The sequence below is a fragment of the Sciurus carolinensis genome, chromosome 11 (genome assembly GCF_902686445.1).
Source record: "Sciurus carolinensis chromosome 11, mSciCar1.2, whole genome shotgun sequence".
In the NCBI taxonomy this organism is placed as follows: Eukaryota; Metazoa; Chordata; class Mammalia; order Rodentia; family Sciuridae; genus Sciurus; species Sciurus carolinensis.
In genome coordinates, this window is record NC_062223.1 from 58384592 (window position 1) to 58456680 (window position 72089).

Here is a 72089-nt window from a genome sequence, read left to right on the forward strand (position 1 = left end):
CATAGCCACATCAATGTAGCGGCTCAATTCACAATAGGTAAGCTATGGGAAGCAACCTTGGTGCCCTCCAACAGATGAATGGATTAAGAAAATGTGGTATATATACACAATAGAATATTACTCAACTCTAAAGAGAAATGAAACTAGGACATTTGCCAGTAAATGGATGGAACTCAAGAATATCATGCTAAGTGAAATAAGTCAATCCCAAAAAACCAAATGCTGAATGTACTCTCTGATATGTGGATGCGAGTTTACAAAAGGGGGGATGGGGTAGGGAAGAATAAAAGTACTTTGGATTAGACAAAGAGTAATAATGGGATGGAAAAGGGAATGGGAATAGGAAAGATAGTAGAATGAATTGGATATTGCTTTCCTATGTGCATTTATGAATGCATGACCAATGTTAGTTCCACATCATGTACAACCAAAAAAATGGGAAGTTATATTCCATAAATGTATGTCAAAATACATTCTATTGTCATGTGTGACTAATAATAACAAATTAAAGAAGTGAAATACCTCTTTTCAGTGGTACTCAGTCCTACTTACTACTTTCTGTTCTATACTGTTGAGTAATTGAGTTAAAACACAAATAATACTCCTGACTGTTCACCAAAATGCTTCTAGATTCTTCACAAAACCATTTGAATCCACACTTCCATCAACATCAGTTATTTGGGTGAATGTAATTTTAAATAGGCCCAATGCTATTCACAATAAGAATTATGGTGATTAGTATTTACTTCATCTTATGACATATTCTACTGTCTTTTATTGTATTTTCGTTTTCATTTTCCATTTTACTTGAATCATCTGTAAAGCACTTCATTTATGTATTCATTCAATGAATATAAATTGAGAGCACGCAGAACACCCACTGAGCTCAACACTCAGGAAATAAAAATTAGTCCTGTCTTCAATGCCTGACACACTGAGCTATTTACAAGCCCAGCCTTTCTTACTCCACTCCTAGCAAGATTTAATGTCAGGTCTTCTTTTTTCTCCTTCGATAGAACTCTCATATTCATGAGTATGTCATGATCACTTCTGTGTCTGTCTCAATTCCTGCACCTGAAAGAAAATTTCTGGTCCAGGATACAGTGGTGCTGGTCCATAGCTCTACTCCACGTAGTTGGGGATGCTTGGTTCATAGAATATTTCCATGTCATTTAGATGAGTTAGGTTTAGGTCAGAGAACTCAGGCTGTTCAGATGATGAACACTGAATTTTAATTCATATTTCAGGAATCTCCCACTCTTGGCAGGTTACTTCATTTCTACAATCCTCTCTTTTTCCTCCTCTTTAAAATGGAGAGAGTGATTTCCATATAGCAGGGTGATCCTAAGAATCAGAGATCATGCAACCAACAAATGCTCAAAGTCTTGTTTGTGTTCCCAGGAGCACCAGTGAAAGGTTCAGGACCCTGGATCAAACCCCAACAGTCTGGGAGACAGAGATCATACCTGCAAATGGAATATACTTTCCCCTTCCTCCAGCTTGTGACATAAAGAACATGATCCCAAAAGTGTTGGTAATTATCATTGCCCTAGTTGTGTTGACAGGAAATGTAAATGTGACTGTGCTGTGGATCCCAGGCCTTGACCTGTGCAGCAATGCTTTCTCCATCTACATCTTAAACCTGGCTTCAGCTCACTCCATCCTCCTCTGCTGCTGTATCTCTGGTTCATATAGAAAGCTACCTGTAGCAAGCTTGGTTCTGAATGAGTGAGTACTGGTACATTAAATTTCATTGTGTTCTCTGAGTTTCAGCAAATAATATCCTTTGAAGCTGACCTGCATTAGAAGAGTAGCATTTGGCATGGGTTCAGGTGACAAGTTAGCCTTGGGTTCAGGCAGTTAAAACCATAACTTCTGCTCCTGAGTACTGATAAGGCTTGTTTAGTTGTTTTCTATACCAGTATACAATCTAGAAATATGTTCCATGACTTGAAATCCTGAGATTGGTTAGGGATGCAGATCTTTGGACTACTAGATTGTAAAGAGCATTGTACATAGGATCAGGACACCTGTTTATCAAACTGACCCAACTATTAAACTGCGTCACATGTTCAGACCATGAAACCAAGTAGGTAGTAAGGTTATTGGATTGCTAAATCTAAATTTCACTGCATTTGTGATCTAGCACTGTTTTCAGAGTAAGGCAACCCAGAAAACCATGTCTCTGTTCCATGGCTATAATCACAGTGAGCATATACTTTCCATCTATGTGGCAGATAGTGGGACTCAAGAAATGATTTAAGGTGTATTGGGCACCAATATTGTCAGTACATCAAGGCTGACTGTAAAATTTTATGTGACTTTTTTCACCATTTTCCAAGAGATTAATGTAGAGTTTGGAGGAAGAGAATTCTCTTAGATAGGTTTGTATACTAGTGTAATTGTTCTAAATTCACCCCACATGCAAACACAGTCACATGATCAGAATGCAAGAAGATTTCAATAGTATGTGTGTATGTGGAGGCAAGGAGATAGGGCATGCAGACTCGGGCCTCTGTGCTGACTAACAAGCACTAGCCAGCAAGAAAATCCTCGCCACCTAGGTAGGTAGCTCCTGTCATCAAGCAACTCCAGGAGGATTCACAGTTGCAAGTCCCAGAGTTGCCAGTTAAATCAATTCTCTTTCAGATGCATGGACTCACAGAACGTATTTCCTGAGGATAACCATAAGCAACCAATAGAAATACATAAACAATACAGTATCCCCACAAAGTGACTTAAAAGAAGGGTCCCTTTGTAAGGGGGGACACCAGATGCTGCCCGGAGTACCCAAATACAACCCCACCAACCTGTACATGTGCACTCCAGAGAGAACCACAGTGTCACATCCCCACACAGGACACCTAGTACCACATCAACCAAACCACAATACCTCTACTTGAGACTGCCACTCCCTGTGCATTTTGACATAGAAACAGAGGAGCTCACACTGGATTTGACAGTGCTGCCAAGCAGAAGTGCACCCACTTTCATCCTGAGGACCTCACATTTCAACATCATTGCTAGGGAAACTCCCACTGGAAACTAAGTGGTCTGGTCCTGAGGCATCACTGACCATTGCCATTGAGCAGATAGGTCACAACCCCTGGACCAGAATTGGTCCTATAATTAGATAATAAGAGCAAGAGTCAAGGCAGTCTAACCTTGCTCTATGTTCAGAATGAGATGCTAACTATATACCGGGGAGACTATCCATGTCAACAATAGTTATTAAATAAAATGTGGAAGATTTTTAAAAGTAGGAAAAAGAAAAAGCTACATATGGCACGACTGCCATTGATTATTGGTTTATTTATTTTGAAATTTTAATGATATAATGTCTTTTGAATAACATTTTTATTAACAATTACTCATTTCACTCTAGAGTACTTTTCAATTATATCAAATACACACAAATGAAAAGTTATGACCTTGCAAACTCACATCATATGAGTTTTAAATGATTATTCACAGATACTTGTAATATATTTGTTCTCCTTATTGATATATGTAAATTCTACTCTAATTCCAATTTGCCACTGACTAATGATTGTGAATTGGGGAAAGACAGTTTTCAGAGATTCAGTGACTCCAGCTCTGAAATAAGGAATTACGAGAGATTTTCTCTATGATGTTTTCCAGTTCTGGTGGATTATACACAACCCCTGATGTCTGCACATTATTCACTCATCCTCTTCTTTCTCCTACAGGCCACATGCAGGACCATTTCAACCTTGGAGCATCAAGACCTTGAACCAGCCTTGCTCAGAACCCACTGGAACTCTTCTAAGTGTTAGGGCTCCTATCTATCAAGATGATATCCAGAGGCCTCCACTCCTTTCACTGTGATGTACAAATATCATGACATCTCTGCACTGCAAACTTATGGTTGGAAATTCTTGCCAAACTAGAGTACCATCACATGGAATTCATGAATCTCAGATTAAGGTTAAATAAAAGAGAATTGTTTCCCTCCAATAAAAGAGAATCTTCTCAAACAAGGACTTTCTTCTGCTCACAACTGCAAAACCTGTTAGTTAAGACAGTTTGGGGAGCAGAGTAGGTACCCAGAGAATACTTGTCATTTGAATAAGTGACTCTAACCTTACACCTCCATAAGGCGTAATTCTCAAGAAGGACTCAGGCAACATCAGCTTCTACATCTCTAGCAACTAAGAGTTGGTCATCTCCTGAAACAACCCAGTCCATTATTTCCCTAAGAGATAAGTATACCTAGAGGAGGACAGTGTTAAGTTTAACCCTCTGATCCAACTGCTAAGTCAAGAACTGAGGGGCAGAGAGATGGACAAGCCAAATGAGCAAATGTCAGCTAAGAGACAGGAAGTGCAAGTTTCAGAGAAATTGCCTTCCCATTTGTAAACTGTATCTTATTTTTTATTCTACCTTGTGTATTAGACAAAGGCAAAATTTATTAAAGACAGTAATGTGAATGGTAGAAAATTTCTGCATTTTTACAGAGGTCACCAGAGAAGCATATATTGCTTCAATGCTCATAGCCCTGCTGCTGGGGACATACAGAATCAGAGGGCTATGTCAGACTTCAAGAATAAATAATCAGAAATATTCAAATCCTGTCACTGTCCCCATCTACAACCAAGAAACCATTCAGAAAGGGAAATTACCAGCATGGCAGATACTTGAGGTAGACAGCAAGACAGGTAGATAGAAATCCCTTTTTTATTTCTTATTAGGCAGCAAGAGGAGACCCAGAGGAAAGAGACCTGTTACGCCACCTGCAATTCCCCTCAGTGCTTGACAAGGATTCCGCTGAGTAATAAAAGTGTTTGCAAAGTCTCATCGTATTGGGAATTCGGTTGAGGACTTTCCTTCCTTGCTTGCTTAATATGTGTAGGTTTACTATTAATATTTTATGTGTTTTCCCTGAAAACAGGGGTCTTAACAGAACCAGGGTTAAAACATAAAAAACAGACTTCTAATGGAACAGTGATTTCAGATTTAGTCATTTGTAATGAAACTTTGAGTAACCAAGAATGTTATGAGAAAATACAAAAATAGATTCTAGCTGCCGATCCCCTATTGACTACTCTCAGATGACCTGAAGTATGTAGGCGAATAACTCCAACCCCATCAGGAATGATTAATAGGAACAGAAGAAATAAATAAAATAGAGTTCCTACAGTTAAAACATCTTATGACAATGATTTTTTAATTAATGGAAAGCCATGACATCCTTACAGAGGGATGCCTCTTAAGCCCCTGGATTTAGACCCTCCTTTATCTCCCATATTTAGATGTAAAATCAGGACATGTTATAATCTGATTTGAAAGTATACATACAAGAGTGCAAGATATTCCATTTCTTAAAGATTAGGATTTACTAAATGCTGTAAATATTACTGGCCACATATCCCCTGGAGAAAAAGTTCCTCAATGTTAAGTTCACACAGTAGAAGATGATGTCATATTATTGCTAGCTTAAACTGTCTAGCACTTATTAACCACAGCAGTAGCCACACAACTGACATTTACTCAACCCTGCTGAACTTGCTTTAACTTTTATGATTAGTTAAGCAATATTAATATGTCTTATTGTTTAGTTATAGGTTCTCACAAGTAAGCAATTACTAAAATAATCAGAATACTTCATTGCCTGGTCTAGTAATGATTATACAAGATATTTTTATTATTTTTCCTTGTGATCTTTTTCTGTTCTGGAAAAACATGTGTAACTGTCAACCTCTTAATGTATAAAAAGCTGGCTGGGAAAAATAAAATTTAGAACTTAGCATCCATTCCTGGAGTTTGTGTTGCTTTGTTCTCCACCTCGACAACGCCTACTCCATCACCTATGACCCCTACGATCCCTGCCAGGGCTTGACCCCAGCAGAGACCTACAGCTGCAGGGTACAGCTTTGAGGGGAAGGGATCCCAAGACCTTGCTGATATGGAATTGGAGTGGTACAATAATTACCTGCTGGTGCTGCCTCACTCTCTAAGATCTGGTCGTCTCCTTGTAAAAGGAACTATAGGAGCATTCAGCCTTTTCTCCAGTCTTCTCTTTTTCATATGGGGAATCTGAGAACCACAGAGAAATACATTATTTGTTCCAGTTCAAATGATTATATGTTTGCACTGGCTAGATTAAAACCCAAAAAGTTATTTCACTGAATATGGTGGGAAGTGCTCTTTCAAAATAACCCTTTGGATTTAGAACAATCTAACCTCTATTGAGGACTAAGACTGGTCTTTATAGAAGGGCTTATTCATTGTGATATCTTTGCTCAAAAGAGAGAAAGAGAAAAGAATGGAGGGAGGAAGAGAGGAAAGAAAGGAAGAAAAACATAGATATTTTGGTGGACTGGTCTTGAGGCACCTTCTTCTGCTGCTCTGACGTCCTAGCAACTGCAACTATGCTGCATTGTTCAAAGTCCTCATTTTGTTCAAAATCAAAGACCAATCCATGCTTCTGTGATTATGTCAAGGTGTATCCTGGTGTTGTAACATAACTAAAAAGAATTTAAAAGTTAAAAAAAAAATCAAAGAGCAAGGATAAACTCCAAAGCCAAAGATATTTGGCCCAGGGCATAGTTATACCATAGTTCAAGGCCAAAAGAGCAAAGGGTAAGCAATGCCTTTAAACCATTGCAAAATAAGTAAGGCCTTGTCAGTGGTACAACTCATTTCTGAAGTTCAGACTTGGATTGGAAAATGTGGGAGCCAGGAGGAGAAAGGTCCTTGAAATCACCTTATTCAAAAGCTTCAGTTTGCAAATGAGGAATGTGTGTTTCTGGGGTTAAGGGATAGAATCACAACTCAAAAACTTACAGAAGCCAGGAAAATGAAGCAAACTCAGTAAGTACTCAAGTCAAGTAAGAGATATCTTAGAAATGTTACAGGAAATGGTGACTTTCCCTGTCAATAAAATCAACAAGGTAAATATACTCTAAATGACAAGCAAAACTTAGCCAAAGTTCTGATAAATGATAAGCAGCACATGGCCTCAGCTTGAAGTTAAGAGCAAGGGGCTGTGGCAACCTGGACACATCCTGCCTCAAGGAACCAACCTCTGCCCAGTTCCATTTACATACTGTCATATAATGATGTAAGCTTGATGTTGCCCAATATTCTGTTATTTCATTATGGTATGGATTTTCCCTTCAAATTCACCAATGCTTTTTAAGGACAACAAGTGTTTTAAATTAATTGGATCAAACAGGAACATTGTAAGTCTGATTCAGCTCAGTCTTCTATTCTTGCCCTCTGGTGTAGGTGACAGTCCACAGGAAGAAAGGAACCTCTGAAAAGCCCAGGATTCCAGTTTCATCTGGGCAGTCAAGTGCCTCATGAGCTTCCAGAAATCACTGTTTATATGCTTAAAAACATCATTTGAAAAATAGAGCTCTAACCTGTGTCCAGTGCCATAAATAAAAAAACCAAGGAAACATGAGGGAGGATAATAGAGATTCTCATTTTGGTTCACATTCTCCTCAGACCATGCAGAGATGCAGGAACTGAGAGAGCACGTGATGGATGCCTTCAGTCTTGATGCACAGAAGTCCCTGCCTTCTTCCACTAGGATTCTCCTTCTCTGTTGAGTCCTAGGCAATCTGGTGTGATGGGGGCCTTCCAGAGGCAGGAAGGGATCCCTTGGCTATGGAGTCTGTTCTCTGTCATCCTCTACCCAACTCTTCTGTGTTGCATATTAAACAGGTTGTTTATATTTGAAGTTTCCTATGTGGCTTTAATAAGACATAAATGAGAACTGCCTTATCTGCATCACTAAGAGTAAAGGTTTCAGGCTGCATGCTCTCTCCATGTATAGTGGACAGACAAACTGGCAGTGGAACTTCAGGGCTGAAGAACAAGGACTCTGAAAGAGATATGTGGGATAAATCCCAGATTTTGTCACATTTTGGAATGACACCAGGATCAAACCACTCAATCTCCTTGTGCCTCTCTTTTCTGGTAGGCAAGCTGGGAATGATAATAGGGCTTGTCTCCCATGGGGAGGAGATTAGAAGAAGGACCAGTTAATCAGTCAATCAGGAGATACTGTTCAACTACCTGTAAGTTGGTCCATGTTACCCAGATGAAATCTTCATGACCAACTCTACTTTCACGCAAGCTCTCATAATGTGGAATGTGGAAAAGAGCAAAGATTAACATAAAATAAAATAAAGCATTCTCCTGGTGGTCAGGATGAAGACCCTGATCCTAGCCTTCTAAAACTCAATGCAGCCCTCTCTGGGCTGGCAGGACACAAGGCTGTGCTCTGCCTCCAGGGCTTCCACATCACAGGAACACCACCTCAATGTTCATTCTCAACCTGGTCAAGACTGATTTCCTCCTCCTGTGCAATCAGATTATAAATGAACCTGAGAAACCTTCAACTGCTTCCATCCCATCTCCATTTCCACCTCCATTCCTGCATCTACATCACACTGATAAGCTTTACCCACATTTCAGGCCTCAGCATGATCAACACCATTACCGGTGCTACCTGTCTGTCCTTGGCCCATCCGGTACCACTGCCACCACCTGAAGTACATCTTAGCTGGTGTGACCTGCTCAAGGCCCTGGCCTGGTTGCTGAGCATCGTGTAAGGGAACTTCTGTGGCTCCCTATTGGGTACTCTGATTTTATTTGGCGTCAAGCATTCTGTTCCTTCATCAGCACATTGCAATGTTTTTATTTGTGGTTCCTCCTGGATCCAGAGTCACCATGCTGGTCAGGTTCCCCTGTGGTTCCAGGGATGCAAATGACCTGGTTCTGTGTGCCATCCTGTGTCTGGTCCTAGTCTTCCTCTCTTGCCACCTGCCTGATGGCATCCAAAGGTTCCCTGGGCTGTGGGTTCAAACTGAGTTTGCTTCATTCTTTTGTGACTTCCTTGCACTGTGCTTATCCCTCCCTGAGATAGCTGAGCAAGCCCATCAGTTACTTCTTCTTTGGCTCCTTCAGGCAGTGGCTGAAGCAGCAGACCCTCCAGATACTTCTTCCAAGGACTCTGTGACACTGGGGAGCTGGGATGGATGTAGAAGCATCTGTTCTCAGGAAACCCTGGAGATGCCAGGACGCAGAGTGGAGCAGTGCTGAAGAGCCACTGCCCCAGTCATCAGAAGTGGCTTTGCAAGTGAACTCGACCCAGTCACACTGGACAGCTGTCTGCTCGCCTCTCAGCCCCCGAAATGCCTCAGTGATGCCTCAGTGTCATCGAATGCATTTCCATTAACCTGGTTTGCCTGGGTTTTCTCAGAGGCCGTGTCTGAAAGCAGAATAACAGAATAACTGTGTCTCTCTCTAAACTAATAAACATGTTATTGTCTGTAATTCATTTTTTTCAGCTATTATTAATTAGTTTAACAGTAATGATAGGAATCCCTCTCCAAACCACAAAATGCTGTTTATAATTGCTCAATATGTCACAGTTTAAAAATGATTCCTACTTTCTTTCAGGCTCTTTTTTTCTAGGAATCATACTCTGTTCTATGGCTCAAGCATTGCTGAAGGTAGAGTTTTAATTAAATGAATCTATATATCTTATTAAATCATCAACTCTTTTATTAATTAATTATTTTTTTATTTTTACAGACTGCATTTTGATTCATTGTACACAAATGGGGTACATCTTTTCATTTCTATGGTTGTGCATGATGTAGATTCACACCATTCGTGTAATCATGCATGTACATAGGGTAATACTGTTTGTCTCAGTCCACCATTTTTGATAGCCCCCTCCTCCTTCTCATTTCCCTTTATATAATCTAAAGTTCCTCCATTCTTTATGGATGGGTGGAATTGGAGAACTTCATCAACTCTTTTTGAAATAGTATATTTAAAGATAACCTCTCGTCTGCATAGGAGCCGTTTTTCACGATAAGTCCACTGGAGACATTTGTCCCTGACTTGGTGACATGTTCACTTGGTTCTACCCTTGAAATCTCATGCTTATTTAGCTCTTAAAAAGATAGACACAAAATCTAGGAATATTAGGGACGCATCCTATTTTAAAGTAGAAAGTATTGGAGACCATTTACAATAGTTTACAGGTTTATTAATTTTAGAAAGGTAATGTATGCCTCAGGAGTTTGTATCAATTGCTCTAGTTCTGACTTTCTCAGTCTGTCAGTCTTCATGGCAAACAGAATTTTTTAAAAAAGGGCAGCGGCATGGAGAAGGACCAGGCTCTGTTCAACGGGGACAGGGAATCGGAGGCTGGTGCTATGACCTCTTCAACTGTGGATCTGGCCATCCCCAAGGAGAGCCAGCCACAAGTCCCTGAGCCAACAGAGAGCTTTGACCCACAAGCAGCCTCTGGGATCAGGGCAGAACAGCCAGAGACTTCTCCAGGCGGCCCTGCCCCCTCCAGCCATAGGCTCTTTCCACGGGGCGAACCAAGATGGCGGACTAGAGGGTGACTGCATCTCCAGTCGCTCCAGAACCCAGGATTCAAGAAGGGGAGGCATTGAGAGACTCGGACTAAAATAGAGCCACGGGAGAGTCTCCCCCACCGGGTAAAGCTTGGCCTGGGCAGCAGGCCCAGATAGAGGTGGCTTAACGGAGTAGGACAGGGCAGCTGAAGTCTTCCCCAGGTAGCCCTGCGCACTCCAGCGGTGGGCCCCTCCCACGTGGCCAGCTTCTACAGCATCTCTGAGCATACCCCCCAGTGAGAGCCTTTCTGATCAGAACCAGCTCCAAGTCCCGGAGCCAGCGCAGCAAGCTCCAGCCTGCAAGCAGCTTCAGGGACCTGGACAGGGCAGCCAGGGACTTCCCCAAGGAGCCCAGCCCCCTCCGGTGGGAGGAGCCTTTCAAGGCTAGCTTCTCAGAACAGACTGCCCAGTGAGAGCCTTTCTACATAGAGCCAGCCACAAGTCCCCCAACCAACGGAGAGCTTTGACGTGCAAGCAGGCTCTGGGATCAGGGCAGGGCAGCCAGAGACTTCTCCAGGTGGCCCTGCCCCCTCCGGCTGTAGGCTCTTTCCACAGGGCGATCCAAGATGGTGGACTAGAGGGTGACTGCATCTCCAGTTGCTCCAGAACACAGGACTCAAGAAGGGGAGGCATTGAGAGACTCAGACTAAAATAGAGCCATGGGGAGAGTCTACCCCACTGGATGAAACTCGGCCTGGGTGGCAGGCACGGATAGGGGCGGCTTATCAGAGTAGGGCAGGGCAGCTAGAGTCTTCCCCAGGTATCCTTGCACACTCTGGCGGTGGGCTCCTCCCACACGGCCAGCTGCACGGTGCAGGTGCCCCAGTGAGAGCCTTTCCGCACAGAGCCAGCTCCAAGCCCTGGAACTGGTAGGGGGCTATGAGCAGCTTTCTTCGGAAGCACTGCATTATCAAGTTTTTCCAAGACTTCAGGCTACTGAAGGCTGGGAGGTGATACACTGGAAATCTACAGGGACACTATAAGCCAATAGAGGAAATCTGCAATATCTCAGAGTCCCACTGACAGCTGACCAATATGAGAAAACAAGGGAAGAAAATGTCCCAAAAACCTAGATGCTATATCAATAAAACCCAATGACAGCACAGCAGAAGAAGTGTCAGAAAGGGAGTTCAGAATGTACATAATTAAAACAATCAGGGAAGCAAATGAGGAGATGAAAGAGCAAATGCAGGCATTGAAGGAGGAGATGAAAGAGCAAATGCAGGCATTAAATGATCACACCAATCAACAGTTAAAAGACCAAGTATGGGAAGCAAGAGATCATTTCAATGAAGAGTTAGAGATACTGAAAAAAAACCAAACTGAAATCCTTGAAATGAAGGAAACAATAAACCAAGTTAAAAACTCCATAGAAAGCATAACCAATAGGATACAACACCTGGAAGACAGAACCTCAGACATTGAAGAAAAGATATTTAATCTTGAAAACAAAGTTGGCCAAACAGAGAAGATGGTAAGAAATCATGAACAGAATCTCCAAGAATTATGGGATATCATGAAAAGGCCAAATTTAAGAATTATTGGGATTGAGGAAGGCTTAGAGAAACAAACCAAAGGAATGAACAATCTATTCAATGAAATATTATCAGAAAATTTCCCAAATCTGAAGAAAGAAATGGAAAACCAAGTACAAGAGGCTTATAGGACTCCAATATACAAAATTACAATAGACTCACACCAAGGCACATTATTATGAAAATACCTAACATACAAAATAAAGATAGAATTTTAAAGGCCACGAGGAAAAGAATCAAATTACATTCAGGGGAAACCAATAAGAATATCAGCAGATTTTTCAATCCAGACCCTAAAAGCTAGAAGGGCCTGGAACAATATGTACCAAGCACTGAAAGAAAAGGGATGCCAACCAAGAATCTTAGACCCAGCAAAACTTACTTTGAGATTTGATGATGAAATAAGATCCTTCCATGATAAACAAAGCTAAAGGAATTTACAAAAAAGAAAGCCAGCATTACAGAACATTCTCAGCAAAATATTCCATGAGGAAGAGATGAAAAACAATGATGCAAATCAGCAACGGAAGGAACTAACCTAAAGGAATAGCCAAATAAAGGAGAAATCAAATCATGTCAAAAAACAAAAGAGTCAAATGACCGGGAATACAAATCATATCACAATATAACCCTGAATGTTAATGGCCTGAACTCATTAATCAAAAGACATAGACTGGCAGATTGGATTAAAAAGAAAAATCCAACAATATGCTGCCTGCAAGAGACTCATCTCATAGAAAGAGATACCCATAGACAAAAGGTGAAAGGATGGGAAAAAACATACCATGCACATGGACTCAGCAAAAAAGCTGGGGTATCCATACTCATTTCAGATAATGTGGACTTCAAGCCAAAACTAGTCAGAAGGGATAAAGAAGGACATTACATGCTGCTTAAGGGAAGAATAAATCAGCAAGACATAACAATCATAAATATCTATGCCCCAAACATTGGCTCATCCACGTACATCAAACAAATCCTTCTCAATTCCAGAAATCAAATAGACCACAACATAATAATACTAGGCGATTTTAACACACCTCTCTCACCACTGGATAGATCTTCCAAACAAAAATTGAATAAAAAACCATAGATCTCAATAACACAATCAACAACTTAGACTTAAAAGACATATATAGAATATACCATCCAACAAAGAACAAATACACTTTCTTCTCAGCAGCACATGGATCCTTCTCTAAAATAGACCATATTTTATGCCACAAATCTACTGTAGGCAAATACAAGAAGATAGAGATACTACCTTGTACTCTATCAGATCATAATGGATTGAAATTAGAAATAAATGACAGAATAAAAAACAGAAACTTCTCCAATACCTGGAGACTAAATAATACACTATTATATGATGAATGGATAACAGAGACACCTGGAGGGAAATAAAAAAATTCTTAGAAGTAAACGAGAACAAAGACACATCATATCAAAATCTCTGGGACACTATGAAAGCAGTACTTAGAGGAAGATTTATTTCATGGGGCACATTCAACAAAAGAAGTAGAAATCAACAAATAAATGACTTAACACTACAGCTCAAAGCCCTAGAAAAAGAAGAGCAGACCAACACCAAAAGAAGTAGAAGACAGGAAATAGTTAAAATCAGAGCCAAAATCAACAAATTGAAACAAAAGAAACAATTGGAAAAATTAACAAAATAAATAGTTGGTTCTTTGAAAAAATAAACAAAATTGATAAGCCCTTAGCCACACTAACAAAGAGAAAGAGGGAGAAAACTTGAATTACTAAAATTCGGAATGAACAAGGAAATATCACAACAGACATGACTGAAATACAAAACATAATTAGAAGCTATTTTGAAAATCTATACTCCAACAAAACAGAAAACCTCGAAGACATCAATAAGTTTCTAGAGAAATATGAATTACCTAAACTGAACGAGGAGGACATACACAACTTAAATAAATCAATTTCAAGCAATGTAATAGAGGTCATCAAAAACCTACCAACAAGGAAAAGTCCGGGACCAGATGGGTTCTTAGCCGAGTTCTACAAAACCTTTAAAGAAGAGCTCATTCCAATACTCCTCATAGTATTCCATGAAATAGAAGAGGAGGGAACCCTCCCAAACTCGTTCTATGAAGCCAATATCACCCTGATACCTAAACCAGACAGAGACACATCAGGAAAGAAAATTTCAGACCAATATCCTTAATGAACATCGACGCAAAAATTCTCAACAAAATTTTAGCAAATCCCATACAAAAATATATTAAAAAGATAGTGCACCACGATCAAGTGGGTTTTATCCCAGGGATGCAAGGTTGGTTCAACATCAGGAAATCAATAAACGTAATGCATTATATCAACCGACTTAAAGTTAAGAATCACATGATTATTTCAATAGATGCAGAAAAAGCATTTGATAAAATACAGCATCCCTTCATGCTCAAAATACTAGAAAAAATTGGGGTAGTGGGAACATTCCTTAACATTATAAAGGCCATCTACGCTAAGCCCATGGCCAATATCATTCTAAATGGTGAAAAACTGAAAGCGTTCCCCCTAAAAACTGGAACAAGGCAGGGATGCCCTCTTTCACCACTTCTATTCAACATCGTCCTTGAGACTCTAGCCAGAGCAATTAGACAAACCAAAGAAATTAAAGGGATACGAATTGGAAAAGAAGAACTCAAACTATCCCTGTTCGCTGAGGACATGATTATATATTTAGAGGAACCTGGAAATTCCACCAGAAAACTTTTAGAACTCCTAAGTGAATTCAGTAAAGCAGCAGGTTACAGGATCAATGCTCATAAATCCAATGCATTTTTATACATAAGTGATGAATCTTCAGAAAGAGAAGTTAGGAACACTACCCCATTCACAATAACATTGAAAAAAATAAAATACTTGGGAATCAATCTCACAAAAGAGGTGAAAGACCTCTACAATGAGAACTACAGAACACTAAAGAAAGAAATTAAAGAAAACCTTAGAAGATGGAAAGATCTCCCATGTTCTTGGATAGGCAGAATTAATATTGTCAAAATGGCCATACTACCAAAAGTGCTATACAGATTCAATGCAATTACAATTAAAATCCCAATGATGTACCTTACAGAAATAGAGCAAGCAATTATGAAATTCATCTGGAAGAATAAAAAACCCAGAATAGCTAAAGCAATCCTCAGTAGAAAGAGCAAAGCAGGGGGTATCGCAATACCAGATCTTTAACTCTACTACAAAGCAATAGTAACAAAAATGGCATGGTATTGGTACCAAAAGAGACAGGTAAATCAATGGTGCAGAATAGAGGACATGGACACAAACCCAAATAAATACAATTTTCTCATACTAGACAGAGGGTCCAAAAATATGCAATGGAGAAAAGATAGCCTCTTCAACAAATGGTGCTGGGAAAACTGGAAAACCATATGCAGCAGAATGAAATTAAACCCCTATCTCTTACCCTACACAAAACTCAACTCAAAATGGATCAAGGACCTCGGAATCAGACCAGAGACCCTGCATCTTATAGAAGAAAAAGTAGGTCCAAACCTTCAACTTGTTGGCTTAGGATCAGACTTCCTTAACAGGACTCCCATAGCACAAGAAATAAAAGCAAGAATCAACAACTGGGATAGATTCAAACTATAAAGCTTTCTCTCAGCAAAGGAAACTCTCAGTAATGTGAAGAAAGAGCCTACAGAGTGGGAGAATATCTTTACCACTCATACTTCAGATAGAGCGCTAATTTCCAGAATCTATAAAGAACTCAAAAAACTCTACAACAAGAATACAAATAATCCAATCGACAAATGGGCTAAGGAAATGAACAGACACTTCACAGAAGATGATGTACAAGCAATCAACAGATATATGAAAAAATGTTCAACATCTCTAGTAATAAGAGAAATGCAAATCAAAACTACACTGAGATTCCATCTCACCCCAATTAGAATGGCGATTATCAAGAACACAAGCAACAATAGGTGTTGGCGAGGATGTGGGGAAAAAGGTACACTCATACATTGCTGGTGGGGTTGCAAATTAGTGCAGCCACTCTGCAAAGCAGTATAGAGATTCCTCAGAAAGCTTGGAATGGAATCACCATTTGACCCAGCTATCCCACACCTTGGCCTATACCCAAAGGACTTAAAATCAGCATACTACAGAGATACAGCCACATCAATGTTCATTGCTGCTCAATTCACCATAGCCAGATTGTGGAACCAACCTAGATGCCCTTCAGTTGATGAATGGATAAAGAAAGTATGGCATATATATACAATGGAATATTACTCAGTCACAAAGAATGATAAAATTATGGCATTTGAAGGCAAATGGATGAAATTGGAGAATATCATGCTAAGTGAGATAAGCCAATCTCAAAAAACTAAAGGACGAACGATCTTGCTGATCAGCGGATGAGGACATATAATGGGGTTGGGAGGGGTTAGTGTTAGGGTTAGGGTTAGGTTTAGGGTTAGGGATAAGGAGGGTGGTAAGAATGGAGGAAAGAAGGACTGTATAGAGGGAAAAGAGGGGTGGGAGGGGTAGGGGGGAGGGAAGAAAAATAATGAATCAAACATCATTGCCCTATGTAAACATATGATTACACAAATGGTATGCCTTGACTCCATGTGCAAATAGAGAAACAACATGTATCCCATTTGTATACAATAATAAAAAAAAAAAAAACAGTTAAAATGTAAAAATAAAATTAAACAAAAAAAAAAACTGACCCTTCCACACTCTGTTCAACTATACTAACCAGAATTAGGATCAGTACAAAGCAGGACTATTTGATAGCAGGGTTACTCATTTCACAAGAATTTAAGTAGGAAGAAGGGTCCACTATGAGATGCCCTAACAACACAGCAGGTCTCTGTGGACCACAGATATTGCAGCTGCCCCTCAGATTTACCCTCCAAGCTGACAAGTGAATGCTGAGGGTTAAGAAGACAGTAAAATGACTTTATTGAAATGTTGGCACCATGCTGTTCAATTATACCAACAAACTAGATTGGCTGCTCTTATAGAATAAACCAGTAGAAAGAACTCGAGGTCCATGACTCCAGGTCTGATGCTCTCCCCAGTCCAGCACTATGTGGATTCTATATCTTGCATGCACTCTCTTGCTTTCCAAATGCTGTAATGGATATTGGCTATAGAGTTGGGCATCCTTCAGAAAGAAGGAAACAGAAAGACAGGGTTACAGCCTATGTCCAGGCAGAGTTCTTCAATGTGATGTCATCATTAGGGTTATTATGAAAGTCTCCTCTACTATATTTAAAACCTTTTTGTACTTTGATATAGAGTGTATATTAATAGTCTAGTACCCATTAGAAAATTTGTTATTAAATTCAGAGAGTATGTTTAAATTCTTTCCAAATGTGTTTTCAAAGCAATTTGATTTTTAGTTCCTTGTGTTCCTAACATCCTGTTATATGTGTAAGGAATAATGCACCCTGATTTCAGAATCTAAGTAGAACCACAGAGAGAGAGGTGATGTAAGACTGGATCATTAGTGGTATCTGTAATTTTATATGTTCTTTTTTAAAGAGAAATTGGTAGCAAGTAAAAAAAAATATGCTCAATGTCATTGGTGTGTTTGTGGATGTTTACTACATTATTTCATAGTCTAAATGTCTATTTTAAGAACTTTTCTAGCATTTATCTTGTCCTCATCTGTGGTATCCTCAATATCCACCAAGAAGGCCAATCCAGCATCCTAACCTCTCCATCTTCTCAACACCTCCTCCCTTTAGCCCTGCTGCCCACTCCATTCTAACTATCCAGTTCTGCATTTTGTCACTGCCCACACAGGTGGGACCCTCAAAGTCTCAGTTTTGAAATCACCCTCCCTGGTCCTTATTTCTGATCTGGACCATGGTTTTCCTGAGAGGCTCAGCTCCAAAGTCCTTCCCACTCCATCCGCACTGGGTCCAGTCTTTTGGCAGTCTCTCACTCCCTCCATCCTTGTCAGCTTTACATTCCAGAACCTGCTGTTACAATCACTGCCTTATTCACACCCTCCACCTCTAGGCACACGCCCCACTGCCAATTTACCAAACAACCCCCATCTGGATAAATCCATCTCTCACTCTCTGCAAGCCTGTTCCTAGGATTCCATCTTTTATGACACCTCACAATGAGAATCTAGGTACACTTGTTAACACAGTGAAATTTATAAATAGAAACAAAAAGTTTACTGTTCAAAAGTGTAATCTTCACTAATAAAAGATATAAGAACAAAAACTGACACATTGTTGCTTCTAGCAAATAGAGTTTAGAAAGCCATTTACTTTTTATTTTATACACTTGGTGGCATTGGGAAAGAAGTTGGAAACATGCACCTATTACTGCTTTAGTTGGAAAGCCCTCCAGCATGCATTCCATTGCTTGGCATTGCTTGGCAGGTGACAGCAAGAGTCTCCAAAACAGCAATCATTTAAAGGAAGGAGGAAAAGATGTGGTGGGTAGAGGCAAGGGTTGATTAGATAGGACTAGTGCCACATCAAGTGTTGAGAAACATCTCAGGATGAACCTGACGCAACAGACTCCACATCCTCATTGTCCAGCAGGTCTCTGCACAGGAAACCACTGGGCTGTCCAGCATCTCCATAAGACTCATGCAGGCACCAAACTTCCTTCCAGTTGCAGAAGGCACTTCTTCTCAAGCCAGAGAGGTATCCTTTAGCAACTGTCAATCCCAGAGGATCTTCCCTTCAACACGGGCCAGCTTGCCACATCCAGCAAGAATGGAGGAAAGGTAAGTCTTTCCCAAGAACTTACTTCTAAAGTCACTGCTGTGTCTTTCCTCCCCATCCATGTCCACATCGGGGTGGAGCATTCAAGAAACCCTAGGGCTCACAGAAGGAAAGCACATGAAGCTTTCCTCTGGCAACTTGGATGCTCTCGAGCTTCACTGCGGGGAATTCAAAGTTGCTAACCAAGATTGTTAATTAGGGTCCATCCTCATGCACTTACCCTTGAGGCTTCTGCAAACTTTTCAATTGATGGACTCAAATAAATGTATTTTCTGACCAGGAATATAGTGGCCCAGCCAGATCTGATGCAATTTTAGTTCACATCTAGTCATTGAATTGATGGCAGACCTCAGCCAGTTGTCTTGAAAAATAACAAAGACAGTCCTCTACCAGAGCTGAGCAAGAGCAAAGGCACTATTCAGCCTTGTAGATAAAGTAGATATTCTATGAAGATAAAGCCATGTAGACATGTTTGCTCACCCAGGGAAATTAGCAGCTGCCTATTCGAATCCTAGGCTAGACACCATAGCAAAGGTCTCTTCCTGCCCAAAAACATCACTAACAGACAAAATAAAAAGATGACTGCCTCCACAGATGTACAAACATCACAGAGAGAGAGAGAGAGAGAGAGAGAGAGCGCACTTACCAAGACTCAGGAAATCATGATACCTCCAACACAAACTACAAAGCCCAAACAATTGACCCTAAGCAAAGGGATATCTAAGAAGTGACAGAGGAAAAAAAAATCAGAAAAGTCCTCTTTAAAAATTCTGTGAACTTCAATGACATAAATATTTAAAAATTAAGATATGAGGGTAAGGTGGTAATTGCGTAGATGATCATCTCCCACAGAGATACCAATTTGAACAGCTCTCCTCATTCATTGAATGAGGAAACCTTCACAAGAGCGAAGGAAACCAGAGGGGAAATTGGTTTGGGTTTGGGGTTTTTTGTTTGTTTGTTTGTTTGTTTTGGTTTGGTTTTGGTTTTTATACCAGGGATTGAATTCAGAAGCACTTAACTACTGAGCCATATCCCCAGCCCTTTTTCATATTTTATTTAGAGACAGGGTCTCAACCTCACTAAGTTGCTGAGGCCGGCTTTGAACTCACAATCCTTCTGCCTCAACCTCCCAAGCCACTGGGATTACAGGCATGTGCCACAGTGCCTGCCAGAAAGACTGGATTTAGTATAACAATAAGAAAGTCCCATTGAAGAAGGCAGGAAGGAAAGAGTTGCCCACATCAGCATGGAAGAGGGAGAGGAAATTAAGCCCAGGCCTTAAACTTGAAACCCAATACCAGGCCTTTCAGTCAAATCTAGTACTGGGGAGAGTACTGGCCCTGACACCAGGTCAGTAATCCAAGGAATGATTCTCTGGACCTTCATTAGCCAGGGGGCCAAGCAACTGTCTCCACCACCTTCTCCGAACCTCAGCAGCAGACTCCACCTACTGGGAGGTAGGGCAGCAAAGTGAGCACAGAACTTTACCTTAGAGTTAGGTCCCAGGTGCACTGTGGTGAATTCTAGGCAGAACTAAAATATCCCTATCCCTGGTGAAAAGTGGCAGACACAGTGGAGACTTGCCCTGGCACCCGGCAGAGATCTTTGCCCTAGACGGACAGACCTGCATTTTGGCCAGCATGGCCATAAATCTCACAGTGGGCCTGGGGTGAACCTCCAAGACTTTGAAGGTCCTTAAAGCTGTGATACTCAGTTGTGACCCAGCTTAGAATCATTCAAGGGAATGTTTCCTTTATCCCCTCCCCAACTTCAGGTTATACAGAGGGAAGCAAAGCTCCATGCACTAGGGATTAACACGGTAGTAAGCATAGGACCTTGTCTTGAAATGCACTGTTGGGCCGACTGGGAAATGACAGCTATCACTGGGTTATCCTTACACCCCTGTCTTCTGGTAGGTATCCATAGATATGTTTGTGGACCTTCCAGGCAGAGAGTCATGTGGCTCAGTTGATTGGACTTGTGTCCTGGCCAAAATCACCTTTAGATAGTTTCATGGGTATCACAGCAACAAGCAGTCTATGATAGCATGGGTCCTGGTGTACACCCGTGTTGTACTATTTAAGTGTATTGTGCAGTCTGAGTGCGATCCAGCATGGTGGCATGGAGTTGGGGGCACAGAATTGCCCATCACATCTTTCCCCGACACAGGCAGTACAAACAAAGAGAGAATAATTGTCTGTGGACAGAAAAGGGAAGTAGGAGCCAAGTTGTTGCATAGAAGCCTGGAGCTGGTCCTCTATAGAGATGCACAGAACTGGAGAGAATCCCACAGTGCCTAGCTGCATAGTGTTGAACAGATAAAGTATTTATGCCTGCCATGGCATTGGGGAGAGAATTACAGAGAGAAACTACACCTCTTAGGCTCTCCCCTAGATTATCCAGAAGAGCATGCCAACTGTGATTTTGGGAAAAGCTTGGGCTTAGACCATCCCCTAGTGGTGAAAAAGCAACAACACACTAACAGTAAATCACAAACCTGGAATGAGGGTGCAACCTAGGTATGAAACAGGAAAATGAACCAAGGACTCAGAGAAAATAGGCAGATTGATTAGAATTTCCAGATTGTAAAATCTGGAATAAATACTCAACCCTTCAATATGCATAACATGTAAACCAACAAGCATCAAAAACTGTCAGGAAGGTCTGTTGTAGAGCATATGCTTCAACACAAAACAACTTAAGTTCAATCCTCAGCATCAAAAAAATATTTTAAGCAAATAAATAAATGACAACAACAATGATGACTTTCAGTGAACCATGACTTCACTTTATGAACAAAGCAAAATGCTGGGAAAGGACCATAGAGTAACCAACATGTGCAAACTGATAAGTTGGCAGAGAATTCAAATGACTGTATTAAGGAAACTAAGCAAGCTTCATAAAAGCACTGCAGAACAATTCATGACTCATTCAGAGAACAGAGAGATTGAAATGAGTTTTTTGTTATAGTATGTGCCCTTACAAATATGTACAACAAATACTGTCAACATATGACAACTCTGTTGCACCAATGAAAATGAGTAAACAAAAATAACATAAAAAACAAATCAGTAAGCTGAAAAATACACCAAGTAAAATATTCAAACAATAAAAGGCAAAAATGGCAGAGATTAAACAATCAAAATCAGCGAACTCAAAGTTAGGCTGTATGGCAAGACATAGGTAAAGGAGAAAAGAAAAATAATGAAGGGGAATGAGAAAACTTATGAGAACTTTGGAGCAGCCTTAAAGAATGATATTTTTGTTATTGAGATTCAAGAGGGACATGAAAAGGCCAAGGGAGCAGACAGATCATTCAAACAGATAAAAATGAAAATTTTCCCAAACCCAGAGATGGATACAAATATCCATAAAGTCAAAGGTCACCAGTCATAGTCAACACAAGCAAGTGTATCCCAAGACGTGATAATCAAGCCTTCAAAGCTTAAAGACAAAGATAAGATTCTCAAAGTAGTAAAGGAAAAGGAATAACACTTAAGGGTACTCTAATTTATCTGACTGCAGACTTCTCAGAAAAAAACTTAGAGGCCAGGAGGAAGTAGGATGAGATTTTTACAGTTCTGAAGGACAAATACCACCAACCAAGAATATTATGCACATCAAAGCTAGCCTTGGAAATGAAGGAGACACAAAGGCAATTCCAGAGGATCAAAAGCTGAGAGAATGTATGAGCACCAGACCTGCCCTACAAGAAATGCTGAAGGGAGTTTTTCAAGCTGAATGGAAGAGATGACAAGGAGACAGAGGAAAACATCAAAGTTATAAAAAACATGGGTAGGAGAAATTATACAGAACAATACAGAAAGTTCTAATATTATAAGTATGTTTATTTAGTACGTTATAAACATGGTGAGTAAAGCAATCAACTGTTTAGTATGAAGACTAAAATACAAAAACATTAATAATAATAAATACACTAATATTTTAAGAAATAAGAAAAATAGAATGTTGTGAATCAGAACTCCAAAAATTTTAAATGTGAAGCGGAATGGACCGTTAAGTGTAGAGTTTTTATTAGTATTTTTTCCTTCCTTGTTTCTTTTACTACCTTTGTGATGAACATTTAGTTACTCTTATTTTTAAATACTCTTATTTTAAAATATCTTGTTAAACTCAAAAGATGTATTTTTTTAGGCTTATGGTTAACCTAAAGCAAAATTCTGTTATAATAGAGACACCAAACGTAATAAGCAAATAATCAAACCACACTATGAGATTAAATCAATCACACAGAAAAACTATTTAAATAAACAGAACTACAAAAAATAGAAAATAACTAACAAAATGGCAGTGGTAAGAATGTGGTTACCAATAATTGCCTTGAAAATAAAAGATTGGGAATGAAGGGAAGGGAGGGAGGAGGGAAATCGGAAGGACAGTAGAATTAATTGGACACAACTTTCCTATCCCCAAACCCTAGAAGGGTACCATCATCCTTGCATTCCAACATGACTCCCAGCCATGGCAACATTCCATCCTAGGACAGAGGAAGATAGGAATGGGCGATTATGCCGCTTCTGTTAACCCCATAATCTGGGAGTTGATTACATCACTCTCCTCACTTCCCATTGGTCAGTTCCTAGTCACATGGTGCCATCAGCATCAAGAGGGGATGGAAACAGGATACAATTTTTGACCTAAAATACAGCCAATCACTGTTACAAAAGAGAAGAATGGCTACTGGGGGATTCTAGCCATCTCTACAAGCCCTGTGTTCTCTCAGATTCTGTACCCATATGAAGATTTGAGGTGAGCTCCTAAGAAAAAGATTCATCAGGCCAAGAAAAGTGACAAAGCCTCACACAGAACTCCAGGAGACCAGGGGTTGACACTGGACCTTCTATTGAAGATGTCTATTAGAGCATCTGTTTCTTTCATGTTTGGTGAGAATTTTACAATTAATGGCTCTTAGGGAACACATTCTAAACATCTAGTAGTAAATAAAACCCTCATGACATAGTCCTACAGAGTCTCACTTTTGATGAGGCAGACAGACACACTGCACCCTAAAAACAGATGTAAGAACTGTGAAGGACCTGGAATAGAGAGAGCAGAATTCCTACTTTGTCTTCCATTTCCCCTTAAAGTCAACCAAGGTTGTGAAGCAAGACTTTCTAGAGGATCCCATATGAATGCATCCACTTCTGGGTGACCCTCTTCAGGCCCGGAGGAAGGTGTGTCCTCCTCATTCAGAGCTTCTTGCTCTGATGAGTCCTCCGGATTCCAAAGTAGTGACTGCCTTTTGGGGGCAGCTGCTATCTATTCCTAAGTGACTTCCACCCACCTCTGTTAGCTTGCCTTATGTGATTGGTTTTTCTTCCCCTCTGTTTCTAAAGTTTGTTATCTAGATTTTGTTTCATCCACAATTTTGACTGTCAGGTGGAATATAACTTGGGAATTACTCCTTTGCTTTTCCCACATACACTACAGTCAACACAGAGGCGACAGGTCCAAAGGGCTGGTCAAAAAGGTGAAACCTCATGGGCTCAATTCCACACTGAGAGACCAGTGACTCTCATCCTTTTTGTTCTCCAATTCCATCTGCTATAAAATGGACAAAATACTGTTTTGACCTCATAGGATCTTGAAAGAATTCCAAGAGAAAATATTGGATAAATTCTCCATCAGATTCTATTCATCACAAAGTATGCACCAGTCCCCTTTCTCTAGGTAAAATCTGTGTGAGCAACTTCTTTAAACTTTAAGCCCTGAACACTTTCTATTTCCCCTCATAGATTCCTTTTATAAAGTTTTCATCAGAAAGAATACTCTACTTAAAGATGTTCTGGAAGAGAGAATGAAATAGATTTAGAGAATCCATAGCACACTAGTAAGTACTCCTTCACTAGATATTCCTGCACTTTAAATACCTCATTTCAATGGCATTCAGACATCACAATTACTTAGTACTTTCTTTTCTATAAAGCAGAACTATTCTGATCATACTCAAATCTTACCCCCACACTGTGCACCAAGGGACTCTAGGTACTCAGCAAAGATACACTGAAACCTCACTTCAAAGGCATATTGGTGGTAAAAATCTCACTTATTTTAGAACATGTAAGTACTTCTAAATAAACCAAGAGCTGTCCATAAAAAGAATGATCATGCATAAAATCTTCTTTATCTCATTTCACATGTGTTTTCTAATACCTTTGTGGTATTTTCATCTTTATTTTCCACTTAACCCAAATCATCTAATATTACAAAACTCTTCACTCATGTGTTCATTCATTGAATAAGAATTGAGAACACTTGGGCCACACAATGTAAGCACTAATCATATAAAACAGGCACCTGTCTTCAAGGTCTCACATACTGAGCTATTTCTAGGCCCAGTCATCCTCAGACCTGTCCTTTCCTGGCCCTAAAAGGACTTCTTTGGAGGGAACCATCTTAGTCATGGGGATGTCATGATCATTTCTGCATCTGTCTCAATTCTTGCTCCTGAGAGAAAATTTCTTGCCCAAATCCAAATAGTGCTGGTCCATAGTTCTAGTCCATTAAGTGGGAGGGTTTGAACCACAGTGTTCTTCCATGTCATTTAGAAGTCTTGAGGTTCAGGTCTGGGAGCTCAGAGTGTTCAGGCAATAAGTACTGATTTGAATTCAAATTTGAATTCCATGATATTCTCCAACTCCACCCATTTACTTGCAATGCCATAATTTCATTCTTCTTTAAAGTTGAGTAATAGTCCATCATATACATATACCACATTTTCTTTATCCATTCATCAATTGAAGGACACCTAGGTTGGTTCCATAGTTTAGCTATTATGAGTTGAGCTGCTATAACATTGATGTGGCTGTGTCACTGTAGTATGCTAATTTTAAGTCCTTTGGTTATAAACTGAGGAATGGGATAACTGGGTAAAATAGTGGTTCCATTCCAAGTTTTCTGAGGAATTCTCCATTTTCTTTCACTGAGGAATCACCATTTTGCAGTTCCACCAGCAATGTATGAGTATACCTTTTTCCCCACATCTTCATCAAAATTTATTGTTGCTTGTATACTTGTTAATTGCCATTCTCATTGGAGTGAGATAAAATCTTAGAGTTGTTTTGATTTGCATTTTTCTAATTGCTAAAGATGTTGAACATTTTTTCATATATTTGTTGATTGATTGTATTTCTTCTGTGAAGTGTCTGTTCAGTTCCTTAGCCCATTTATTGATTGGGTTATTTGGTTTTTTTGGTGTTAAGTTTTTTGAGTTCTTTGTATATCCTAGAGATTAATGCTATATCTGAGGTACATTGTGGTGAGGACTTTCTCACATTCTGTAGGCTCTCTCTTCACATTACTGATTGTTTCTTTTGCTGAGAAGAAGCTTTTTTAGTTCGAATCCATCCCATTTATTGATTCTTTATTTAACTTCTTGCACTTTAGGGATGTTGTTAAGGAAGTCAGATCCTAGGCTAACATGGTGAAGATTTGAAAACCAAAGGTCAAATGATATGCAAATGCTAATTCACAATATGGGGGTGCAGGGATATGGAAGAACAGAGTTACTTTATATTAGGTAGAGGGAAGTGAAGGGAGGGAAAGGGGCCTGGGGAGTAGGAAGGATAGTACAGTGAAACAGACATTATTACCTGATATACACATATGACTGCATGACCAATGTGATCCTACAATATGTACAATCAGAAAAATGAGAAATTACACTCCATTTATGTATGATCTATCAAAATGTATAAATGCATTCTACTGTCATGTACAACTAATTAGAACAAATAATTTTTTTAAATGAGTCTCAGAAATATATACTAAATAAAATTAAAAATCAACCAGATTATCATTCATAGTTCTCTGAGCAACATTCTCTAATTTTAAATGTATTTTTGTTCTTTTGGTTTTCTTATCAGTTTTTCTTTATTTTTTTCTATTTTATATTGGTTCTTCTTGGTTATATATAACAGGTGAATCCACTTGCATAAAATTATACAAGCATGGAACTACATTGCTTTTTAAATATTATCTGTCATATGACAAGTACCTAAAATTTGTTTCTAGGAATTTCATTCTTTTAATTGATCTGTTTGCCCTTACATTAGCATCATAGTATTATTAACTAAAGCTTTACAAAAAAAAATTCTGAAGAATTAGGTTGGCTGATCTTACTGATTTATTTTCTTATAGGGTTTTAAATCATCAAATTCCATGAAAAACTATTCTGACAATTAGAATTGTTGTATTTTAACTGTTTAATCTCTCAATCCATTAATGTAGCACATCTCTTTGGGTAGTTATTAACTCATATCTTATAAAAAAGGTTTTATAAATCTCTTCCTAAAAAAAAAAAATTTGTATTTCAGGAATCTCTGAATCTTGCTAGGTAACTTCATCTCTATTCCCGTCTTCCTCCTCATTATTTGTTTTTTTAATTTGATTCATTGTACACAAATGGTGTACAACTTTCATTTCTCTGGTTGTACATGAAGTAGTCACAGTGTTTGTGTAATCTACATGTACATAGGGTAATGTTTCAAAATATTTTTTATTCAGAAGACAGTACTAAAAAGTAATAAGTAGCATAATTTTTAGCATAAGGTACAAACAGGGAAGACATAGGAGATAAGGCAATATTTTTAAGTTCTACTCTAAATGAATATAAATAGCAAATATTATGAAATGAACAAAAGAAAAACTATGTGTATTGAACTCTTTAAATTTCATAAGAGAATTCATTTGACCCAGTTCTTCATACTGATGAATTAAAAATAGAAATACAAGTTTATTATTCAAAACAAATGATAATAATAGAAGTGAGAAAGGGAAGGGTGGAAAGTGGAGGCCTCTGGAACATTGGGTGCAGGGAGACTTTGAACTTGCCTACACTTCTCTGTCATTTGGAACAAAACTATACACATAAATGCATTACTGCTGTGACAATGAAAATAAACAAAAACAAGGGGGTCATGCCATGATGATCCTTGAATGACTCAACAATATCCATAATTCTTTAGTTATAAAGCCCCATGATGTAAACTCACATTGCCTGACATTGCAACCTAAGCTTGTAGTTTGCAACTAAACACAGAATAGCAATTACTTATGGGAGGCAGATGAAATATGTTTGAGACAGGACAGGATGGATGGAAAGGGGACAGGATGTGGGTGGAAAGGGGAAAGACCTCAGAAACATCTTGATGAAGATTCATGTTTCAAATGATTCTTCTCCAATTTTCTTCCAGTTCCTGTATAGGAAATTATAGGGGCCATCCAAAAATCTTGATAAGCCTCCCTTTGTCATCAACTTTTATTCCAGCTACTGTAGGAATCTCATGATTTTAGAGAACAAAGAAGTGTACTCTTCCGTCACTCAACCTGAGACACATTCTTTCCCTGGAGCACCTCTGCACAGGCGAATGGAAGAGAGATAAGGTTCATTCCAAGTCCTAGATTATTCCCAAAGTTTGTTAAGGTGTTGTGGCCTAAGGTCACACCCCTGATTTTCCAGTTAGGGGTGCTACATGCAGGGGGTCATGGAGCTTTCATAAGGGAAAGAGATGTGTCATGGGTGCATCTACCATTGGAGATCCAAATGGAGTCAAAGAGATATTTGTCCTTTCTGATCAAGCTCCTCATTTTCTTCCTGTATTCCAACCATTAAAATCTACTTTAATAGTAAAGTAGACAGTAACATCCTACATTCATTTGGGGAGCAGGTGACACTCAGGTATTGCTTCCCAGAACTGGGTTGCTGAAAATCCAGATTTCCCTGTTTTGTATGCATTTCAAAATTATTTTCCTTTGTGTATCTGGAAAGCTTCCAGGAAGAAGCAGGTAGACAAACTGGAATAACTGAGTAGTACTAAATGAAAGTATTACTTACAACAATGGGTACATGTAAGGAAAAACAACAGTACATGATGAAACACTCCAAGGTAAGCGATAGTGAAGCACTATTTCTACATTTAGGCTTACAAGCACAAGAGAAGGAGCCATTTCCACACAAATTGTAGCCATTCTACAGCTGTAATCACAGGACAATATGATCAGGAAGGTTGAAAAGCACAGCCATTGCCAACACAGAGTGTCATGGCACGAAACTGAGACACGCAAATATCAGCTCAGCAGTTCAACTGGGGCACACCCTATGCCTCTGTGTGCCAAGATGCTTCTAGGTACTCAAAAAAGTTATATTGAATCCTACCTCAAAGGCAATTAGGGATCAACTAATTGATCAAGTTATATGGGCATACACAAGTCCTTCTCAAGGTACACAGGTTTGTCTACAGTAAGAATTATAATAAACAAAATTATCTTCATAACATTATGTGTGCAGGCTTTAATGCCTTTTTTGCATTTTCAATTTTTATATTCCACTTAACCCAAACCATCTAACACTTTCAGTCTCCTCATCCATGCATTCACTCATTGAATGAATATTGAGAACACTGTGGGGCATGCAAAGCTAGGCACTGGGGATATTAAAGTGCTCTTTTTTAATGCCTGATACACTGAGCCATTTCTAGCCCACAGTTGGCCTCCCGCCTGTCCTAGAAAGGCCTCAGTCCCCTCATGGTCCCAACCTATGGTCTTCTTCCTCTTCCACACATGGGCCAGTCTTTTTCACAGTGTGGCATGACTCTTGGTGTGTCTTAATGAATTCTCCAAAAAATGGTCCTGAGAATCAACCATCAAGCAACAAGCACTAAGTCTTTTTTTTTTTGTATCCCAGTGTTGTCAGTGGAAGATTTCTAAGCATGAATTCAAGTATTCCAGCTCAGGAGATGAAACTTACACCACTGAATGGAAGTGATAAGGCCAGTCCTAGAACTTTCATCATGAAAATCTTGATCCTGAACCTTTTTACTTCTGAATCAATCAGGTTGAGAAAAAAACCTCTCAAATCTAGGTTAGATTCAGGACATTATTTCAACTATGCATTATTATCATAGTTATCATTAGCTTCATTACTACATTTGTTGAGTATTTTTATGGGTTATGCTCTGTATATGTTTCCTTACAAAAATTATAGCTTTGGAGGTCCACATTAACCTTATGATTTTTAGGTCATTACCATCCCAGAATTGTTAATGGAAATAAAAGTGGGTGTGATCCTTTTTTTAAAATTTTTTAACATTTATTTTATCTTATTTTCACTTATGTTAAGGAATAAAAGGATAAATTACAGACTGGGAAAAAATATTTGAAATTTATATGTTTTAGGTGTCTCCAGAAAAAAAAAAAAAAAACAGAATCGTGTGTGTGTGTGTGTGTGTGTGTGTGTGTGCACGTGCGTGCATGCACACATGTGTAGTGAGAGATTCAATTTTTTTTTAATTGGCTAACACCATTGTTGGAGCACGCAAATTCAAATTGTATAGGGCAAGCAGGAAAAAGTCTAGAGATCCACAAAAGAGGTGATACTGCACCTGGAATGTGAAGGCAGAATGGAGGAGACTTCTATCATGCTTGGGAATCTGAGCCTTTTTTTATGAAAGATCTTGGATTGATCGGATGAGTCCTTCCCACATCATGATGAGTCATCTACCTTACTCAAATTCCACTGATGTAAGTATAATGACATCCAGAAAGCAACATTCAGACTGGCATTTAACCAGGCATCTGCATACCCTAGACTAACCAAGTTGACCCATAAAATGAACTAACATCACATATCCAACAACAGTTACACTCATTATATGTGAACAACATCAAAACTTAATAGTAAGAAAATAACACTTTTTAGAATGAGCAAATGTTTGAACACTTTATCAAGGAAGATATACAGAAAATCAAGAAGCACATACAAGATGTTCAACACCATTAGGTGTGGGGAGTCATCCTTATCTAGTAGAATCAGAGGAGGTTGAACCTCAGGACACAGAGACCTGACTTCTTGGAACTGGCAGACAGGGAGGTCTGTCCCAGATTTCAGGGGAGTATGTGACACGGTGGGAGTGGTTCCCTGCCTGGTTATATGATAGTTTCCCTGAGTAAATTGGCTCCCCTAACTCCACCCCATCCTGTTCATCACAGAAGAAGCCCCTCCCATTCTGGGCCCCTTTACCTGTGTGACTAGTTGGGCTACTCCAAGTTGTTAGAGTCCAGATTGGTATGGCCAGACCTGTCACATCCCCCTCTCATTTAAAGAGAGTATTGGCTCTGTGTGTTTATTAATGAGATAAGTTTATGGGTAATTTATTGATTTATAGCCAACATCATCTTCTGGCAGTTAACCTTTTCTCATCCACGTGGGACACATCAGAGAAACCCCCACATTTAGGCATTTAGAAATGGAAAATAAGCCATATTGAGATACCACTATATACCTATTAAAATAGTTCAAGTAAAAGTGCTGACAATACCAAGAACCCACAAGCATGCAGAACAACTAGAGCTTGCATATATAGCTGGCAGCAATGAAAAATGGTACAGTCATTCTGGAAAATACTTTCTTCTGAAAACTTAAACATGCACTTCCAAATGACCCGGATTGAGGAAAGCTGGCAACCTTCTATGGGCTCTAGGGGTTTGTGCAGATGGATGGTAGAATGTCCTGGACACATATCCCCAGACCTTGCTTAAAAGACACACTTGAATGAAAACTTTATTATTCAGAAAGAACAGTGGCAAATTAACAGGAAGAAATGACTCCCATCTTAAGGTGAAGTGTTGTTTACTATTAAGACAAAAATAAAACATATTTTAAATGGATTCAAAAAATCTTTCTCTGAGTAAGAAACCAGACAAGAAAAAAACACATTATGTGATGCCTTTGCATAAAATGCCCACAACAGACAATCGATAGAGACAGAAAACCTGCGGAAAAGAGAAAGTGGTGTGGATGAGAATCAGAAATGAGGGATAACAGTTTAAAAATACAGGGTTTCTGGAGGTGGATAAATATGTTCCAAATTTAGATTGAGATGGTGTTTACACAACTGTACATTCTAAAAACCAGTGCACTGGACGTTTGTATCATACATTAATGCTCACTAGAGGGCGTCCACTGATAAAAGGGAATAGAACAAACAAGTGAATGAATAGCTTCCACTAGATGTCAGCCGGCCTCTGTACTTTGCACCCCTACTACTGGTGCAGAAGGATCATGGATGGAAGGGCCATGGTCACAGAGATTACAGTGATGCATGTGGCCTCAGCATGATCTCACTCTCACTGGTATGGTTTGGATGTGAGGTGTCTTTCAAAAGCTCCTGTTTAGGTAGAGTAGAAATGTTCAGAGGTAAAAGGATTAGATTCTGAGAGTTATAACCTAATCAGTGGATTAATCCATTTGTTCCATTAATAATTGAAGGGAATAACCAGGAAGTAACTGTAGGCAAGTTGGGGGGTGACTGGAGGAAGAAGGTTGTTACTGGGGTAACAGGAAATAGTTAAAATCAGAGTCAAAATCAATGAAATTGAAGCAAAAGAAACAATCAGAAAAATTAACAAAATAAATAGTTGGTTCTCTGAAAAAATAAACAAAATTGATAAACCCTTAGCCACACTAACAAAGAGAAAGAGGGAGAAAACTCGAATTACTAAAATTCAGAATGAACAAGGAAATATCACAACAGACACGAGTGAAATACAAAACATAATTAGAAGCTATTTTGAAAATCTATACTCCAACAAAACAGAAAACCTCGAAGACATCAACAAGTTTCTAGAGAAATATGAATTACCCGAAATGAACGAGGAGGACATACAAAACTTAAATAAATCAATTTCAAGCAATGAAATAGAAGAAGTCATCAAAAGCCTACCAACAAAGAAAAGTCTGGGGCCAGATGGGTTCTCAGCCGAGTTCTACAAAACCTTTAAAGAAGAGCTCATTCCAATACTCCTCAAAGTATTCCATGAAATAGAAGAGGAGGGAACCCTCCCAAACTCGTTCTATGAAGCCAATATCACCCTGATACCTAAACCAGACAGAGACACATGGAGGAAAGAAAATTTTAGACCAATATCCTTAATGAACATCGACGCAAAAATTCTCAACAAAATTTTAGCAAATCCCATACAAAAATATATTAAAAAGATAGTGCACCACGATCAAGTGGGTTTTATCCCAGGAATGCAAGGTTGGTTCAACATCTGGAAATCAATAAACGTAATTCATTATATCAACCGACTTAAAGTTAAGAATCACATGATTATTTCAATAGATGCAGAAGAATCATTCAATATAATACAGCACCCCTTCATGCTCAAAATACTAGAAAAAATTGGGGTAGTGGGAACATTCCTTAACATTGTAAAGGCCATCTATGCTAAGCCCAAGGCTTATATCATTCTAAATAGTGAAAAACTGAAAGCATTCCCCTTAAAAACTGGAACAAGGCAGGGATGCCCTCTTTCACCACTTCTATTCAACATCATCCTTGAGACTCTAGCCACAGCAATTAGACAGACCAAAGAAATTAAAGGGATACGAATTGGAAAAGAAGAACTCAAACTGTCCCTATTTGCTGATGATATGATTATATACTTACAGGAACCAGGAAATTCCACCAGAAAATTTTTAGATCTCATAAGTGAATTCAGTAAAGTAGCGGGATATAAGATCAATGCACATAAATCTAAGGCATTTTTATACATAAGTGATGATTCTTCAGAAAGAGAAATTAGGAAAACTACCCCATTCACAATAGCCTCGAAAAAAATAAAATACTTGGGAATCAATCTCACAAAAGAGGTGAAAGACCTCTACAGTGAGAACTACAGAACACTAAAGAAAGAAATTAAAGAAAACCTTAGAAGATGGAAAGATCTCCCATGTTCTTGGATAGGAAGAATTAATATTGTCAAAATGGCCATACTACCTAAAGTGCTATACAGATTCAATGCAATTACAATTACAATCCCAATGATGTACCTTACAGAAATAGAGCAAGCAATTATGAAATTCATCTGGAAGAATAAGAAACCCAGAATAGCTAAAGCAATCCTCAGTAGAAAGAGCGAAGCAGTGGGTATCACAATACCAGATTTTCAACTCTACTACAAAGCAATAGTAACAAAAATAGACAGGTAGATCAATGGTGCAGAATAGAGGACAGGGACACAAACCCAAATAAATACAATTTTCTCATACTAGACAAAGGTTCCAAAAACATGCAATGGAGAAAAGATAGCCTCTTCAACAAATGGTGCTGGGGAAACTGGAAAACCATATGCAACAGAATGAAATTAAACCCCTATCTCTCACCCTTCACAAAAATCAACTCAAAATGGATCAAGGACCTTGGAATCAGACCAGAGACCCTGCATCTTATAGAAGAAAAAGTAGGTCCAAACCTTCAACTTGTTGGCTTAGGATCAGACTTCCTTAACAGGACTCCCATAGCACAAGAAATAAAAGCAAGAATCAACAACTGGGATAGATTCAAACTAAAAAGCTTTCTCTCAGCAAAGGAAACTATCAGTAATGTGAAGAGAGAACCTACAGTGTGGGAGAATATCTTTGCCACTCATACTTCAGATAGAGCGCTAATTTCCAGAATCTATAAAGAACTCAAAAAACTCTACAACAAGAATACAAATAATCCAATCAACAAATGGGCTAAGGAAATGAACAGACACTTCACAGAAGAAGATCTACAAGCAATCAACAGATATATGAAAAAATGTTCAACTTCTCTAGTAATAAGAGAAATGCAAATCAAAACTACCCTAAGATTTCATCTCACCCCAATTAGAATGGTGATTATCAAGAACACAAGCAACAATAGGTGTTGGCGAGGATGTGGGGGAAAAGGTACACTCAGACATTGCTGGTGGGGTTGCAAATTAGTGCAGTCACTCTGGAAAGCAGTATGGAGATTCCTCAGAAAGCTTGGAATGGAATCACCATTTGACCCAGCTATCCCACTCCCTGGCGTATACCCAAAGGACTTAAAATCAGCATACTACAGAGATACAGCCACATCAATGTTCATTTCTGCTCAATTCACCATAGCCAGATTGTGGAACCAACCTAGATGCCCTTCAGTTGATGAATGGATAAAGAAAGTGTGGCATATATATACAATGGAATATTACTCAGCCATGAAGAATGATAAAATTATGGCATTTGCAGGCAAATGGAAGAAATTGGAGATTATAATGCTAAGTGAGATAAGCCAATCTCAAAAAACTAAAGGACGAATGATCTCACTGATAAGTGGATGATGACATATAATGGGGGGTTGGAGGGGTTAGCGTTAGGGTTAGGGTTAAGTTTAGGGTTAGGGATAAGGAGGGTGGTAAGAATGGAGGAAGGAAGAACTGCATAGAGGGAAAAGAGGGGTTGGAGGGGTGGGAGGGGTGGGAGGGAAGGTAAAAAAAATAACAGAATGAATCAAACAACACTACCCTATGTAAATTTATGATTACACAAATGGTATGCCTTTACTCCATGTACAAATAGAGAAACAACATGTATCCCATTTGTAAAAAAAAATGTACAAAAGGCATACATGGCTTCAGCAATGAGGAAATGTAACAATTATTTTAATATCTCTATTAAATATTTAAATATAGAAAAAAGAAAAGGTATTTCACCTCTTTTGTTAGATTGATTTCCAAATGTTGGGGTTTGTTGTTGTTGTTGTTGTTGTTGTTTTGTTTGTTTTGTTTTGTTTTGAAGGCTATTGAGAATGGGGTAGTTTTCCTAATTTCTCTTGCAGCAGATCTATCACTTAGATATAGAAATGCATTAGATTTATGAGTGTTATCCTGCTGCTTTGCTTAATTCATTTATTAGTTCTAGACATTTTCTGGTGGAGTTTTTTGGGTCTTCTAAATATAGAATCATGTCATCAGTAAATAGTGATAGTTTCAGTTCTTTACCTATTCCTGTACCTTTAGTTTCTTTCTTCTACTTGCACTGGCTACAGTTTCAAGGACAATGTTGAATAGAAGTAGTGAAAAAGGCATCCTTATCTTTTTCCAGTTCTTGGAGGGAATGCTTTCAATTTTTCTCCATTTAGAATGTTGGCCTTGGGCTTAGCATAGACAACTTTTCCACTGTTGAGGTATGTACCTACTATCCCTAGTTTTTCTAGTGTTTTGAGCATGAAGGGGTACTGTATTTTGTCAAGTGCTTTTTCTGCATCTATTGAGATGATCAAATGATTCTTGTTTTTAAGTGTATTGTTAGGATGAATTATGTTTATTGATTTCCATACATCAAAACAACCCTGCATCCCTGGAATGAACTCCGCTTAATCATGGTGCACTATGTTTTTAATATGTTTTTGTGTGCCATTTGTCAGAATTTTATTGAGAATTCTTACAACAATGCTCATCAGGGATATTGGTCTATAGTTTTCTTTCCTTGATGTGTCCTGGGTTTTGGTAATCAGGGTGGTAATACTTCATAGAATGAATTTGGAAGAGTTCTCTCTTTTTTCTATTTCATGTAATAACTTGAGGAGTATTGGTGTTAATTCTTCTTTGAAGGTCTTCTAGAACTCAGCTGAGAATCCCTCTGGTCCTGGGCATTCTTGATTGGTAGACTTTTGATGGTGTCCTCTATTCCAGTGCAAGAACTTGATTTGTTTAAATCACATATGTCCTCCTGCTTCAGTTTTGGTAGGTCATTTGTCTCTAGAAATTTGTTGACGTCTATTGTATTATATAAATTTTCAAAATAGTTTCTGATTATCTTCTGTATTTCAGTAACATCCATCATTATATTTCTTTTTCCATCACAAATTTTAGCAATTTGAGTTTTCTCTTTTTTCTCTTCATTAGTGTAGCTAAGGGTTTATCAATTTCATTTATTTTTTCCAAGAACCAACTTTTTGTTTTGTCACTTTTTGAATTGTTTCTTCTGTTCCAGTTTCATTGATTTCAGCTCTGATTTTCATCCATCAACAAGCAAATACACTTTCTTCTCAGCAGCACACAGATCTTTCTCTAAAATAGACCATATCTTATGCCACAAATAAACTCTTAGCAAATACAAAAAATTAGAGGTAATACCCTGCATTCTATCAGATCATACTGGAATGAAATTAGAAATCAATGATAAAATAAAAAATAGAAGCTACTTTAACACCGGAGATTAAATAATACACTATTGAATGGTGAATGGATAGCAGAAGAAATCAGGGACAAAATTTTAAAAATACTTAAGAGATAAATGAGAATAGCGATACAACATGTAAAAATCTCTGAGACACTATGAAGGCAGTGCTAAGAGTTAACTTCATTGCATTTAGCTCTTTTATTAAAAGAATAGAATGTCAATGAATAAATGACCTAACATTACATACCAAAGCCCTAGAAGAAGAAGAACAAATCAACACCAAAAGCAGAAGACAGGAAATAATTAAAAACATTTTGACCCTTTCTAAAACAAAGAAACTATTTGAAAAGGGAAATTTCCAGGCATGGCAAATACTTGAGGTAAATTGCATCTAGTGAAACAGGTAGATAGAAATCCCTGATTTATTATTGCTTATTGGGCAGCCAGAGGAGACCCAGAGGCAAGAGACCTATAGCTGCAGGGTACAGCTTTGAGGGGAAGGGATCCCAAGACCTTGCTGATATAGAATTGGAGTGGTACAGTAATTACATGCTGGTGCTGCCTCACTCTCTAAGATCGGGCCATCTCCTTGTAAAATGTTAAGGCTACAGTAACTATAGGAGCATCCAGTCTTTTCTCCAGTCTTCTCTTTTTTCATATGGGGAATCTGAGACCCACAGAGAAATATATTATTTGTTCCAGTTCAAATGATTATATGTTTGCACTGGCTAGATTAAAACCCCAAAAGTTATTTCACTATTTAACTGTGTAAATGGTGGGAGGTGCTCTTTCAAAATAACCCTTTAGCTTTAGAACATTCTAAACTCTGTTGAAGATGAAGACTGGTCTTTATAGAAGGGTTTATTCATTGTGATATCTTTGCTCAAAAGAGAGAAAAGAAGGGAGGGAGGGAGGAAGGGAGGAAGAGAGGAAAGATGGGAAGAAAAAATAAATAGATACTTTGTTGGGCTGGTCTTCAGGCACCTTCTTCAGTTTCTGACATCCTAGCAGCTATGCTGCATTGTTCAAAGTTCTAATTTTGTTCAAAGTCAAAGACCAATCCATGCTTTTGTGATTATGTCAAGATGTATCCTGGTGTTGTAACGTAACTAAAAAGATTTCTTTTTAATTTTTTTAATAAATTAAAGGCCCACGATAAGCTCCAAAGGATAAACTGGCCAAGGGCACAGTTATGCCATAATCCAAGGTCAAAAGAGCAAAGGGTAGGGAATTCCTCTAAATCATTTGCAAAACAAGTAAGCATTGTCAGGAGCACAACTCATTTCTGAAGTTCAGACTTGGATGGGAAAATGTGGGAGCCAGAAGGAGAAAGGCCCTTGGAATTATCTTATTCACAAGCTTCACTTTACAAATGAGGAATGTGTGCTTTGGAGGGGAAGGAATACAATCACAATTCAAAAATTCACAGAGGCCAGGGAACAGAAGCAAGATGAATCAGATAAGAGATATCTTAGAAATGTCACAGGAAGTGGTGACTTTCCCCTTCGAGAAAAACAACAAAGCAAAAATGCTGCAAATGACAAGCAAAATTTAGCCTTAGATGAGGTTTAGAGCGTGGGCTATGGCAAACTGGACACACCCAGCCTCAAGGGGCCAACTGCTGCCCATCTCCATTTGCAAACTGTCATATAATGATATAATCCAATATTCTGTTAATTCTTTATAAATATGAATTTTTACTTGAAGTGCTTTGTAAGAATGACAAATGCTTCGAATTAGTTGCAGACTAAACAAAAAACTTCTAGAGTCTGATTCAGTCTCAGCCTTCTAGTTTTGCCCTCTGCAGAGAGGACTTTGGGTAGGAAGAAAGGGACCTCTGAAAAGCCCAGGATTCCATTTTCACCTTAGCAGTCCATTTGCTTCATAAACTTTCAGAAATCACCTCTGTAGCTTAGAAAGAAAAAAAAAATACATATATATATATATATACATGCTTAAAAAAATAGCACTGTAACCTGTGTCTAGCACCAGAAATAAAAATATCAAGGAAACATGGAGGAAGATAACAGAGACTGTGATTTTCCTTCACATTCTCCTGGGATCATGCAGAGCTGCAGGAACTGAGAGTGTGTGATGGATGCCTTCAGTCTTAATGCACAGAGGACCCTTCCTTCTTCCACCAGGATCCTCCTGCTCTGTTGAGTCCTGGGCAGTCTGGACTCAGTAGGACTTTTCAAAGACAGAAATGGACACCTGAGCTTCAGAGTCTGTTCTCTGTTACCCTCCACCCGACTCCTCTGGTTTACATATTAAATGAATTGTTCTTACTCGAAGTTTCCAAAATTCACCTATTCCTTTTGCCATTTCTACATCACTGAGAGTAAAGGTTTCAGCCTTCATGCTCTGCTCATGTGCAGTAGGCACATGAACTAGCAGTAGAGCTTCAGGGCTGAAGGGCAAGGGCTCTGACACAGACATGTGGGATGAATCCCTGATCCTGTCACATTTGGGAATGAAGCAAGGATCAAACCACTCGATCTCCTAGTGCCTCTGTCTTCTGGTAGGCAAGTTGGGAATGATAATAGGGCTTGTCTCCTATGGCTATTGAGGTTTAGAAGAAGTACCAGTTACTCCGTCAATCTGCAGATACTGTTCAACTACCTGGAAGTTGGTCCATGTTACCCAGATGAAATCTGCACGACCAACTCTACTTTCACCCAAGCTCTCATAATGTGGAATGTGGAAAAGAGCACAGACAAAATAAAATAAAATAAAAGCATTCCCCAAAGAAATCTCAAGATGAAGACCCTGATCCTGGCCTTCTAAAACTCAATGCAGCCCTCTCTGCACTGGCAGGACACAAGGCTGTGCTCTCCCTCCAGGGCTTCCACATCACAGGAACACCACCTCAATGTTCATTCTCAACCTGGTCAAGTCTGATTTCCTCCCCCTGTGCAATCAGATTATAAATGAACCTGAGAAACCTTCAACTGCTTCCATCCCATCTCCATTTCCACCTCCATCCCTGCATCTACATCACACTGATAAGCTTTACCCACATTTCAGGCCTCAGCATGATCAACACCATTACTGGTGCTACCTCTCTGTCCTTGACCCATCCGGTACCACTGCCACCACCTGAAGTACATCTTAGCTGGTGCGACCTGCTCAAGGTCCTGGCCTGGTTGCTGAGCATCATGTAAGGGAACTTCTGTGGCTCCCTATTGGGTATTCTGATTTTATTTGATGTCAAGCATTCTGTTCCTTCATCAGCACATTGCAATGTTCTTATTTGTGGTTCCTTCTGGATCCAGAGTCACCATGCTGGTCAGGTTCCCCTGTGGTTCCAGAGATGTAACTGACCTGGTTCTGTGTGCCATCCTGTGTCTGGTCCTAGTCTTCCTCTCTTGCCACCTGCCTGATGGCATCCAAAGGTTCCCTGGGCTGTGGGTTCAAACTGAGTTTGCTTCATTCTTTTGTGACTTCCTTGCACTGTGCTTATCCCACCCTGAGATAGCTGAGCAAGCCCATCAGTTACTTCTTCTTTGGCTCCTTCAGGCAGTGGCTGAAGCAGCAGACCCTACAGATGCTTCTTCCAAGGACTCTGTGACACTGGGGAGCTGGATGGATGTAGAAGCATCTGTTCTCAGGAAACCCTGGAGATGCCAGGACGCAGAGTGGAGCAGTGCTGAAGAGCCACTGCCCCAGTCAACAGAAGTGGCTTTGCAAGTGAACTCGACCCAGTCACACTTGACAGCTGTCTGCTCGCCTCTCAGCCCCCGAAATGCCTCAGTGATGCCTCAGTGTCATCGAATGCATTTCCATTAATCTGGTTTGCCTGGGTTTTCTCAGAGGAAGTGTCTGAAAACAGAATAACTGAGAATAAATATATCCCTCTCTAAACAAATAAACTTCTTGTGTTTTCTTCTCTAAATCAGTTCTTATTTAGAACTACTTAGTTTTACTTCTTATTTATTAGTAATAAGTTACTAATTACTGTTACTAATTACTTATTAGTTTCACTAAGTAATAGGTAATATGTTTTATAACATATTACAAGTATGTTGTAAGTTCTGAGAGTAATGTTTAAATTCTTTTTAAAATGTATTTTCTATAGAAACTTGATTTTTAGTTACTTGTATTTCTAACATCCTGTTACACATGTAAGAGACTAATACACACTGATTTCAGAATCTAAGCAGAGCCACCAAGAGATGCTATAACGTTGTGTCATTTGTTGTATCTGTAGTCTTATGTATTTGTTTTTAAAGCAAATCAGTGACAAAAAAATTAAAATATGTTCAATGTTGCTGGTGTGTTTTTGGATGCTTACTGTATTATTCCATAGTCTAAATGTCTACTTTCAGGACTTTTCCAGCATCAATCTTGTCCTCATCTGTGGTATCATCAATATCCACCAGGATAGTCAATCCGGCATCCTCACCTGTCTTCTTGACACCTCCTCCCTTTAGCCCTGCTGCCCACTCCATTCTAACAATCCAGTTCTGCATTTTGTCATTGCCCACACTGGTGGGACCCCAAGGTCTCAGTTTTGAGATCACCCTCCCTGGCCCTTATCTCTGATCTGGACCATGATTTTCCTGGGAGACTCAGGATAACTTACCACTCCATCCACATTGGTTCCAGTCTCTTGACCTGATATATCTCACTGACAACCTCTCCCTTACCTACATGCTTACAAGCTGTAGGTTCCAGAACCTGTTATTACAATTACTGCCTTACACACACATTCTTCATCTTCTCACCACACTCCCCCCTGCCAATTATCCAAGCAAAACCCCATATGGTAAATCCATCTCCCACTCCCTGCAAGCCTGTTCCTATGACTCCACCTTCTTTACACTTCATAGGGGGAATAGACATACACTTGTAAACAGAAACTGATTTAAAAATGGAAACGAAAATATTTACTATTCAAAAATGTCATCTTTCTTTCATTTTTTTGTTGTTGCTTTCAGATATAAGACAGTAGAATGTATTTTGACATATTACACATACATGAAGTATAACTCATTTCAATTAGGATCCAATTCTTGTGGTTGTACATGATGTGGAGTTACACTGGTCATGCATTCATATATAATATAGAGCAGTTATATCTAATTCACTCTTTTTTCAGGGCTGGGAATTGAACCCAGGCTCCATACATGCTAGGCAAGTGCTTTAACACTGAGCTACACTCTGGCCCCCAAAATGTAATCTTACCTAAAAAAGATATAAAAACAAAAACTAACACATTGTTGCTTCTAGAAAATGGGGTTTAGGAAGCCATTCACTTTTTATTTGATATACTTCTGTGGCATTGGGAAAGAAGTTAGAAACATGTACCTATTACTGCTTTAGTTGGAAAGTCCTCCAGCATGGCATTGCTTGGCAGGTAGCAGCAAGAGGCTCCAAAACAGCAATCATTTAAAGGAAGGAGTGCAGGATGTGGTGGGTAGAGGCAGAGGTTGAAGAGATAGGACTAGTGCCACATCAAGTGTTTTAGAAACCTCTCATGATGAACCTGACACAACAGACTCCATACTCTCACTGTCCAGCAGGTCTCTGCACAGGAAACCACTGGGCTGTCCAGCATCTCGATAAGACTCTTGCAGGCACCAAACTTCCCTCTAGTTCCAGGAGGCACTTCTTCTAGAGGCAGAGAGGTATCCTTCAGCAACTGTCAATCCAGAGGCTCTTCCCTTCAACACAGGCCAGCTTGCCACATCCATCAGGAAGAATGGAGGAAAGGTAAGTCTTTATCAAGAACTTAATTCTAAAGTCACTATGTTTTTCCTCTCCATTTATGTCCACATTGGGGTGGAGTTCTCAGGAAGCTCTAGGACCCAAGGAATAGAACACAGGAGAAATGAAGCTCCCTCTCAGTGACTTTGGCTCTCTCAAGGTTAAGAGTGAGGGAATTCAAAGTTACTTACCAAGAATGTTAATTAGAGTCCCTCTTTATCCACTTAACCTTAAGTCTTCTCTTGCAAACTTTTGAACTGATGGACCCAAATAATTGTATTTTCTGACCAGGAATATACTCTGTGGCCCAGTGAGATCTGACCCAATTGTAGTTCACATCCAGCAGCTGAGCTGATGGCAGATCTCAGCCATTGATCTTGAAAAATAACAGAGTCCTCTACCCTAGCTGACCTACAGAAAAGGCACTATTCCAGCCACGTAGAAAAAGTGAGAATGTTCTCTGCTCACCTAAGGACATTAGCAGCTGCCTATCCAAATCCTAAGCTAGACTACATACTAAAGGTCTTTTCCTGCCAAAGAACATCAAAGATGACTGTCTACACAGATGTACAAACATCAGAGAAAGAGAGAGAGAGAGAGAGAGAGAGAGAGAGATTATAAAGACTCAGGAAATTATAATACCTCCAACAGAAACTACAAAGTCCAAACAATGAACGCTAAACAATGGAATATCTAAAATGTGACAAACAAAAAAAATTCAGAAAAGTCCTCTACAAAAGTTCAGTGAACTTAAAGAACATAAATATAAAAAATTAAATATATTGTGGGAGTAAGTAATCATCTCCCACAGAGATGCCAATTTGAATAGCTCTTCCTTCACTGAAGTACATCCACAGGAGCTAAGGAAACCAGGGGAGAGACTGGTTTTAGTGTAATAATAAGTTCCATTAAGGAAGGCAGGAAGGAAAGAGTTGTCCATGTCAACCTTCCTTCAAACTCTGGGAAGGAAAATGCCCACCATTTGGAAGAGGGAGAAGAAATTAATTTCAGGCCTTAGACTTGAAACCCAACACCAGCTCCATCACAGTCGAACATCCTGCCAGACAGAGCACACAGCCCCTGCCTCCAGGCCAGTATCTAAGGACTGATATTCTGGACCTGCATTAGCCAGGAGGCCAAGCAACTGTCTCCACCACCCTCCCCCAATCTCAGCAGCAGACTCCACCTGCAGGGAGGTAAGAGTAGCAAAATGAGCACAGGACTTTCACTTAGAGTTCAGTGCCAGCCACTCTGCAGTGAAACACAGTTTTAGACAGGAATAAAATATTCCTGTTCCTGGTGAAATTTTGCAGACACAGTGGAGACTTTCCCTGGCACCAGGCAGAGATATTTGCCCTAGATGGACAGACCTGCATTTTGGCCAGCATGGCCATAAATCTCACCAGTGGGCCTGGGATGCACCTCCAAGACTTTGAAGGTCCTTAAAGCTGTGATACTCAGTCATGACCCAGTTTTGAATCAGTCAAAGGAATGTTTCCTTTATCCACTCCCCCAACCTCAGGGTGCACAGAAGGAAGCAAAATCTCCATGCACTGGGGATTAACACAGAGTAGTAAGCATAGGACCTTGTCTTGGAACTCAGAGTTGGGCCAGTGACAGCTATCACTGGGTAGATCCTTATATACCCTGTCTTCTGGCAGGTATCCGTAGATAGGTATGTGGACCTGCCCTGTTACCAAGCAGTTATGTGGCTCAGTTGATCTGACTTGCATCCTGGCCAGAATCACCAATGGATAGTTGTATGGGTCTCAGCCTTGACTGTACCACAGCAGCAAGCAGTCTATGAGAGCATGGTTCCTGAGTACACCTGCGCCACACTATTTTAAGTGGGCTGTGCACTCTGAGTGTGTTCCAGCATGGTGGCATCAGAGGGCCACAGGATTACTCACTCCCTCATGCCCAATGTAGGCAATACAAACAAAGGATGAATAATTTTCTGTCTGGGGACAGAAAAGGGAGGTAGGAGCCAAGTTTTTGAATAGGAGCGTGGAGCTGGTCCTCTATAGAGATGCACAGAGCTGGAGAGAATTTCACAGTAGTGAACTACATATTGTTGACCAAACAAGTTATCTATACCTACATGATATCCAGCAGAAGACTGTGAAGACAAATTATACCTTTTAGGCACTCCCCTAGATCATTCAGAACACACCAACTGTGGTTTTTGGAAAAGCTTAAACCATCCTCTAGGGATGAAACAGCAACAACACACAAACAGCAAAATCACAAACCTGGAATGAGGGTGTTATCTAGTTATGAAAGAGGAAAATTAACCACGGACTCAAAAAAGAAGCAGGCTGATTAGAATTTCTGGAGAATAGGCACAATGTCAAATTGTGAAAACTGGAATAAATACTCAACCCTTCAATATGCAGACCATGAAAGCCAAGGAGGACCAAAAACTGTCAGGAAGGGTGGAAGGTAGAGTATGTGCTTGGATATCGTTAACACCTCTGGTTCAATTTCCAGTACAAATAAAAAAATAAATAAATAACAACAGGACTCTCAGAGAACCATGATTTCACCTAATGAACAACACCAAATGCCAGAAAACAACCATAAGGTTACCAACATGTGCAAACTGATAAGTAGGACAGAGAATTCAAATAGCTGTATTTAAAAAAACTGAGCAAGCTTCAAAAAAGCACAGAGGAACAATTCGAGACTCATTCAGAGAACAGAGAGATTGAAGTGATTTTTTTTTAAATCAAACAAATCTTTGAACTGAAAAGCACACTTAGTAAAATTTTAAAACACAACACAAGGCATAAATAGCAGAGTAGATTAAACAATCAAAATGAGTGAACTCAAATTTAGGCTGTATGGTAGGACATAATTAACTGAGAAAAAGGCAAAAAAATGAAGAGGAATGAGAAAACTTATGAGAACTTTGTGACAGCCTTAAAGAATAATGTTTTGTGTTGTTTAGATTCAAGAGGGGCATGAGAAAGCCAAGGAGGCAGACAGATCATTCAAACAGATAAAAATGAAAATTTTCCCAAACCCACAGATGGGTACAAGTATCCAATACCATAAGGTCAAAGGTCACCAGTCACAGTCAACTCGACCAAGTATACCCCGAGACATGATAATCAAGCCTTCAAAGCTTAACCACAAAGATAGCTTCCCAAAGTATAAGAGAAAAGGAATAAGTAACATGTAAGGGCGTTTTAATTTATCTGACTGTAGACTTCTCAAAAGAAGCTTTACAGGCCAAGAGAAAGTAGGATGAGATTGTCAGAGTTCTAAAGGACAAATACTACTGACCAAGAATACTATGCACATCAAAGCTAACCTTGGAAGTGAAGAAGAGATAAAGGCAATCGCAGAAAATCTAAATCAGAAAGAATGTATGAGCACCAGACCTGCCCTACAAGAAATGCTGAAGGGAGTTTTTCAAACTGAATGGAATAGATGACAAGGAGACAGAGGAAAACATCAAAGTTATAAAAATCATGGGTAGGAGAAATTATATAGAACAATACAGAAAGTTCTAATATTATAAGTATGTTTTATTAGTATGTTATAAACATGGTGAGTAAAGCAACCATCTGTTTAGTATGAAGACTAAAATACAAAAACATTAATAATAATAATTACATTAAGATCTCAAGAGAGAAACCATATAGAATGTTGTAAATTGGAACACCAAACACTAAAATCACTAAAACTAAATCACTTAGTCACACAGGAAAACTGGAAGAAAGGGAGAAAAAAAAAGAAAGAATCCACAAAAAAAAAGAAAGAAAGAAAGAAAGAAAATAACTAACAAAATGGCGGTAGTTACAATGTGCCTATCAATAATTTCCTTAAACATAGATGGATGTAATTCTCTAATAAAAACACACAAAGTGACTGATGAATTTTTTTAAAAGACACAATGATCTACTACTCACAAGAAATTCACTTCACCTCTAAGGGTGTACATAGACTGAAAGAGAAAGAATGGAATAAGATAATTCATGCAGGTGGAATTCCAAAAAGCAGGAATGGTCAAAACTATATCTGATAAAATAGACAAACTTAATCAAAAGCAAAAAGAGAAAAGGAAATCATTATATTATGATAAAGGGATCAGATCAGCAAGAGCCAGTAGAACTTGTAAATTTATGAGCACCCAATATTGAAGCACCCATATATCCAAATCAAACATTAATAGACTTAATTAATAGACAATTAAAGGGAGAAATAGATTTAAATATGCTAATAGTAATGAACTGTAAAATCCCATTTGAAATAATTAACAGATCATTCGAAGAGAATATCAATAAAGAATAGTAAAGTAAATCTTCACCCTAGACCAAATGGATCTAAGACACATCTATAGGACAGTCTTTCCAATACCTACAAGACAGAAATGCATCCAAACATCCCATGGAACATTCTCCAGAATAGATGACATGGTAACTCCAAAGCAAGTGTCAAAAAGTCCTTAAAATTTTATCTATTAGCTCTTGAGATTTTACAGTTCCCAAGCTGCCATGATGGTAATATTATACATCCTTATTATTCATAATTGCCTACTGGGTACAAATGGTGTTTTTGTGTCCATTTGTCAGTGCTTGATCATATTGTAGAATCAGCATCAGAACTGAATGGAAAATGGGATCCTTTTCCTGACCTAAAATTCAGAGAATTGCTGTTACAGAAGAGACATATGACTTTTAGGAGACTCTAGCAGTCTCTGGAGCCATGGTGATCTCTCAGATTCTTTATACATATAAAAATGATTTGAAAACACCACATAAATAAGGGGAAATTGGGGACAAAGAACAATGGCAAAGCATCATACAGGGCTCCAGGATACCAGAGAACTGTATTGAACTTGCTTTTGAAGATGCGATTTTAGAAATTTGTCTATTTTAGCCTGTTTCTTTTTAAGCGAAAATATTATAAAAGGTGATCTGTAGAGAACACAAGCTGAATATTGGAATTTAGTAGTAAATAAGATAGACATAGCATAGGCTTTATAGAGCTTCATGTTTCTTGAGAAAGACCCATATACCATACTCTAAAAACATATATAAACTGAAAAGTGCCTTGAGTCTGGCAAGCAGAACTTCTGTTTTTCCCTCTATTTCCTGTTCAAGTCAAGCAATGCTGGGGGAAACTGTCATTCAAAGAGAACTCAGAAAGGATGCATTCTTGTCTCAGTTTCCTCTACAGGTCAAAAGAGGAGAATGTGATCTTTTTCTACTTGGAAGTCTCCAGCTCCTCTGAGTCCTCTGTGTTGTTCTGAGGTCATGGCTACTTTCATGAGACAGGAGAGGACTTCTCATTTTTCTTATCTTTTCCTGACTTTCACCTACCTCTTTTGTTCCCTGTTAAATTGACTTCTCTTCCTGTCTGTTTCTGAAGTTTGCATCCATTAGCTTTTATTTCACCCATAATTTTGACTACTGTCTGGGATGTAACTTGGAAGTTACTGCTCTGCTTTTCCCTCATTCATATATAATGGACACACAGTGGTGGTGGGTCCAAAGTACTGCTCCATAGTATAGAACCTGGGGTTTCAAATCTATACCTTATGGGAAAAAAGGGGCTATTACTCATTCTGTTTTGCTCTGATTCTATCCATGGTAAAAAAAGCTAATTCTTACCTCATAGCTCTTGAGAAAATTCAAAGAGAAATTATCCAGTAAACTCTCAATCAGTTCCTACTAATCATTAGGGTATGATCTTGTCCTCTGTCCTCAGTGGATATCTGTTTAAGCAGTCTTTTTACACTCCTGTCCGTCAACTCTTTCTGTATAACTACATACACTCCTCTCACACAAAAGCTTTCCACAACAAAGAAAATGTAAATAAGGATCACCTGGGAGAGAATGGAGTAAGTATATATTATACCCACCATTCAGTAGCCCTCCATAGATAGATATCCCCTTATTTAAAATACTTATTTTCAGTGACTCTCAAACCTCACCCATACTCACACCCTCTTCTTCTATACTGGTGAGCAATTCAGCTAAGACACAAATCTGACACATACCCTGGGCACTAAAATGCCTCCAGGTGCTGAAAAGGTCATTTGAATGTTTACTTCAAAGGCACATCGGCACTGAGCAACAGTTTTGGGGGGATGTGCAAGTAATTGTGAATACCCACTGTTGTTCACAATAAGAATTATAATGAATGATATTTCCTTCATCTCATTATATGCATGTCAAAACCTTTTATTCTATTTCCAATTTTACTTTCCATTTACCCCAAATCACCTAACACTGCAAGTCTCCTCATTAATTCATTGATTTCTCAATGGGTATTGACAATACATGGGCCACACACAGAGCTAAGCACTGGGGATTAAAAAGTGATCCTATATTCAATGTCTGACACACCAAGGTACTTTTAAACCTAGCCATCCTCTCTCCTGTTCAACCAAGAGCTCACATTCCCCTCATGACCATAAAGTCAGGTCTTCTTCTCCTCGGAAGGAGCACTCATAGGCATGGGGATGTCGTGATAACCTCTGGGTCTGTCTCAATTCCTGCACCTGATAGCAAACTTCTGGGCCAGGGCTGAGCAGTGCTGGTCCTTAGTTCTATCTTGTGAGTAGAGGTGTTTGGATCATAATCTATTTCCATGTCATTTAGGTTTAGGTCGGAGAGCTCAGACTTTTCAGACAATGAGTATTGGATTTGAACCCCTATCTCAGGAATCCACCACTCTTTGTAGGTTCCTTCATCTCTGCAATCCTGTTTTCCTCCTCTTTAAAATGGAGATAGTAATTTCCATGTATCAGGGTGAGACTGATAAACTGAGCTCATGCAACAAGTGACTGGGTCTTGTTTTGTTCCCAGGGGCACCAGGGCAGAGATGGAGAGCCTGGATCCAACCATCACAACAGTCTGGAGGACGGAAGCCACGCCAACCAATGGAAGTTACCAGCATTACCAACACCTTCCTCCAATTTGCAACAGGAATAACCTTATTCCAACAGTGTTGGCCCTCATCATTTCCCTGGTCGGACTGGCAGGAAACGCAGCTGTGCTCTGGCTCCTGGGCTTCCGCATGCGCAGGAACGCCTTCTCTGTCTACATCCTAAACCTGGCTGCCTCCGACTTCCTGTTTCTCTGCTTCCAAATCACTGATTTCCTGGTGGACATCATCAAAATGTTCCTTCCCTTCTCTGTCCCTACATATGGCATCTTTCGAACTGGGGGAATCATTTCCTACATCGCAGGCCTGAGCATACTCAGTGCTATTAGCACCGAGCGCTGCCTGTCAGTCCTGTGGCCCGTCTGGTACAGGTGTCGCCGCCCTAGACACATGTCAGCTGTCATGTGTGCCCTACTCTGGACCCTGTCCATGTTTTGGGGCATCCTGGACATGGTCTATTGTTCTACTCTGATTATCGATAGTGAAGTTGATTGGTGTATAAAAGTTGATTTAATCATAACTGCATGGCTGATTTTTTTATTTGTGACTTTCTCAGGGTCCAGCCTGGCCCTGCTAGGGAGAATCCTGTGTGGCCTCCGGCATAAAACACTGACCAGGCTGTATGTGACCATCCTGCTGACAGTGCTAGTTTTTCTCCTCTGTGACCTGCCTTTTGGCATCTATTTGTTTCTGTCAGACTGGATTTCAATTGATTTTGATGCATTCACTTGTCTTTATATGGTTTCAGTTGTCTTTTCTTGTGTTAACAGTTGTGCCAACCCCATCATTTACTTCTTCGTTGGCTCCTTTAGGCAGCAGTTGCAGTCACGGAACCTCAAGCTGGTGCTTGAGCAGGCTCTGCAGGACACTCCTGAAGAGGAGGAGTGTGGAGGCAGCCTTCCTCAGACAACCCTGGAGATGTCAGGCAGCAGAGTGGAGCAGGGGTGAAGAGCCTCTGCTCTGGTCCATCAGTATGTGTTTTGGAGAATCAAAATGCCCCACCACACTTGATAGCCCTCTGCTCTTCTCTCAACCTGGTGCCCCTGATTCCTCATGGTCTACAAATGGATTTATTTTAAACTGGATTTCTTGCTTTTCTTAGAGAAACCAGTATGAAATAAGAACATTTCCATTCTTACTGATATTTTCAATAAATTTCTCATCCTATCTTTCTCTGAACCTTTCTTATTGTTGTTTTTCTCTGCAGTCTTCATTCCAGTGGAAAGAATCCTTGTTCAAAATGCTAAACCTTTTATTTATGATTGTTTTCTCCCAAAAGGTAAGAGAAAATAATGATTCCTCATTTCTCTCTCAGAGGGAAATCATGTTGCAAATTGTCATATGAAGAAAGCTTGGCTCTGATTGAGTTCTAGTCCCTTTACATTTCATTGAATTCTTTGGGTTTGGGGAAAATAATGTCATTACTGTCCTGCATAAAACAGCTCCTAACAAATGGTAGAATTTATCTGTGGACTGGTGGCAAATTGGCCTTGGTCTCTAGGGATTTTAACCATAGCCTTTCCACCTCAGAACTGGCAAGCAATGATATACCTCTTTCCCTGACCAATAAACAATCTAGAAATGTATCCCAAAAGTTGAAATCTTGCTATTATGGCTTAGATATGAGATGTCCCCCCAAAACTCATGTGTGAGACAATGAGAAGGTTTAGAGAAAGTGATGGGGTCCTAAGACTGACAACTGAAGTCAGGTAGACTGTGACTGGAGGAGGTGGGTCATTGGGGCGTGTGATATGCGGGTATGTATTTTGTTCCTGGTCAGAGGAGAACTCTCTGCTTCTGGTACCACGTTCCCAGCTGCTCTCCTTTGCCACACACTATTCTGTTGATGTCCTGTTTCACACCAGGCCCCAAGGAATGGAGTCTACCACCTATGGATTAAACTTTTCCTCCTTAAAATTGTTCTTGTCAGATCTTTTGGTCACAGAAGTGAAAAGGCTAACTAAAACACTTGGGATATATTGTGATACAGAACCCAGAAGTGCTAGATTGGAAAGAGCACTGGACATGGGGTTAGGACACATGGATTCTCACGATGACCCATGACTAAACTGGGTCACAAAACTCAAAACTGAATCTCAAGACTTTCATGGTCTGGAATCTGTCTTCAGAATAAGACAATGGAGTTTGTCTTTACCATGGCATGGACTAAAGGAAACTACCACTATGAGTCCAGCAGCTCAGAAGTTCATCTCTCAAGTTTTAGGTATGGTTGCAAGACCGCTTTAAAGAAAAAAGCTTAATGCTGGAGTGCTGCGAGAAATGAACAACGACTGTGTAGCCTTAAAGTGATGGGGTTGGCAGAAGTCTTAAAAAATTAGTTGGAATCAACTCTACAAGACTGGCAAGTGCATACAGAATCACTCAAGTCACCACAGCAGGACACACAGAAAATAATGTTGGGCTCTCTATACCCTCCCCCCAGGGACATGTCCAATACAATGGTTCAGAAACAGAAATACAAACTAAAAAGGGATGTAACAAAATGGGTAACATGTAGCAGAGACAAAGAAACAGTAGAATACACCCGCTTATCTTGTGGTCTTTCTTCCTGCAAAAGGCCCGAATGGAGCATGGAAAATAGTTCATCCTTAAGTAGTTCAACCTTTTATTCCTCACATAAAAAGCAAACACAAAACATCTTGATAGCCTTGATAGGTATCATGGTTTAAGAGTTGCTAACCAGTTAAAAGAAACCTCATATTCAAAGTCCGCCTGTCACCTACACCTCTTTTGAAGTGCAATATTTTGATATTTAGAATAAACCACTGTTTTAACATGATGCGACAGAATAAGGCATATCAGCCTTTAAAATTCTTAAGTGTACATATAAAAGAGATGCAGGACTTTATGCTTTAGGTGTATCTGTAGAATTCTATTTATTCATTTTTAGACAGTAATTGGAAGAAACATGATGAAAATTTAACTTATGCTTCATTTGGAGAGTGGGTATATGAATGTTTATCATACACTCGTGTATTGCATCCATAGGCAATGTCATCTTTGTGCAAACATACAGAGTTGACTTACATGGTCTTAGATGGTAACAGAACAGCCTATTACTTCTAATTCTATGATGAGCAAACAACACAAAATGACATCAAGCACAAGAGAAATGAAACCATTGAGAGACTTGATTAAGATGAGATATACGTGGCTGCTGCCAACACAACATGCACACAATTTTACAGTAGAACAAGGTATATGCCATTCTTTTATAGTGATGTCAGAATTGATTCTACTGTCATGTATAACTAAAAATAACCATTAAAAAATAAGTAGGTCAATTTTTTGAATTGTTTCTCTTGTTTCAATTTCATTGATTTCAGTTCTGATTTTATTTCCTGTCTTCTACTACTTTTGGTGTTGATCTGTTCTTCTTTTTCTAGGGCTTTGAGATGTAATATTAGGTCATTTCGTTGTTGACTTCTTATTCTTTTAATGTATGAGTTTAATGCAATGAACTTTCCTCTTAGTACTGCTTTCAGAATGTCCCAGAGATTTTTTTTATTTTTTTTTATTTTTACAGAGTGCATTTTGATTCATTGTACATAAATTGGGTACATCATTTCATTTCCATGGTTGTTCACGATGTAGATTCATACCATTCATGTAATCATATATGTACAAAGGGCAATGATGTATGTCTCATTCCACCATCTATCACACCCCCTCTCATTTCCCTCTACATAATCTAACACTCCTCTATTCTTCTCTTACCCCCCCCCCCACCAACCCCATTATATATCATCATCCACTTATCAGGGAAAACACTCAGCCTTTGATTTTTTGGGATTGACTTATTTCACTTAGCATGATATTCTCCAACTCCATCCATTTATCTGCAAATGCCATAATATTATTCTTCTTTATGGGCTGAATAATATTCCATTGTGTATATATACCACAGTTTCTTTATCCATTCATCTGTTGAAGGGCATCAAGTTTGGTTCCATAGTTTATCTATTGTGAATAGAGCTGCTATAAACATTGATGTGCCTGCTTTACTGTAGTACGCTAATTTTAAGTCCTTTGGGTATAAACTGAGGAGTAGGATAACTGGGTCAAAAGGTGATTCCATTCCAAGTTTTCTGAGAATTCTCCACACTGCTTGCCAGAGTGGCTACACCAATTTGCAACCCCACCAGCAATGGAAAAGTGTGTCTTTTTCCCCACATCCACACCAACATCTATTATTGTTTGTGTTCTTAATATTAGCCATTCTAATTGGAGTAAGCTGAAATCTTAGAGTTGTTTTAGTTTGCATTTCTCTAATTACTAGAGATGTTGAACACTTTTTCATATATTTATTAATCACCTGTATGTCTTCTTCTGTAAAGTGTCTGTCCAGTTCCTTGATCCATTTATTGATTGGGTTCTTTGTATTTTTGGTGTAAAGTTTTGTAAGTTCATTATAAGTTTTGGAGATACTTGGGAATCAATCTAACAAAAGAGGTGAAAGACCTCTATAATGAAAACTACAGAACACTAAAGAAATTAAAGAAAACCCTAAAAGATTGAAAGATCTCCCAAGCTCTTGGATAGGCAGAATTAATCTTGTCAAATGGCCATTATACCAAAGACACTATACAGAGTCAATGCAATTCCAAATAAAATCTCAATGACATCCCTCATAGAAATAGATAAAGCAATCATGAACTTCATCTGGAAAAGTAAGAGACCTAGAATAGCCAAAACAATCCTGAGCAGGAAAAGTGCAGCAGGAGGTATCACAATACCAGAACTTAAACTATACTACAGAGCAATAGTAACAAAAATGGCATGATATTGGCAACAAAATAGATAGGCAGACCATTGGTACAGAATAGCAGACACAGAGATGATCCCACATAAGTACAGTTATCTCATATTAAAGAAGCCAAAAACATACTATGGAGAAAAGATAGCTTGTTCAACTCATGGTGCTGAGAAAACTGGAAATCCATATGCAGTTAAGTAAAATTAAACCTCTATCTATCACCCTGCACAAAACCCAACTCAAAATGGATCAAGGACTTAGGAATTAGACCAGAGACCCTGCAGCAAATAGAAGGCAAAGTAGGCCCAAATCTTTGTCATGTTGTCTTGGGATCAGACTTCCTTAACAAGACTCTAAAAGCACAAAAAAACTCAAACAAAGCAAGAATCAATAAATGGGATGGACTCAAACTAAAAAGCTTTTTCTCAGCAAAGGACACAATCAATAATGTGAAAACAGAGCCTACGGAGTGGGAGAAAATCTTTTCCATGTGCACACTTTAGAAGTATGAAACAAACAAATAGATAAAAGAATCAATTAGAAGTATGAGAATTGAAAATAAAGAGGCCAAATTATCTCTATTGAAAGAGATAAGATAGTTTCATTGTATCTGGAAATCCTAACATTATAAATAAGAGCATTACCATATAATTAAAAACTCATATTAGATATTTATTTGGTAAGATTAATTAACTTACAAATTCAATAGCCTTCATATATAGTCATGATTCACAGTTAGAAGATAAAATGGATAAGATCCTATTTCCATGGCCATAAAAAAATATAAACTACTTAGTAATACACTTGACAGGACTGTGTAGAATCTGAGGGAAACAGATTTTGCAGAAAAACACAAAAGTAGATTTGAATAAATTCAAATACATATTGTATTGTTGGACAGGTAGACTAACTATCATGATGATGTTAATTGCCTCCCAACCTAAAATGTAATAGTATGACTCAAATACTAACAGGATTTTATTTCAGACAAATTGATTCTAAAGTAAATGTGGAAATAATAAGCAAGCAAAGATAACCAGATAACCCTGAAGAAAAGAGGAAGAAGGTAGCTAGAATTCCTAAACAAAAAAAAATTATAAAACTTCTATCATCAAAATAGTGTGGTTCTGGCAAATGAATCAGCAAATAGAACTATGTAAAATAGAACTATGTGAAAAGTTCAAAAACAAACCCGAGTACATATGATAATTTAGCATATGGTAAAGAGGAGCTCTCAAATCACTAAGAAAATTATTTTTAAGTGTTTCTGAAAAACTGAATCACTATTTGGAAAATGATATAATCAGATTTATAACTTATACCATCCTCTAGAGTATGCTCCAAATACATCATAGTTCCAAGTTTATATATTAATACCACTTAGCACTAAAAGAAAGAAGCAATTTATCACCTCAGAGTGGGTAAACTTTCTAACCATACCACAAACCTAGATGTATTAAATACAGTGAAAACCCATTAGGCTGATCATTTCAAAATTTTTCATGGTAAATAAACACAGCAAATGACATTAAAAGACAAACACCACAATGGGAAAAAGTACAACTCATCAAAAAGAACTAATTTCCTGTTACATAAGGAGCTCCTAGAAAACAAGAACTAAAGTATCAACAACACAAAATTTTTTAAATGAGCAAAAAAAAATCTTAGAAACTTGAGCAAAGTTGAGTACACTTGTTTAAGAGTATTTAAACCTGCAAGATGATTAAATCAATCATACTCAGGAAAATGATGAATACCTGAGATACCATGCCTCACTTGTTAGAGTGATTAAAATCTATAAGTTGTATAGTAACTTCTGTTGGTGAAACTGGAGAAACAGACATTTTCATACTCACCATTGCTGTTGAGACCAGTACGATCTCTGTAGAGCACAATTTAAAATATTCAAACTTTTTAAAAAATATGTACTAACACTTCAATCCAAAAATCTAACTTCTAGGAATCTAACCCAAAACACAGTTAGGCACATACTAAACAAATAATCACAAAGTTAGTCATGTGGCATGGTTTAAAACAGGAAAAGACTGAAATTACTCATATAAAATTCTAATCAGCTGTAACAAAGAGGAAGAAGAAGAGGGGGAAGTTGGAGGTGAGGGAGGTGGAAACTCTGTAATACTATGTGGTGAAACCCAAGATACATAAAGTAAGAAAAAGTGAAATTGTAGAACAGAATTTGAAAACAGTTCCTTTTATTTAAAAAAAAAAAAGAGGAAAGAAAGAGCATGTGTATATATCTCATTTTATTTGAAAAACACACCAGAATAAATCTGAAACTAATAAAGTTTTTGAGAATGGGAGAGAGGATAGACAGTAAAGAGAGAAGCAAAATCACCCTAGGAATGTTTCTTTATAAATTTTCACTTCTCAACAACATGGAGTTTTTACATATTCAAAAATTAAATTGAGAAGAAACAGAAACAAATTCTAAAATCAAAAACAAACTAGAAGAAATGTGACTAATTACCTATCAAATCGAAAAAATACTCATCAGTAAAAATTTTTTCCAGTGAACTTTGTATATCCTTAGTGGAATGCAAGAATGACAACTTTGGCAATTTAATTAGAAGTAGTACCATCAGTGTTTTTATTTTACATATGTTGTAGAATAATGCTGATGAATTGTTGTCAGCATTCTTAGGCAAAACACACAAATAACAAAATCAAGGAGGTTAAGTTAAAACCCAATAAGTTTAAATTTAAGTTGGAAATTCAACACTAATTCACAATTTTTTAATATTCATTCCCTAGTTCTGTCTATTCAAAGCAATGATATCCCTAGTGTAGATTTTGGTATTTCAAAATTACACTCTCCATTAAATGAAACCAACTATACTGATTGTAAAGCTGAGAAATCCAAATTCTGCAGGACAAGCAGGAAAGCTGGAGACCCATGGAACAGTTGATGTTGCAGTTGCACCTGAAGGCCACCTGGGGGCAGAATTCTCACTCAGGGGACCTCAGTCTGTCTCTTAAAGACCTTCAACGGATGGAGGCCCACACACAGTATGGAGGTATTCCGCTTGACTCTAAGTCTACCTTGTTAAATGTTAACCACAACTTAAAAGCAACATCCATCCAGACTGTTGTTTAACCAAACATCTTCACATTGTATCCTTGATAAGTTGACACATAAAATGAACAACCACTGTGTCATACTTGGAGAAAAGGAGGATGGTAAAGTACCATTTCCCTGAAATGCGCCTCTCACTTCCCAAGAACCTAACCAAGTTAAGGCAACGCTGACCACAAGTCTGGGCCAACATGTATACATAAATACTCTCTCCCAAAGGACACCCACTTTCTCTCATGCATCCTGGGAAGGAGGGTAAGTTAGTGCTATCTTAGAAAGCTGCTTCCTTGCATACACGCCAGGGTTTTGGGACACTGGTCACACAATGGGAAAAATTGTGCTAAGCTTGTGATGTCACAGCTACTGTAGTCTAACTTATACAACTCCTCTCCCTGAGGTAACTTGCACAGAATTAAGAACACTGAAAAGAATAACTGCCATTCATCCAGAGAACATCTTTGGACAAGGAGTCACATGGGACAGAGATACTATTTTCTGGTGAAGCATCAAGAAGGACAAAGGTGCTTTTTGTCTAGACTTCCCACATTGGACTTCTTGGGATAGTGTCAAGAAGAACTGAGACACTACTTGAGGAAGTGTGGAGAGGGGTGGGGTGACACCTGTCCAGTCTATTGCCACTGGACATTGCCCATAAACATTTTTCAATCAGACCTGTGTTGCTTGACATCTCCAGGTACTTTCTTTTGTCTTGAGATGTGTAACAATAAAGTAGGGAAAAGACAAAGGAACCTAGCACCATAGTGGTACTAGTAGTCACCCATCACACGCTTCGGAAAGTAGACACAACAGGATATAAGATTAAATGAAAGGGGTGAGAGAGAGTGAAGAGGCAAGATGTCTTTGGGGTTTGAAGCTCGAGCAAACCAGAAAGATGATGTCCACCATTACTCATGTGGGTAAGCCTATTGAAGGAAGTGGTTTACATGTGGAAATAAAGATTTCAGTCAGAGACATGTAAGTATAGTCAGCAGGTGAGGTAGGAAGAATTCAAAGGTTATGCCTAATGACCCACACCCTTTGTAATGCCCTCAACTTGTATATGGGTGGGAACCTTAATTTAAATTTACCCAGTAGAATACAACAGAGATGATGGACTGTCACTCACTTGATTATGATACATAGCATAGTAAAAGTAGAGGAATTTTTCAGTTGCAATTAAGTTAATCAGTGGGAGATTATCCTGAAGCAGTAGATGAACTAATCTGTTGAGATCTTTCAAAGGGGTCTAGCTGAGAGAGGAAACTCAAGACCTTCTCGTTTTGTCTTGTAAAGTGCTATGATATGGAGAGGACAGCATTCTGCCAACAGAGAGCTTAAACAAAACCCTGAGCCTCAGATGGGACCCATAGCTCCAGCCAACCCATGACTGCAGCCTTGTGAGACCTTGAGCAGAAGACCCGCCTAGGACAGACCCTGCCTCTTGACCCATGGAAACTGTAAGATGATAAATACCTTGTTTATCCCTCTAAATTCATCCCAATTAGTTATGCAGGAATATAAAAACAAATACATTAGGCAATATGAAATGTGAGTATGGAAGTAAGAGGTTATGCGGAGGAAAACTCATCAATTTAGATCACTTTTATGCTCTTTATTGTCTGCTGCCCCACTGCTACTACTCCCCACCCTTCTTTCTCTGTGCCCAGGTGGCTGCCTTCAATGGCTACACACAGAAGCTCCCTTGGGTCAGCCAATGGGAGGAAACAGCAGGAGGTGAGAAAGCAGGAGACTTTCCAGAATATGACTCTCCCTAATCCCTCCATCTTTAAGTAGTACATCACTTAATGTGGATAACACTGGCCCCTGCCAGGCCAACAAAGCTCCAAGGGCAGGCGCAGCAACTTCCTAACCCACTCCATACCCTGCAGGGTTGGTCTTAGTAGGAGCAGTGATAATCACCTACATTAGCTTGCTTTCTCACATTTTGTGACCAGCATCCCAAGGAACTTGGGATGTATACAAGAAAACATGTATACAAGAAAACACTTGCTCTCATTGTTGCCTTAACTTAGCAAGGTTCTTGGGAAGAAAGAAGTACCTTTCAGAGAAAAGGTATTCTACTGTCCTCCTTTTCTCTAAGGATGACACAGTGCAGTTGGTATCAGTAGGAGCTGTGACAGTTCACCTTCAAACAGGGGCAAAGGTAGAGTGTGTGGTTAAAGATGCAAGTTGGTGATATGTGTAAAGGTGGAGATTTGAGGAATTGTTCTTCCAGTTGTGTCTATTCTCTGAGCAAAGGCAATCAGCTGAAGTGAGGATGATGGAGAGGTGTTAGCGATTTATTAGAGATGGTCATGAAAAAGTCATCAAGGAGAATGAAGAAACACACCTAGTTTGCCAGCAGCATTAAGGATTCAAATGAAGCTATTGGGCATTTCTAAAGTGTTATTACTCAAAATATTCCCTCTTCTCTATGTTCAGTTGTGAGAGTGCAGACACAAAATAAGCACAGAGTTGTTGAGTATTGATAGCTGTACGGGTATCACAGACACTGTAGGTGACCTGTTCTGCTCTCATGAGAAAGCTTTTATCAGGTTGGTTCCATAATCCCTCCACCAGCTGGAGCAGCTTCCACTGCTAATAGCTCACACCTGCAACCTTCCCCAGAGGATTATTCTTGTGTGAGTGGAACCACCTTATCCTGTGAGGACTGAACTCAGGGAAAGTTAGAACTCTTCTTTTTGCCACAGGATGGGACAGAGTTCATGCTATAGTTGATAGTCAAGGTCACAATGAGGCTTGACTTTACCAGAAACCATGTCCATGACCAGCTCTGCCCCTTCCCTGTTCTGCTTCCCTCTCTCTTGAAGGTTTCTCCTGAGAACCTTCCATCATGTAATACCCACTTCTGGCTCTGATCCTCAGAGCAGCACAGATGAATGAATAATTTCCAAGGGAATAAGGAATAATGACAGGGAAGATGGAGAGATAAGTGATTGATGAGGTCATTGGTGATTGTCTTCTGCAACCGAAGGCAACAGCAGGAGATTCTGTTACAGGACTGGGTAGGCACTAATTTTTCTTGTGTGAATTATTACCCCTAAGTTTGCCAATCATTGATTTTCTGGTTCTATTCATTTTCAGTAGACATTCTATTGTAAGGAAATACTTTTTCTTCTCATTTGTTTTGTTTATTTACATATTCGTGTCATTTTGAAGTCATTGATTCCTGTAATTCAATGAGATAAATCTGACATATGAACATTTTCTTGCTCAAATTGATGTAATAGCTACTGTAGTGTGAAAGATCAAGTGGGTGTCTCTGAACACTATATTTTTTTATCAAAAAGTAAATATAAATAACATTGCATTATGGGAAAATGGCAGAAATTGGTACTATCCTCATAGGTTGTCCTGATGGTATACACATTGATCTCCCTGGTCTCACCCTGGGAAGAAAAACTAAGGGACATGTCCAATGGTGACTGACAGACATCTATCAAGTACCAGTTGCAGCTCTTGAGTCAGATTAGCATCATAATTACAGCATGATAACATGAACTCTGATATATGATGTTGCTTTTGATGTAACAAATGTATTCTTTTTAACAACCATCAGGAAAGAGGATCAGAAACACTGTTTCAGATGGAATCAGAGAGGATCTGTCAAAATACATTCTGCATTTATGTGGGTTTGTCTGTCTTCTGTTCTGTATCATTGGTCTATGTGTCTGTTTTGGTGCCAATATCATACTGTTTTTGTTACTATGGCTCTGTAATATAGTTTAAGTTCTGGTATTGTGATGCCTCCTGCTTCACTCTTCTTGGTAAGGATTGCTTTGCCTATTCTGGGTCTCTTATTTTTCCAAATGAATTTCATGATTTCTTTTTTTAATTCTATGAAGAATATCATGGGGATTTTAATTGGAATTGCATTAAATCTGTTTAACACTTTTGGTAGTATGGCCATTTGACAATATTAATTCTACCTATCCAGGAGCATGGGACGCCTTTCCATCTTCTAAGGTCTTCTTCAATTTCTTTCTTTAGTCTTCTGTAGTTTCCATTGTAGAGGTCTTTACCTCTTTTGCTAGATTGATCCCCAAGTATTTTTTTTTTTAGGCTATTGTGAATAGGGTAGTTTTCCTAATTTCCCTTTCATTAGATTCATCAATGATGTATAGGAATGCATTTGATATATGAGTGTTGATTTTATAACTTGCTACTTTGATGAATTTATTTATAAGTTTTAGAAGTTTTCTGGTGAAATTTTTGGCTCTTCTGAATATAAAATCAATCATGTCAGCAAATAGTGATAGTTTGATCTCTTTTTCTATTCATATTCCTTTAATTTCTTTCTCCTGTCTAATTGCTCTGGCTTGAGTTTCAAGGGCAATGTTGAATAGAAGTTGTGAAAGAAGGCATCCTTGTCTTGTTCAAGTTTTTCAATTTTTCTCCATTTAGAATGATGTTGGTCTTGGGTTTAGCATATATATCTTAGCCTATTCAATAAAAGGTGCTGGGAAAATTGGAAATCCACATGAAACAAAATGAATTTAAACCCCTATCTCTCACCCTGCAAAAAAATCAACGCAAAGTAGATCAAAGGCTTAGGCGCTAGAACAGAGACCTTGCGCCTAATAGAAAAAAAGTAGGCCCAAATCTTCACCATATTGGCTTAGGATCTGACTTCCTTAACAAGACTCCTAAAGCACAATAAGTTAAATAAAGAATCAAATAGAATGGATTCAAACTAAAAAGCTTCTTCTGCAAAGAAAACAATAATGTGAAGAGTGAGCCCACAGAATGAGATAAAATCTTTACTACATGCACCTCAGATAGAGCATTAATCTCTAGGATATATAAACAACACAAAAAACTTAACACCAAAGCAATAAATAAGCCAATCAATAAATGGGCTAAAAACCGAACAGACACTTCACAGAAGAAGAAATACAATCAATCAACAAATATATAAAAAAAGTTCAACATCTTTAATAACTAGAGAAATACAAATCAAACTACTTTAAGAATTCATCTCACTCCAATCAGAATGGCAATTATCAAGAATATAAACAATAAATGTTGGGGAGATTGGGGGGAAAGGTATACTCATACATCACTGATGGGAATACAAATTGGTGCAACCATTATGGAAAGTGGTATGGAGATTCATCAGAAAACTTGGAATGGAACCACCATTTGATCCAGTTATTCCACTTCTCAGTTTATACCCAAAGGATTTAAAATCAGCATATTACAGTGATGCAACCACATCAATGTTTACAGCAGCTCAATTCACAATAGCTTAACTATGAAACCAACCTAGATGCCCTTCAATAGATGAATGGATTTAAAAAATGTGATGTGATGTGTGTGTGTGTGTGTGTGTGTGTGTGTGATGAAATATTACTCAGCCTTGAAGAAGAATGAAATGATGGCATTTGCAGGTAAATGGATGGAGCTGGAAAATATCATGCTAAGTGAAATAATTCAATCCTGAAAAAACAAATATGTGATTCTAATTCACAATGGGGGGGACTAGGGAAGAATATAGTTACTTTAGATTAGGTAGAGGTGAGTGAAAGGAGGTGAGGGGTATGGGGATGGGAAAGATAGTACGATTAATCAGACATTACCCTATGTACATATGTAACTATACAACTGGTGGGATTCTATATCAGGTATTGCCAGAAAAATGAGAAATTATATTCCATTATATATGATATATCAAAGTGCATTCTACTGTCATGTATAACTAATTTCAACAAATTTTAAAAATTTAAGTTAACTATAAAAGAATACATCCTGAAGACAGAAATACTATGCTGACTCCCTATATTAATAACATCATATTAATATAAACTGATGGTTACCAAATGGAAAGTGCTATGAATATCAATGATGTTAAGATTACACAGATTCAGTGTCCTGACCAAACATGAAATTTTCAGGGATTTGGCGGTTTTAAGCAAGGTTGGACATTTCCTTCAAAGCAAAAGACAAGATATTATACTCCCACATCCAGCCATCAATAAAGGAGCTCATGGTTTAGGAAGCTTTTGGATTTTTGGAGACAGCATATTGCACAAATATATAAATATATGTATTTATATATGTATATATATATATATTTTATGTATATATATATGATATATATATAGATATGATATATTCATTGAGCCATGTGGAAGGATGTCAGTTTTTTGTTGTTGTTGTTTTTTATTTTTTTTTTTGTGCTGCCACTCCTCATCTTTAATTCTTCAAACAAATTCAGGATAAAATTGTAGCACTATAGACTTAATTGCTAATGCCTTCTATAAAAAGGCTTTTGATTTTAGAGATCCATATCTGCAAATTCCATTTCATGGTAACTTTTTTGTTTTCAAAATAATTGTCAATAGAATTAAGTCATTCCTAGTTATCAGATATGCAGAAACTAGTAATAGAACATTTATTGGAAGATTTCTAGTATTCTCCAAGGGTTACTGATGTGATTATTTGTAGCATAAAGTCTCTTATTTTGTTTTCTCATCAGGAGTTCCAGGCTCCCAAATGAATGTATTTTCTTTTTCTTTTTCTTTTTTTTTTATTGTAAACAAATGGAACAAATGGGATACATGTTGTTTCTCTGTTTGTACATGGCGTAAAGGCATACGATTTGTGTAATCACAAATTTACATAGGGTAATGTTGTTTGATTCATTCTGCCATTTTTTTCCCTTCCCCCCAACCCTCCCACCCCTCTTTTTCCTCTATACAGTCCTTCCTTCCTCCATTCTTGCCCTCCTCCCTAACCCTAACTCTAACCCTAACACTAACCCCTCCCACCCACCATTATGTGTCATCATCCACTTATTAGCGATATCATTCTTCCTTTGGTTTTTTGAGATTGGCTTATCTCACTTAGCATGATATTCTCCAATTTCATCCATTTGCCTGTAAATGCCATAATTTTATCATTCTTTATGCCTGAGTAATATTCCATTGTATATATATACCACAGTTTCTTTATCCATTCATCAATTGAAGGACGTCTAGGTTGGTTCCACAGTCTGACTATTATGAACTGAGCAACTATGAACATTGATGTGGCTATATCTCTGTAATATGCTGATTTTAAGTCCTTTGGGTATAGGTCAAGGAGTGGGATAGCTGGGTCAAATGGTGGTTCCATTCCAAGTTTTCTAAGGAGTCTCCACACTGCTTTCCAGAGTGGCTGCACTAATTTGCAACCCCACCAGCAATGTATGAGTGTACCTTTCTCCCCACATCCTCGCCAACACCTGTTGTTGCTTGTATTCTTGATAATTGCCATTCTAATTGGGGTGAGATGGAATCTTAGGGTGGTTTTGATTTGCAATTCTTTTATTACTAGAGACGTTGAACATTTTTCCATATGTTTGTTGATTGCTTGTAGATCTTCTTCTGTGAAGTGTCTATTCATTTCCTTAGCCCATTTGTCGATTGGATTATTTGCATTCTTGGTGTAGAGTTTTTTGAGTTCTTTATAGATTCTGGAGATTAGTGCTCTATCTGAAGTATGATTGGTAAAGATTTTCTCCCACTCTGTAGGCTCTTTCTTTGCATTGCTGATAGTTTCCTTTGCTGAGAGAAAGCTTTTAGTTTGAATCTGTCCCAGTTATTGATTCTTGCTTTTATTTCTTGTGCTATGGGAGTCCTGTTGAGGAAGTCTGGTCCTAAGCCGACATGTTGAAGCTCTGGACCTACTTTTTCTTCTATAAGATGCAAGGTCTCTGGTCTGATTCCGAGGTCCTTAATCCATTTTGAGTTTAGTTTCGTGCATGGTGAGAGATATGGGTTTAGTTTCATTCTGTTGCATATGGATTTCCAATTCTCCCAGCACCATTTGTTGAAGAGGCTATCTTTTCTCCATTGCATATTTTTGGCCCCTTTGTCTAGTATGAGAAAATTGTATTTATTTGGGATTGTGTCCATGTTCTCTATTCTGTACCATTGATCCACCTTTCTATTTTGGTACCAATACCATGCTGTTTTTGTTACTATTGCTTTGTAGTAGAGTTGAAGATCTGGTATTGCGATACTCCTGCTTCACTCTTTCTGCCAAGGATTGCTTTAGCTATTCTGGGTTTTTTATTCTTCCAGATGAATTTCATAATTGCTTGCTCTATTTCTGTAAGGTACATCATTGGGATTTTCATTGGAATTGCATTGAATCTGTATAGCACTTTAGGTAGTATGGCCATTTTGACAATATTAATTCTTCCTATCCAAGAACATGGGAGAACTTTCCATCTTCTAAGGTGTTCTTTAATTTCTTTCTTTAGTGTTCTGTAGTTCTCATTGTAGAGGTCTTTCACCTCTTTTGTGAGATTGATTCCCAAGTATTTTATTTTTTTCGAGGCTATTGTGAATGGGGTAGTTTTCCTAATTTCTCTTTCTGAAGATTCATCACTTATGTATAAAAATGCCTTAGATTCATGTGCATTGAGCTTATATCCCGCTACTTTACTGAATTCACTTATGAGATCTAAAAGTTTTCTGGTGGAATTTCCTGGTTCCTCTAAGTATACCATCATATCATCAGCAAATAGGAATAGTTTGAGTTCTTCTTTTCCTATTCGTATCCCTTTAATTTCTTTGGTCTGTCTAATTGCTCTGGCTAGAGTCTCAAGGACGATATTGAATAGAAGTGGTGAAAGAGAGCATCCCTGCCTTGTTCCAGTTTTTAGAGGGAATGCTTTCAGTTTTTCACCATTTAGAATGATATTAGCAATGGGTTTAGCGTAGATGGCCTTTACAATGTTAAGGAATGTTCCCACTATCCCTATTTTTTCTAGTGTTTTGAGCATGAAGGGGTGCTGTATTTTATCAAATGCTTTTTCTGCATCTATCGAAATAATCATGTGATTCTTGACTTTAAGTCTATTGATATGGTGAATTACATTTATTGATTTCCTGATGTTGAACCAACCTTGCATCCGTAGGATGAAACCCACTTGATCATGGTGCACTATCTTTTTAATATGTTTTTGTATGCTATTTGCTAAAATTTTGTTGAGAATTTTTGCATTGATGTTCATTAGGGATATTGGTCTGAAATTTTCTTTCCTTGATGTGTCTCTGTCTGGTTTAGGTATCAGGGTGATATTGGCTTCATAGAACGAGTTTGGGAGGGTTCCCTCCTCTTCTATTTCATGGAATACTTTGAGAAGTGTTGGAATGAGCTCTTCTTTAAAGGTTTTGTAGAACTCGACTGAGAACATATCTGGTCCTGGACTTTTCTTTGTTGGTAGGTGTTTGATGACTTCTTCTATTTCATTACTTGAAATTGGTCTATTTAAATTGTGTATGTCCTCCTTGTTCAGTTTAGGCAATGCATATGTCTCTAGAAAACTGTTGATGTGTCAAAATTTTCTATTTTGTTGGAGTATAGATTTTCATAATAGCTTCTAATTATGTTTTGTATTTCATTGTGTGTGTTGTGATATTTCCTTGTTCATTCCAAATTTTAGTGATTTGGGTTTTCTCTCGTCTTCTCTTTGTTAGTGTGGCTAAAGGTTTATCAATTTTTGTTTATTTTTTCAAAGAACCAACTATTTATTTTGTCAATTTTTTGTATTGTTTCTTTTGTTTCAATTTCGTTGATTTTGGCTCTGATTTTAACTATTTCCTGTCTTCTACTACTTTTGGTGTTGGTCTGTTCTTCTTTTTCTAGGGCTTTGAGCTGAAGTGTTAGGTCGTTTATTTGTTGAGTTTTACTTCTTTTATTGAATGCGCTCCATGAAATAAATTTTCCTCTAAGTACCGCTTTCATACTGTCCCAGAGATTTTGATATGATGTTTCTTTGTTCTCATTTACCTCTAAGAATTTTTTAATTTCCTTCCTAATATCTTCTGTTTTCCATTCATCATATAATAGCATATTGTTTAATCTCCAGGTGTTGGAGTAGTTTCTGTTTTTTACTCTTTCATTTATTTCTAACTTCAATCCATTATGATCTGATAGAATACAAGGTAGTGTCTCTATCTTCTTGTATTTGCTGACATTAGCTTTGTGGCATAAAATATGGTCTATTTTAGAAAAGGATCCATGTGCTGCTGAGAAGAAAGTGTATTCGCTCTTGGTTGGATGGTATATTCTATAAATGTCTGTTAAGTCTAAATTATTGATTGTGTTATTGAGATCTATGGTTTCTTTGTTCAATTTTTGTTTGGAAGATCTGTCCAGTGGTGAGAGAGGCATGTTAAAATCACCTAGTATTATTGTGTTACGGTCTATTTGGTTTCTAAAATTGAGAAGGATTTGTTTGACGTACATGGATGAGCCACTCTTTGGGGCATAGATATTTATGATTGTTATGTCTTGCTGATTTATGCTTCCCTTAAGCAGTATGAAATGTCCTTCTTTATCCCTTCTGACTAACTTTGGCTTGAAGTCCACATTATCTGAAATGAGGATGGATACCCCAGCTTTTTTGCTGAGTCCATGTGCATGGTATGTTTTTCCCCATCCTTTCACCTTTAGTCTATGGGTATCTATTTCTGAGGTGAGTATCTTGCAGCCAACATATTGTTGGATCTTTCTTTTTAATCCAATCTGCCAGTCTATGTCTTTTGATTAATGAGTTCAGGCCTTTAACATTCAGGGTTATTATTGAGATATGATTTGTATTCCTGGTCATTTGGTTCATTTTTTAAATTTTATTTATTTATTTATTTTTTGACACAACTTGGTTCCTACTTTATTTGACAGTTCCTTTAGGATAATTCCTCCCTTTGCTGATTTGCTTCTTTGTTTTTTATCTCTTCCTCATGGAATATTTTGCTGAGAATGTTCTGTAATGCTGGCTTTCTTTTTGTAAATTCTTTTAACTTTTGTTTATCATGGAATGATTTTATTTCATCATCAAATTTGAATGTAAGTTTTGCTGCGTATAAGATTCTTGGTTGGTATCCATTTTCTTTCAGAGCTTGAAAAATGTTGTTCCAGGCCCTTCTAGCTTTTAGGGTCTGAATTGAAAAATGTGCTGATATCCGTATTGGTTTCCCCCTGAATGTAATTTGGTTTTCTTTCACAGCCTTTAAAATTCTGTCTTTATTTTGTATGTTAGGTATTTTCATTATAATGTGCCTTGGTGTGGGTCTGTTGTAATTTTGTGTATTTGGAGTCCTATAAGCCTCTTGAACTTGATTTTCCATTTCATTCTTCAGATTGGGAAATATTCTGATATTATTTCATTGAATAGATTGTTCATTCCTTTGGTTTGTTTCTCTAAGCCTTCCTCAATCCCAATAATTCTCAAATTTGGCCTTTTCATGATATCCCATAGTTCTTGCAGATTCTGTTCATGATTTCTTACCATCTTCTCTGTTTGTTCAACTTTGTTTTCAAGGTTAAATATTTTTTCTTCAATATCTGAGGTTCTGTCTTCCAGGTGTTCTATCCTATTGGTTATGCTTTCTATGGAGTTCTTAATTTGGTTTATTGTTTCCTTCATTTCAAGGATTTCTGTTTGGTTTTTTTTCAATATCTCTAACTCTTTATTGAAATGATCTTTTGCTTCCTGTATTTTCTCTTTTAACTATCGATTGGTGTGATCATTCAATGCCTGCATTTGCTCTTTCATCTCATCATTCAATGCCTGCATTTGCTCTTTCATCTCATCATTTGCTTCCCTGATCATTTTAATTATGTACATTCTGAACTCCCTTTCTGTCATTTCTTCTGCCATGCTGTCGTTGGACTTTATTGATGTAACATCTATATGTTTTCTCATATTGTTCAGGAATCAGTGGGTCATTAAGATATTGCAGATTTTTTCTATTGACTTATAATGTTTCTGAAGATTGCTAGTATATCCCCTCTTATCCTTCAGTAGCCTGAAGTCTTGGAGGAAGTTGATAATGCGGTGCTCCACTAGTAAGCCGCCTCTCTAGGGTTGGTGACCCTCAGGTGGCGTATATTCCCTGCTAGTGGGCAGAGGTGCCTCCACTTGTTGACCAATGGTCATCCAAAGGGGAACTAGGCTGCGGGCTGAGGCAAGGCCTGTTTGTGCCTGTGTCTCTGGTTTTACCATCCTTGTGAGAAAACCTCACCCGGCAGGGAAGACTCACCCGGTGCGGAGGTCTCGCTGGTCAATTCCCCTCCTAGAGGTTCCCCTCAATCTACAACTACCGCCTGGGCTGGGCTGCCTTCCTCTGCAATGTTCCCAGGGGCCCGGACCTACCTCCTGGGCCTGGGAGCCTCACCCTTCGCAGATGAGTCTCCTTAGACTGCCTCTCCTCAGAGAATCTGCCCGCAGGCCTGGAACCTTCGCTCCGCCCCTAAGCGTATCTCTGTTTGGCTCTTCCACCAAGAAGCCGCCTAGGTCCTGGGACCCTGCTCTAATCGCCCTAATCGCCTGGCTATGCGGCCCCTCCTCTGAGCTGCCACCTGGAGCCCCATACAATAGCTCCGAGACCCAGAGACCCGCCACACACCCTTCCTCCAGACAGTCACCCGGTGTTCCGACACAGTCACTAGGAGTCTAAGCAACTCACTTCGCGTCTCCTCCTCCCGCCAACCGCCCATAGCCCTAGGCAGTCACTCTGAGTCCAAGTGACCCGCCCTGTTCCTCCTCCTCCTCCGGGTAGCCCCCCGGGTGTTCAGGAGCGGTCGCTCCGAGACCAAGCGACCCACCGCGTTCCTCCTCCAGGCAGGCCACCGGTGTTCAGGAGCGGTTGCTTTGAGTCCAAACAACTCACCACTCGCCTCCTCCTCTGGCAACCACCTGTAGCTCTGATGCAGTCACTCCTAGACCAAGTGTCCCGCCATGTTCCTCCTCTTCCTCCAGGCAGCCCCCCAGTGTTCAGAAGGGGTCGCTCTGAGTCTAAACAGCTCACCATGCCGCTCCTCCTCTGGCAACCGCCTGTAGCTCTGATGCAGTCACTCCTAGACCAAGGGACCCGCCGCGCTTCTCCTCTTCCTCCGGGCAGTCCCCCGGTGTTCAGAAGCGCTCGCTCTGAGTCCAAACAGCTCGCCACGCAGCTCCTCCTCAGGCAGCCGCCCGGAGCCCCAGTGTTTGCTCCGAGTCCAAGCACTGTGTTGAGCAGCCACCTCTACAATGTTCCCAGTGGTCCGTGTTTACCGCTCCAGTGGGGAGAGGGGTGTCTTGCCGGGCAACTCTACTGCACAAAGTTCCCTGCATTCTGGGGCTACTGCTTCATCCGGGACGCCTCCCCAACGGGAGAGACTCACCCGGCAGCTTTGAGTTGGTCCCAAGTCTCTCACTATCTCCTCTTTTGAATCCTGCATCCTGGAGCAACATGAAATGCAGCCGCCCTCTAGTCCGCCATCTTGAAAACCTGAGGATGTCAATTTTGAAATGAACCAAAACTAAGAAAAGGTTCTGAATTAGGTTAATTCTGCAATGCAAGTAGCATTGTCTCTTGGGTTGTATGACCCACAGGTCTCATGATACTAGAGGTATCTGTAGTAGAAAATGAGGCTATGTAAAGAGTTAGAAATGGCTGACAGTAATGTAAAATAGTACCACCACTGTGGAGCATGTTGGCAGTTCTTCAAAATACTAAACAGAGTTACCATGTGTCCCAGCAAATCCACCACTATGCACATACTCAATCTAACTGAAAATGTCTGTATGTCATAAAAGCATTGTTCCTAATGGCCAAAAAGTGGAAACAACATAATTGTACACCAACTAATGAATGGATAAACAAAATGTAGTATAACCCACACAATGTACCATCATTTCTTAGTAAAAAATAATGAAGAACGAATACTTGCAGCAACATAGATAAATTTAAAAATATCTTGCTCTGTGAAAGAAACCAGATATAAAAACGCATTATATGATGCCATTTATGTAAAATGTCCTCAATAGACAAATCAATAGCGATAGTCACTGGGACAAGGCAGAGGGAGTGGGTAAGGAGAAGGCAGAGAGAATAACTGCTAAAATATACAGGGTTTCTTTTTGAGGTGATGAAAAATTTTTTAATTATATTGTGATGATGTTTGTGCAACTCTGAATATACTAAAAACCGCTGCACCATACATATGCATCACACACTAATACCCACTAGAGGGCATCCACTGCTAAAAGGGTTGAAACACCAAATGAACAGGATCTACTGGGAGTCAGCCAGCCTCTATCCTTGACTACCTTAATGCTGATTCAACGGGATCATGACAGAATAAGCCATGCTAGCAGAGATGAAAGTTATGCATGGTCCCTACAGCATGATCTCACTCTCACCAAAGTGGATCTGGCTACCGTACTGATGCTGAATGTCTGACCTGTCAACAACAAAGACCTTTGCTGAGGCCCCTAGGATGGTACCCACTCAGGAGGCCAATGAGCCACATATTGACATCTAGGTAATACTTGGAAACTTGCATCCGGAAAATGCATCAGTTCATGCTGATGAGGATTGACGTACCTTTTGGATTTAACCATTTGTCTTTCCTCCCCAAAGTGCCTCCACCAGCACCATTATCCAAGGACTCACAGAGTCAGGGCCAAGAACAGGCAAGGTCAGTGAGGTACCTGGTACAAAACAGTAAGTGTCATCTCAATTGGTATAAAGGCACCTTATTCACCACACTCTAGCTCCAAACCTGCACATAGTAACAAAATAATCAACAAGAAGTGCCAAAGGACACTCTCAATAGCCAAAGTGGAGATGGTAGCACATGAAATATGCTGGTCTTAATATGTAAAACATCATATAAGACTGGTAGTAGTGAAGAGACCTCACAAAGACAAAACCGAGGTGCCAGGTGTCCTTAAACCGATGACCATTTTAGGTGGAAGAACCTCTGTGTCCAAGAACCAAAAGTAAATAGGAGTGGCCCCCATTCACTATCACTTAAAGTGACCCACTCGGGGAATTTGGGCTTCCCACACGTGATACTCTGGGCTATGGATATGTAGAGGCCTGGTTCCTGAAGGAATACGCTTATTCAAT

General features: G+C 38.9%; 1 protein-coding gene across 1 annotated transcript; it reads left to right on the plus strand.

Annotated features, from left to right (window-relative positions):
• Positions 1 to 18624: 18624 nt before the first annotated feature.
• LOC124959920 (mas-related G-protein coupled receptor member X1-like) lies at positions 18625 to 50454 on the plus strand. Its single transcript, XM_047518400.1, has 3 exons — positions 18625 to 18701; positions 42220 to 42409; positions 49225 to 50454. Exons 2-3 carry the CDS (start codon positions 42399 to 42401, stop codon positions 50249 to 50251), a joined length of 1038 nt encoding a protein of 345 aa, XP_047374356.1. The 5' UTR covers positions 18625 to 18701; positions 42220 to 42398; the 3' UTR covers positions 50252 to 50454.
• The last annotated feature ends 21635 nt before the right edge of the window (positions 50455 to 72089 follow it).